The following is a 72,089-nucleotide window of genomic DNA, read 5'->3' as shown; positions in this document are numbered from 1 at the left end:
GTGCGTAGTCCCAGATAGATCGGTAGAATTCTATCCCTAACCCATCTAACCCTGGGGGTTTTCTTGCCTTCATTGTTTTGCAAGCTTTTTTTTATTTCCTCAGCAGTTATCGGCCTATCATGCAGAGCGCTAAGATGATCTGGAAGACGTGTGATGTCCCACTCACTGAAAACATCTGCGCTCTGCTGATCAGAAAAAGCGCCGAGGTACTGCTGATGGAAAAGGCGAAGTATTTCAGGGGTTGATTTTAGTAGTTGGCCATTCTCTTGTATCTGGTAAACCGTTGCCTCGTCATTTGCCGCCACCCGTTGTTGATTGTAGAAAGCGGCGGAAGGTGTTTCCAAAATCTGAGATAGAGTCTCGCTCGAAAATCGAGGTCCTCGACTCTACTCTGCCGCACTTGCTGTAGCTCGATTTCTACCTGTCTGATAAGATCGCTACAGGGAACTCCTCTCCGCTCGTTGGTGCGGTATCAGTAGAGTTCCTTATAGAGATCCCTCAGACGTTGTCTCTGTTGGTGTGCCCTTTCACGCCCACACCGCTGAAAGAATTCCCTTGCATGCGACTTGAACAGGTGCCAGGTTTCCCAGTCCCAGCTGATTTCCCTCCATTCGTTACAGAGGTTCTGTAGCTTATCGCTAAAAAGACTGGGGAAATTGGGAGGGAGCCCTCCAAGGATCTCTGGCTGTTTCTATTATTTCTGGTATCCTAATTTTTAATAGGACCATTTTGTGGTCTGTTAGCAGACCTCTCACAGCGATATGACGTACCCCCAAGAACATGTGGTTCTAAAAACTAGGATACATTGAGCCTGTCGAGCCTTGTTGATATCTGACCACGGCAACACGTTGTTCCGACTTTTAGTGGATTCTGCCGTCTCCAGATATCAACAAGGTAGAAGTTTTCGCAGCAACGTTTTAGTGCTGCAAACCCGTCAGTTGCGTTATTAGCGTTTCTGCCTATTTTGTCATATCGTGCATCTTCTATACAGTTCCAGTCGCCCGCCACGATTAGGTGTTGCGCACCTCGAAAATAGTTTTCCAGTGCGGCAAAGAAACTGTTTCGTTGGTGGGGCCTATTCGTGGCGTAGACAGCCACAAACCGGGTGTTACGGCCACCGTACTTCCAGTCCACGGACAACAGACGTCCCCATAGCGTCTTTCTGGACATTGAAGAACCCCCCGCGCGATTGGGGGGCGAATTAGTATCCCCACCCCTCGCGAGTGAACTTCTCCGAAACACCAGTAACTGGTGACCGGGTAGCTTCTCGAAAAGTTCTCCACGTCCCAGTGTTTGTAAAAGTGGGTTTCTTGTAAGAATAAAATGTTGATATTATGCATTAGCATCAGTCTCCAGACAGCGCTTTGCGCCTAAGGATTGCGCAGACCGCTTATGTTTAATGTTGCAATTTTTAAACTTTGGTTCATTTTAGAGGTTGGGGGGGGGTGCTTCTTTTACGAAAAAACTCCCTGAATTCTGGGGAGAGGGGGGGGGGGCGGTTGTATTGCTATCCTCCATGTTGCCGTTCTAGAATTTCATATCGTCGTCAAAATCGTCTTCATTAGAGATCTGGGATTCCAGTTCTCCTGGTTCCTCCATTGTTATTAGATTTGTCTCTGCTGGTGTTGGAGTTTCACTATTATTTTCTGCTGGATTTGGGGTGCTGGCTTTTGTCCTTTTATTTTCTTCCATGTCTGAGTCTCTCGTGCGTTTTGCGGCACTGTTTGTTTCCGTTTTTCTTCCTCTCTTATTTCTGTTTTACTAGTGGGGATTTCTACCTTTACAGAGCGCTTCTCCTTTTCTGTTTTTCTTGGTGTTACGGAGTTTAAACATTGAATAATTTTTTTATTATTTTTGCTTATATTATTTATATAATTTATTCTTTTTGCTATAACGAAATATAGAACCTGATGATTTTTTTATTAGTTATGAAAAACCACATCACGTAAATATCTTCCATATTCGGCTTCACAAAAAAGGCCCTTCCTAAGGCATGTTCCGTGACTGATTTTTCTGGCTGCAGAGCTCTAATTCTGAACGAATGTTCCCCTTCAGCTGTTGTATTGTTTGGGGCTTATTCTCATACGCTTTTTCCTTCAGGTAACCCAATAGGAAGAAGTCAGAAGCCGTCAGATCTGGAGAATGTAATGGCTAATTAATTGCAGATAATGGCAAAACTGCACAATTTTGATTCTTTGTTGGGTTGTGAACTTTTTCATGATTAATTTCATGACACGTTTTTCGTGGCACATTTTAAACCCGTCCGTGGTTTATGGGCCACTTTATACATTCCAAACTTGTTGCAAATTTAAATCGCGAGGAAGTTTATTCAGTTTATTTTCATTAAGTTTACACTTAATTTTATAATAAGCAAGTTCAAAATGTAAATATAGTTTCTTCTCTTCTTCCATTTTTTTTTACTTTTAAGTGTTCTTTCTCTAAAGGGCTATTGTGTGGAGATTTCATAAACTCATTAATAGGAAAAGAAATGGTCTCATAGCAGATGTTGGGTTTGTTACTGCAGCTTCTCTCTTTCTCTGCACATATTTTGTGTCGTGACGTTAACAAAAGCAGAAAAACGAATGGCATTCATTTGTTCTTAATTTTCATACTAATAAACCAGTTTCTGATATAAGCCAATGAAGTCTATAGTGATCATACGCTTCCTAGACACGCTCCCAAACTACTTTGTTATTTATTTAATCATTTACCCAAATGAAAGGAAGTAATTTGTATATTTTGTATGACTGCGACCCACGAAAGGATATCAACTTATAATACATGAACAACGTAGGCAAGATAGAATATTATTATTATTATTAAAAATTATTATTACTAATCATTTTTGGTTTATTTTTTACACAATCAGGAAAAAACATCTACTCCAGAGTGTAAACAGTGAACCATTTCAAGCCAATTCAAGTCTCTAATAAGTACATAGTTGGTAGTATCACACCTGATGATGAAATTCATCTCCCACCTAAAGATAACCAGAAACATCCATAACAACGGCGGTATTCAAACCCAGATCCCGTTGAAGAATATGGATATGTTTACCACTCATCCAAGTAGGCTGGCAGTTATTTTTATATGAAGCTCCCAATACTAGTCTAACTCAGTGTCGACTTTGGAGCAACTCGAGAACGGATTGAGCCAGCTTCGATAAAACAGTATTTTAAGATTCGAGAGGGAAATGCCGAACAGTTTATTTTTCAAATTGCTTCACTCAAAGCTTTTCTTTTTTTTGCGAAATTATTCGCATAACCATTAATAAAACTTCGAAGAAAGTGTTTACTCCAGATACTTTCTTCGAAGTAGTATTATTTGTTATTAGAATGTTTTCGCAAACAAACACTACGAAGCTGTGTGTGTAGACGCTTTTCTTTCCTTTCCTTTTTTTATCCCTTCGTTTTGACTTGTCTTGTTACACTTTACTCACTGTTAGTATAGCTTAAAGAAACATGCGAAATTTGAGATTATTCTGTTTTTCTCTCTATTAACCTCAGAACTATAAATAGTGGTCATTTTATTTATCATATTTATCAGATCATTAAGTTATTTTATTTTTAATTAAATTTATTTTTATTAATTTTTACTGCCATATCATTTCCACGTTGTGTCTACCATATCGCTAAATCAATGAAAAATGTCACTGGATCGGAGTTATTCCGAAATTAGTGTAAATTCTGTCTATGAAAGATTTTGTCTCAGAACTTCCGAAGTTCAAAGTGGAGAGTGCAATTTTTGTCTAAAAGTTACTCTAATTAGTACATTTGAGAACTCTTCAGCAAGTTAAATGCTGCTTAGTTTTAATTTGTTGATCCAGCTTTTAAGTTTCCGTTAATCGGATGACTGGAACTCACTCTCACCTTCGTGCAGATGCTGCATACTTGGCAGGAATATAACTATACACTGCAGGACAACACTCCACAAATCACTGATTATAATGATCTAATAGGTAAATTAAGCAAACTATGCGAGGCATCCATACATCGTATTATGAAGAACAATAAGCAAATTTACCGTAATCCTTTTACATTAAGAGTAAATTGTGTTCCCGTAGCTCGTATATCCTCAATAAAATGATAAACCAAGTACTAAAACATTCAAAAGCGGTTTAAATATCCGTATCTAATCAGTACAATGTAATTAAGAATACTTTCCATATTCAGCATTGTTCCCGTGAGAATAATTATGCTGTCTACACTCCACTAATTAAAAAATAATAAAAAATACTTCCTTTATATATGCGAATTATTTTCCCTTCATTCAAACGTCATCACATCTCCGCCCACTGCGTTTTTCTAATCAAGTTATATGTAGAACAAAATTAAGACCTCAGGCACGGGAGGAAAATTATTGTGGTAAGCATTCTGCCAAATTACAAGCTGTCAGTAAACCTAAGCGTTCTAAAGCATATAAGAAGATGCGCTGTTATAATATTCGCTGTTAATTTTTAGTATCTCAGTACTGCATCTTCTAAGGACTGTCTATCACCGATCATTTGCTATTTCTAAATATTCCATACGTTTGATTCGGATTTAATAGTAAAACTGTCTGTTAGCACAGAACAGGTGCATTGGAAAACAGTCAAACTAATCTGTGGTTCCATTATTATTCGCAATGGAAAATAGAAGAATGCAGCTGATTGCTTTATGTCTGCTGTTAGAAGCGGTTGCTTTGGGAAAAGCTGAGGAAACATTACGCTGCAACGAAATATGTATGATGATTAATCACGTGGGACGAATACAAGGTTGCCACTGTGGCATCTCAGCTCCGTCAGGCAAACGAACTGACAGGTGAGTATTCTTAGAGGCAACATAACATTCATGGTACTAATCAGTTATTTTTAGAACACCATAACCAGAAGTGAAAACCAAATCGAATTCCCAATGATATACTTATCTGAAGCGAAAGCAGAATACTGATTTCTGAAAAATGGTTATAATATGGCGAGTTTTGCAATAAACTCTAAACAAAATACTGTTGTTCTAATGACATTAATTTTATTCTCCCTCCAGAACATTCAAATTCAAAACAGAATCACACACACACACACACACACACACACACACACACACACACACACACACACACACACACACACACACACACACACACACACACACACACACACACACACACACACACGAGAGAGAGAGAGAGAGAGAGAGAGAGAGAGGGAAGAGTCAATTCCACCAATTATTTAAACATAAGAAAACGTACACTAGTTAGCACTTCAAAAATCAGTATTGTTCTTTACTATTTTACCATAAATATGTATATTTATGAACTTATATTAATCCTTCAGGAAACTCACCTTCATTTATACTCTTTTATAGTGCTATTTTCAGATAAGCATTTCAATGCTTTTATCGATAAGAGGTTAGGTTGTTTTGGAATTTTGGCGGAAGTAAATATCCTGCCTTTTGGCTGCTTTCCAGTTTGCCTGTTTTTAAGGATGAACATCCATAGTTTACAGGAGGAAAACCCTGCTGCTTCGTTGAGACCATATAACTCACTTTCAGGTGATGGGTTCTCGTAACAGTTCTTGGCGTCCTAGACTCATTGAAATGCAGCTAGTTCCAATCAAAGGGCAAAGATAATTTAAAAGATACTTAGTCATTCTATAATAGTTATCCAAAAGTTAAGATCCTACCTGGGAACAGTTTAAAATTTTAGATGTTTCTCCCGATCACCTATATTTCATGATGTTAATCACCTGCATCATGAAATACATGAAATTACATTGTTATTTGTTTCAGTTATTTGAAGTTTGCAAAGCATAATTAGTCCAAGACGGTCTACAATGATAAAATATATGAAAATATACCCTTTATTTTATTCAGAACTAGTTTAAAAAATGTGTTAACCTGCAAGAAACTATGTGAAATGGTTAACCACGAGGGACGAATATCGGATTGCTATGGCATCCTACCTCAGGATGCCATAGATAGTAACGAACTGACAAGTGAGTACTCTTAGAATCTACATAATATCCATTGTATTAATCAGTAGTTTTTTTTAAACACTGTAAACAGAGTGAAAACCAAAGCGAATTCCCAGAGTTATACATTTTTAAGCGAAAGCAGAATACTGATTTCTGAAAAGTGGATATAATATGGCGAGTTTCGCAATAAACTCTAAACAAAATACCAGTGTTTCAATGACATTAATTTTATCCTCTCTCCGGAATATTCTAAACAGATCATCGAGTTTATCACATTTTTCTGAAAATAATTCTGAGATCTAATAAATTCAACATTCATCCTTAAAAGTCCGAAAACACCATTTGTACTGCTTTATAACCCCCCCACACACACACACACAGATAGAGAGAGAGAGAGATGTTTTTAAATGTTCAGTGCCTTCAGATGGAAATTTACTAGTCAAATAGAGTACACTCATTCCTGAAAAAAATGAGGTTTTGCCATTGTTTTTCAGTTAATAGAAAAACATCTGCAGATGAGGAATAGAGTCAATTCCAACAATTATTTAAACATAAAAAACTCACACTTTGTGGAAATATGGGCATGTTTAAAATATAGTTAATACTTTAAAAATCAATATTGCTCTTTATTATGTTACCATATACGAGTATTTATGATCTTCTGTTAATCCTTCAGATAACTCCCATTAATATGCGAGGGAGGTATAGAAAGTTCTGATAAACTCCTAGAACAAAAATGATATTAAAGCAATTGATATAACCACATGAAAGTCCATGCTAGTAGCAGAGTTATGAAGGTAGCTTATGTTCTTATATTCTTTTATCCTCGTATGTTCTTTCTTGTGGTTATATCAGTTGCTTTACTATCCGTTTTGTTCTGGATGTTTATCAGAACTTTCCAGCATCCCCTCATACTCTTTTATAGTGCTATTTTCCGATAAGGTTGTTTTGAATTTCGGATGCTACCAGTCTGCATTTTTTGCCGCTTGCCAGTTTGCCTGTTTTTAAGGATGAACATCCATAGTGTTTAGGAGAAACAGCCCTGCTACCCCTTTGAGACCAAATAACTCACCTTCAGTTGAAACGTTCTTATAACGGTTCCTCGCGTCCTACTCTAGATTGAAATCCAGGTCGTTCCAGTCAAAGGGCATCGATACGAGGTTATTCACAAAGTCGAAAAAATTACACGCTATTCGAATGTTTGATTATTCCTGTATGTTCACGAACATTAACAGAACCGATCGAAAAAGTTCAGACGTTCTGAACTTTTTCACTGAACAAATCCAGTGACTGTGGCGACAGTCACTGGATCTCAATCCACTAGAGCACTTTGGGGTAAGATAGAGCGAGCTGTTTGTTATTGATGCACTCTAGTCCAGATGATGAATTGGGGAATACGATGGGGGTTTAAATGACCCCAGCATCATTGGAACTCATTAAGCTTGTAAATTCATAGACCAACTAGTTGAGGTAGCTGTGAGAATGACTTGTTTTAGATACGTCCGTCTACTAATCTAGCTACTGACTATAATTGTCACTGTACAATAGTAACAATTATATTCAGTAATGGTTATAAGAATTCCTCAACATCTAATATATGACTCTGTACAAGATGTTGCAGATTCGTATAACCATTTTTCAGTCTTCCGATGTAAAAAATAGCCTTTCTTCTGGTATTTTAAGAAAGAATAAGTGATTACCAATTATTTCGTTTATATCTTAAATGTTCAAGGTGTGCAATATCGTTACGGATATTGTTGTACAATATTAATAAATAAATAAGTAAAATTAAATAAAAACTAACTAGAAAATATTGTTTTATGATGAAAGCTACGAGGGTGGTCTGAAAAGTTCTCGGCCTAACAATGAAAAAACGGAATTATAATTTCAAAATTATTTTTATTTTTCAACATAAACTCCCTTACATTTATTCCAGCGATGCTCCAGCGCCATTATGCCGTCCCTGTAGTGGTTCTCAGTAACATCTGCAAAATACTGCTCTATAGCTGTAATCACCTCTTGATTCGAAGAAAAACACTGACCAGCGAGGAAGAGATTTAGTTTTGGGAAGAGATAGAAGTCAGAGGGAGCTAAATCTGGGGAATAGGGTGGATGTTCCAACAATTCATAGTGCAGATCCTTTAACTTTCCCATTGCCAAAACACCTTTGTGGGCAGATGCATTGCCCTCATGAAAGATGATTTTTTTTTCTTCTGTAAACCGGGTTCTTTTCTCAAGCATTTTTTCTTCTAGTCTGGTTAAAAGATCGGAATAATATTCCCACGTTTTTTTTTTACTATTTTCAAGATAATTAATAAACAAAATGCCTTTAGCATCCCAAAACACCGATGTCATGATCTGTCCTGCTGATGGAACTGACTTTTTCTTCTTTGGCGCAGAACAACCGGCTTCTGTCCACTGATTTGGCTACTGTTTGGATTCTGGTGTGTAATGGTGAATCCAAGTCTCATACATAATAAATGGATGCACAAAATCAGTTTTATTCTTGTTAAAACGATCCAAGCACTTCAGAGATTTTTATGCGAGTGCCTTTTTGATCTGCTGTGAGCAAGTAGATTTTGCTGTGAGCAAGATCTTGCGCAAAGCTTTTTATTTGCAATTCTTCATGCAAAATACATCCTACACGTTCTTTTGAAATGCCTATAGTGTCAGCAATTTCACGCACTTTGACTTGCCGGTCATCCAATACCATATCGTGCAAATGATCAAAAATTTCTGGTGTTGGTACACCAGAAATCTTTGGACGTCCTTCACGTGGGTCATCTTCGAGGCTGGTACGACCACATTTGTACTTCGCAGCTCATTTCTTAATTCTCGCAAACGAAAGAGAAGAGTGTCCATAAACTTTTATGAACTTCGAATGAATTTCTTTTGGTGTTAAACCTTCTTTTACAAAGAATTTTATAATCGCACGCTGCTCAATTTTGTCCATTTCAAGGCAGACAACACTTCTGCTTCAGACAGCTGTGTAGAACAAAGTACTTGATAGAATGACTTGCAATTTCACATGGGTACTTATGACAGATGTACAAACTTAGAAAAAACATCTTGCTGATGGTGTTGCCATCTATGGTTGGGGCTGAGAACTTTTCAGACCGCTCTCGTATTTCATTTATATTAGACTTGGATGAGTTAATTGCTTGAAATTGATAGATACCTATCCAATTTCTGATAATATAGTTAATTTTCATGCCTGTAACAGGATGTGTGTACTGCTTGGTTTGTATGAAGTGATGAGAGAGAGAGAAAGAGAGAGAGAGAGAATAAGAGTCGAAAATTTCTGTCATTTTTTTTTATCCATATTTCTTCTAATGTTTTGGGCTATGCTGTAAGTTTTATGCCTCAGATACTGAATTCTTGTTGATATTAAAAATATGAACTTCGTCCCAAATTGTACTTGAAGAAGGGAAAAGTTTTCTTATCAGATTTTGACAATAAAATATTTCAATTAAAGACGGCGCATGAAATCAATTTATTTTGTTTCAAATATAAAGCTATTTATGAGTTCTATCTTTATTGTTGTCACTAGTGGCCCTCCAATCTCAAATGAAAGTTGGCCGGTCTCATGAGTAACGTAGTATTTACTTTTGGAAACTCTAACCTGAACATTTCATTAGCATCTGAGTATCGGGGTACTACGAGGTATGATCGATCGTGTTTTGGACTAGCAGCAATATATAGTAGTACCTCCGCTAGTATTGAATATTAGAGTCTGTAGAGTCTGATAGTGTGATTAGTCTTCTTTTTAATACAGCTAGTTTTAATCCTATTACAAAGTACTTCTTCCAGTGTATAAGATTGCATATGAAATTGTACATAGAACATCACTGATGTCAACAAATAGAGTATTAGACTAAATAATGCCATTCAAAGCTCCTCTATGGATGTTGGCTGTGCGCGGAATCGTGCTCTCGTTTTTAACGATAGTTGAATCATTGCTGTTGAGTGATTAAATATATAAAAACAAATTTATATTTAGATGACTATGATCTCTCTCTCTCTCTCGTATTTGGCTGAAGGATTTGGTTGAAGATACCACATGCCAGTAGGTTGTTCAGTAACTTTTTTCAGGCTATCCATTGCAGTTGAAATTGCTATATCATCATCATCATCATCATCATCACCATTATCATTACTAGAACCATGACAGGAAAAGTATCATTGGCTTCAGAAGCCATACGTTTACTAAGTTGTTTTAGTCTTATGCTTATATATTTAGTTTTTGTTTATAAATTGCATATGTTTTCCTAGTTGGTTTGTCTTTTGTTTGGGAAAGTGTTCTGAAGTCCTGTAATCTTCGCGAATTCGGCTATGTCACTTTTCGTTTAAAAGTCATTGAAAAGATTCTTCCTTAACCAGATGGGATTAGAACCAACGTGGACAATGTGTGTGTACCTTGTATTTTAGCGAACCGTGTTTCGAGAAAGACGTTAGGATTGTAAATTGATAAAAAGGAGTGGACAAAGTAGTGTAGGCAATATAAGTAAGAGAAATATTCTTATTTAGTTTTATATAACATTTTTCTATACCTCTTTCGTAATAAGAACGAAATTATTCACGTTTACATAAATGTATTTTAAAACAAATACTTAGTAAAATTAATTATTAAATGAAAACTCTTCTGTCAATATTCAACTTACCTTCGAGTGGAATTTATTACTACAGGAAACATTATATTTATTATTTAATAAAAATCTAAGTAGAATAAGTAGCTATTATATTCTAATTATAATTCGATAATAATAACAATAATATCACCTTCCCATAGAATCAAAAAGTATCGTGATTAATAACTAATTGAAACGAAATAAAATCTGAAACACAGCTGTCACAGCATCATTCACTCTGTGAAATCGTCATCTTTTCCAAACAGTATATTCTACTTAGCCACCACTCTCTATACAAATGAATAAAGAAAAAATAAATCTAGTCTTTAATTGCTTGCTATCCGCACCATGATTGCCAGAGGTATGCAACAAAGCAAGAATTTAATTATGTACACCTTAAATGCGAACAGCTTTGTAAGTGGCACCGTCATTACTGAGCATTTTGTATACCTCCGTTTCAAATAAAACAGCTTTTCTTTTCTTCATGCGGAAGTTTCTGTGGTTAAAGGACATGCACATATAATAACAGAAAAACTTTTACATTGATAAAGATTGTTTCCAGCTAACACGCATTAACAATTATATAGATCTGCAATCCGTTTTTTAACGAACTTTCTTGATGTTCATAATACCAACAAATGAATTAATTTTTGTAATTTCTTGTAGTTTGTACTTTAAACTTTTAGTTCTCTTTACCCCTGAAGATGTTAGTCTGACGACTAACGAAACTTATCGGGTTTGTTTTTTTGTACTCGTTTAGTTTTTTAATAAACATGTGGTCACAAAACCGGAATAATTCGATTGAGCTTTTCTTTTCGTCTGCGAAGTAATCACACGCACTATTAACAAAATTTAGAATGAAAATATATTTGGTAATGAAACTTTCTTTGTTTAAAACTACGTTTGAATGATAAGCACAATGCCAAGATGCGCAAGAAGAAATTCGTGTTTAAAAAAATCCAATTTAATATGTGTATTCAGAAAGTCATAAAAATTCTACTGCTAATATTTTCGACGTATCTCCTCAGAACTTAATATTCAAGTATTTTAAAATGATTATACTTATATAATTAATTTCGCCTTAAGAAATGAATAAATTTTAGAAAGTTAACATATTAAGAGCAGCTCAGTTTAATTCTCTCTCATCAATGTGATCATCGTTGTTTATGTGTCTCTCTGAAGGGGGGGGAGATAGAGAGTCGATCGTTCACAGACTGCAGATGACCACTGAACAAAACACTCACTATAATTAATTTAAGACCTTCATTCTATTAAATGAAAAACTGCCTCATAAACATCTCAATGAAGACTGTACATTGTAATTGTTCACAAATTAACAAGAGACGTCAACAACAATAATAAAAACACTTCGAATATTTTTATACAAATAAGAAAGAAAACAAATGTAAATTATGTTCTCGTAGATCGTTTTTCCTCTTCTGAAAAATAGCATTCCCAGTAATCAAAATAACTGGAAACGTATAAAATAATACATTTATCAGTAACTCATCGGAGATCTATAAATCATTCAAAAGGGATTTAAACATCGCTAAAAATATTAGCAGAATTCCAGTCATCATTGTTGCGCTGTTATTCTACTGTGCAGACTTCAACAATTACAAAAAATAATGATAATAACAAATAAAAACTACGACCTCCACACAAGCATACTATTTGTATTTTGCCGAAACGTCATCCTATCTCCGCCTACTGCCTTCCTCTAATCAACCTATATCGTACGATTATTGGTACAGTCAACCAACGTCAACGGTGATGTCACCGAGAGCAGGGTAGAGACATCACCCCCACCTCACGTGCAAGAAGCCGATTTTTGTGGGAAGCATCCTCCCAGATGACAAACTGTCAGCAAGTCTACGATCATCGAAAGAGTATAAGAAGTTGCGCTCTTCTAATAGTTGTCCCTGTACGCCTTTCCTGGTATCCCAGGCCTGTAACTTATTCGGACTCTCTACGTCCGTTTTACGCGTCTCTCTTTCTGTTTCTAAATATTCGGTACCTTTGATTCAACTCTAGTAAGGAAAGAAAAAACTCTCTAAGCTATACCAAACGGAAGTCAATTGGCAAACTGCCAAAGTAGTCTGTGGTTCCCATTACTAGTCAACAATGGAAAATAGAAAAATGCTTCTTTTAATTGCTTCGTGTCTGCTATTAGTAGCTGCAGTTACGAAGGCTGATATGGACTGCGAAAAATTTTGCAAGCTGACTAATCACAACGGACCAATACGGGGTTGTTTCTGTGGATTCGAATTTCCTCCCGGTAAACGAGCTCACAGGTAAGTAGCTTTGTCAAAAATATAATATTCAAGTTATGGGTCATTTAATTTTTATAATAAAAAAGAAAAGGAGAATATTCGTGTGTAGAGTGTAAAGAATATAAGTGTGTAGAGTTCTTCTCTGTTTCAGTAAAATAACAGAAATTTTCGTATACAGATTAAGGAATGCCAACATGCACATATGCATGGGAGAATTGAATGCTTAGAATGCTACAGAACAGCACTTTTAAAATTCTTAAAATCACAAAAAAGGATAGTATTATATTCCAACATCAATAGTCCAAAAATTCGTGACATCATCGCTTCTATAAATTTTGGAATATTCTCTGGTGTATATAACTTATCAGAAAGAGAGAGAGAGAGAGAGAGAGAGAGAGAGAGAGCGAATGTGCTTAAAAATATCAGAAAATTTTCGAATCTTCGAAGAATGGTAAACACACTTTATAGATTAAAAGAATCGTTTTTTAACAGTTCCGCAAATGTAGTCATGATCCAATAGTCTCGAGTCTGTTATTATTTAGAAACCACCACTCACACGGCGTGTGAGAGTATTGAATCTGGTCATAGGATCAGAAGAGCCATAACTAAGGTGACCATATTGACTCCGATTGGTGAACGTGACCATGCGGTCTTGACTTGGGAGATTGTAAAGCATGAGGCATATTCTATCAAGAAGGCGTATATGTGGAACTACAAGGTAGGTGATTATGACAAGTTTAGGAAGAAGCTTAAATCTGTGCCATAGCATAAAACACTGCAGGATAAGAATGTTAGTAGTGCATGGGAGATTAAGGGTCTCCTAGAGGAAGCAATATTACATTGTATACCTAAGGTAAGGAGGGTTAATCAACTATGAGTTAAGTGGATGAGTAATATCATATTAATAGCATTAAGCATAAGCTGCAGAAGAAGGAAATACTGTGGTGGGTATGTACAGAGAAAGGTGACCAGCAAACTCACGAATAGTAAAAAGCTCAAACAAGGCAAAATCAGAATGTTTTAATGGTCGGAAGGCAATTCGATACTCTTTTCCTACTACAAAACAATGGAGGCTTCCTTCTTATAACAATGTTATAAACGTAATCGATTTGATCAAATCGGAATTTGGTCACTGTCAGCATATGATGCCCTAAGCGCATCATACAGCACAGTGATACTATAAATTGCATTGCTTATAAAGAAATATCAGGATACTAAATTTCTGACTGAATTATAATCATCGCAAAATTCCTGCCATTATTCTTGCACTTTAGATAGGTGATCAATAAAAAAAAAACGATTTAGTTTACAAAATGAATGCGTGACTGTGTATACTTTTACGTATATTACTGACATTATTGAAAATAATATACGCAAACGTATATCTAAGATATATTTCGATTTTCTACCTTCATTTAAAATTCAAAATATCTATCCCCATTTCTAGATTTTCTCTAGAGTATTTCGTGTTGTTTTTAATGTGAATCCAACCTATAGAAGGTTGTAAAACTATCTTACACAGAATATTAACAGGAAAAGGGTTAGATAAACAGAGAACCTACTCTAGCTACTTTTCTTAAACCTCTTCAGGCCTCCTAAAGGTGATAATCTCACTAAGAGACTTCGCTAATCCAAACTACAGTTTGAACCATCACAGCATGGGGGGGGGGGATTCAAACCGTTGATAGGATAGCGAAGAACTTCTTCATTCCACGAACCAGTCCAGCTTAGCTAATATCAATAAATGATTTTTTTTATTTAAAGGCATTTTTAAATGAACTTTAAAGGATTTTTTATGATAGTTTTCCCTCAAGGGCGATAATCTATAGCTACTTATTATTCCAGGTGTTTAAAGGTTTAGATTAAAGAATTTCAAATATGACGCAGTAAATGTTTAATCTATTGCAAAGTGTAGAAACATACAGTATACCTGAATGCAAAGACCAACATCCGATTCACATATTACCGATACAGATATACTTTTTATATATCAGCCTCATACAAGGAGATGCCGTGGAAATTATATACCGTGCTAGTTCTAATTAGAACTAGCACGGTATAGATGCTAAGAAAGAATGAACTTAGTTATTTTCTTTTTCAAGAGATTAATGTTATCTTTAAAGAATACCAACCTATTAGGCAAGGAACGACGTTCAAGAATATAGAATTAGACATAATAAAAGAAGATGGTGTGAAACAAGTTTGTAGTGTGAATGTGTTCGAATTGACTAGTTGCTGTTTTTGCTGTTCTCATTTTATAAGCTTCGAGAAGAGTGAAAATCTACGTGTGTCATAGAAAACACTTAAGGCGATTACAGACCATCTGTAAGAGAGTAGTTGCTGTGAAGCTGAAAGAAGGGGGGGGGGATTCTATTAGTTACATTATTTTTTCTAGACAGCATCAATTATTGATGTTATTTAGAATACGTTTCATGAACCAACCAAAAACAACTTAGCGAGACAAGAGATTCTAAATTACAGTCACGGTCTAATAACATTAAATTAGAATCGCAGATAGCGATTTTAATTTAATGTTATTCAAGTCAAGTGGAATGCATAAAAATATATTGAGGTGAAAATTGCCTTCCACTTTTCTGGAATGCAAGTAGTATTCACTTCGCGTAGATTTAGCAATCTTTATCTGAATCTTATCCACAAGAGATTGTGAACGTATAGGTACTGACAAAAACATGTACCTTTTATTTTAAGCCTACGATGAGATGCAAATCCTCAATTTGTTGGCTGGAGAGTGGATTCATTATCCATTCTGCCAACCAGGCTAGCATTGCTGCAATGCTAGAATCATCCCTTTAAAAAATCTGCTACTAGATTTCAAGACTTTTTCAAACATATAAAACAACTTCTGTAATTAGCTCAGTTTTAAAGAACACCAATAAAAGCTCAAAATTTAAGAAAACCGAGGTTAACACCATTACTTAATATCTTCGTTTATATCTTAGTTTCTAATCCTAGTAAAAAATGAATACGTATGAGGGTGTGATACGCTTCGCTTTCCTCCTGTTTCTGCAATACTCAATATCTCTTCTGTGTTTAATGATTTACATGAATATTACGTTTTCTAGGAAGTTGTTTTAATCTATGATTTTTTATTGCAATGGCGCCTTTAATAATAATAGAAAATTGGTCTATGCCATTATTACCTTTGGAAGTTTACACGATTTTTTTCCTCTTTATATCAAAGACAGTTTTCATTTCTTATAAGGCATTTAACATTGAAAAGATGAAACAGTGATTATCTTAATTGTCACTTGTCATTTTCCATTTGTCTCAATACAGTGTTGTAATATACCATTAGATGAATTCGGCTCAAAGAATATGTAGCATAATATATATATGAAACTCTTAGACTTTTATCAAGTATTACCCATTTCATCTTCCATTAGTACAATAAGCCCAATGATGGACAAGTAACTTGGCTTCTCTCATAAGACCACACATTTGCAAATGCAAATACGTGTTCCCCTTCCAGGAATGTCTGAAAGCATATCACCTTTATGAGAATATCTACTCATTCCGGGATAAAATACATATAAAGGTCCTGGCTCCTGGAGGGGATTAGAATTCAGGCCTTTCCAAATAACATGTTAGCAAGAATAGTTCATATTCAAAATGAACATGATTTGCGATACTAAAATTTATCATTAGAAATCCACATGACTCTGGTAATGTTATCAAGTAGACTAATACAGTTTATAAAAATATGGTACTCAGTGGTAGAAATCCTCAGGATAGGAATGTAAGCTAACGTGGTCTTAAGAAAGTGGAAATTAAAAACAAACCCACAATAGCCTGAAGTTTTTGGAGAGCCTCATTTAAGAATGTTTACTATAATTCAATATTCAATAAAAAATTATTCCTTTAGTGATTTTAGATATTTATAATAATTTAAATGGATTACAAATTTAAAGTTTAAAATCGTTACATTAATAAAAAGTATTATATTATATTAAACTCCTTGGCTTATAATTTTGTTTTCATATGATTTAGAAATCGTTTATGAATCTTTTTACCAGCTGTTCGCGGCAGCTGCTTATCCCACTTTCTTCACTAGCTTTGAGACGACAACGCCATCTACGATTACAGAATAAGTTGTCAGCAATATTATAATACAGTTAATATAGTTTACTAAAATAACATGAAATTGACGGTTATACAATCGATGAATAAAATACGCAAAATATCCACTATTCGTCCTATTTCATCGTTATCTATATTCTTCGGTGCACAGTTATTACAACTGTTCTTTGATGTATTAATTAACAAGTATACATTTCGAGCAAGTTTATTCGTAAAATTTTTAGACGGAGTTCTGAATAATACGTTATTAAAATATGCTAACAATTTCTCATTCTACTGGAATCATAATAACTTAAAAGAAGAAGATACGATTCTTGGTTCAACAGCCTATCCCAAATAAAAAGGTGAGCTATATCCGAAAGTGATAGACGGAATTTGCATTGGAGATGCTTTGGATAGAATGTGGTCTGAGAAGTAATTTATCAAGAAATGTATTCAGGCTACGGAACATGTCCTGTCAGCGTCTAGAATATCAATGACAGCAATAAAAAATGAAGGCAAGGTGTACACTGAATGAAGGGAAAAGATTTTAACCCCTGATATCCTTATTTTTTCTATCAGCAAAAAAGCATTAAGTAAAGGATAACAAATAATAATCAAAATTTATTTCGTTTTTTTTTATTAATGGAAATTTAAATTTTAAAAATAACTTCATGTAATAAATGTTAATTAAAAAGGTAGCAAACTGCATATTTAATAGTCAGCTTCCCACTATATTTATATGCACGCGTCAATTTTTGCAAGATACGCAATGAATAAAATGATAAGATAAGATATTCTAGATAAGATATTATATAAAATAATATTTTGTTATTGTTAAATAAATTATTAGGGCGTCATCATAAACATGCTACTTTCACGATTCTGCTGAGATGACTAAGCCCAGCGGGTCTGTCATGTCTGTTAATTTCATGCAAAGCAGAACTTAATAGGTTTTGGTTTTAAAAATTTCAACGTTCAGTATTGCAGAGCAGTTCCAATCTTTTTGACAACTTAAAGAATATCATTAAAAAAAGCAAATCATTGATACTATGTAATTACCTACTTTAAAATATCTTAAAATTTTGAAAACGTTACAAACAGAAAGATCGGGCTGCTCAATTTTTAATTCGATAAACCAATGAGATCATTCCTGTTTGTGTATGTGGGTTGCGAGCAGGCCCCTGCTAGTGGCGTGTGCGAAGTGTGCAATATACACAGGCGCGGCAGAAGAAAAGGCGCCTAAAAGATGTCAAAAAATATGAGATAAGAGTTTAAACGAACAAAGAATGGTACAGAATGGTACATATAGTTATGAATGTACGTTGTCTTCCGTTTGGGCTCCTTCGGATCTTCCCGGATTCAAAACCAAATTTTTCGACATTTTGTTCAAAACAGCAATTACTTCAATGAAGGAGCGATTTGATTCATTTAGTAGCGTTTTGGATCCCTTTGAATTTTTGTACAACATTACAGAATGTGATAACATGGAAGACCAACAACTGGAAGAAAAATGTAGTCCATTAGAAAACGCATAAGTGACACAAAAAACAAGGACATTGATGCAAAAGAATCGCACATAGAGCTGAAATTATTATCTAGAAAAATTGAAGAAAATAGTACACCAGAAATGGTTTTGAAGTGGATTTATAACAACAACCTTGAAGAACTCTTTGCAAATTCACTAATTGCATTGAGAATACTATTGACTTTGCCCGTTTCTCCCTTTGCCCGCTAAGGGAGAGAAAACATTTTCTAAATTACAATTAATAAAGAACTACCTTCGATCAAGCATGAGTAAAGAAAAACTAAATGGTTTGGCACTAATTTCAATAGAAAATAATATTGCTCAGTCTATCAACATTGATGTACTGCAACACGATTTCGCTAAAATGAAAGCCAGACGAGTCCCTTTTAGCAAAATTAATATAAAGAATATTTGAATAAATCTCTTAACTTTATATTACTATTTTATATTATTTTGAAAATTTATATAACTTGAAAAAATTTGTATAAGCAGAACTAATCCGTAGGTAACATTATACTGTAAAGCGGTTTTCATTTGTTTTTCGTTTGCTGTTCGTTTCATTCACACTTTATTCAAAAAAAACTTTTTTGGAAAGGCGCCGAACATTAATCGCGCACACAAGAAAAATACTATGCGCCGGTCCTGGTTACGAGTATGAGGGGGAAATGAAAAGAGAGGGATGAGGGAAGCGTACAGTTAAGATTAGCGGCTACCTAAATACTCACACAAATAACACAGATCGAAGCTACTCTAAAGAGCCACATTCTTGAAATCAACAGGCCACCCTAACTTTGTTATATGTCAGTATCATCCGACAAACAATATGTCGAATAAGTATTGGGACAATACTATATATTTTAAAAATATCTAAATTTTATGTCTCAAATAGCGTGATAACCTCCCATTTGACACTTTCCGTCCTTCAAGCCACTTCAGTTTATGTGACATGCGTCGGGTATTTTAGACAATTTTTTCTTCGACGTGATTACCAGCATCCCTGTCGTTGTGGAGCGTACTGATAGTTTTCACTCACAATCGATTCGTCCGAAAAGAACTGTTGGGACGAACGTTTGCTAGTAAACTAATTAGGGTGGTTTTACTATGAGTTACAATATTTATTTTAATACATTTAAGATGCATTGGATTTGTGTAATAAGTCTATAGTTCGTCATTTATTTTCTATATTCATTAAAGCAAATGCGGAAAATTATGTTCCACTTACAGATATTGTGGTAAGTTGTGATAGTGGCCTAACAGATAGATGACAGAGTCCCATTGAAGTGCAACAAAAGGTCAAAACATAGTTATTTAAAAAAATAAATAATAATAATCAGCCATGTTGTACTCAGTGCAACATAGTTGAATAATTTTAATAAAGAAATAAATTGATTAAAAGTTACCTTACCCATTTCTCTTGTGAAATGAGCGCCCCCTTTAGGCAACGTTCTTTAGTTGGCGACTATGTTATGATCCCGTTTATAAGGGCTTTTCAACTAGATTTTGTTAGTTGGTTAGGTAATCTCATGTAAATATCCATCCCTCCTCCTGCATTTTGGATTTTTCACCCAAGTAGGTAACTTGCATTCCAAATAACTAGTAATTTATTTGGAATGCAAGTAATAAAACCTCCCCATAGCCTTTGATTTGGTATAATACCCATCTGGTTTATTGGTTTATCTCTATCTCCATTCGAAATACTGGGTTGTAATCAGTCTTACTGTGAGGAATAGATGGTCGCTGATCTTCATAACTCTGTGTAAGCTCATTGGAGACATGCTAGTAAGTCTTCTATTGGTGGTACTGAGATTAAAAAAATTTAAACAACCAAACTCAATAACAAATCTAAAGATGAAAGTTAGAATGAAGAAACAATATATATATATAACAGAAGAGAAAAAAATATGTAAGGAGCTAATGGAAAAAAATAGGAGGAATAGATGAGAAATATAAAATCAAAACATTATTAAAAAAATAACACCTTTAGATAAGGTTTGAGTTGGTTGTAAGTTCATAACTAAAATCAACCGGGCTGGTTGGTTTGCTGATAAAAAAAAATCGATGTTTTTAGAAAGAAAAACTTTGCAACCTCGATATGGGAGCGGTTAATACACCTTCGGGCGAAAAAATCCGTATAATAGTTCTGGATTAGAACCTAATCCAACTTGAGGATGAATGTTAAGTCTGCTCTCGACTACATTATGAAGGTATTACCCACAACTTGGAAGTTTCAACATAGTCGAAGATTTGCAAAAAAAAATAAATACATTTTTTTTGCAAATTTAAAAAAACGTGGGCGGTTCTATGAAGGTCTGAGCAGCAATAAATAAATAAATAATTAATAAATAAAAAAATAAATAAGACTAATTTAGAGATCTATATTATATTATATTATATTATAAAACTATGAAGTAAGAAAAAAAGTAAGAAATAAAACTAAAAACTATATACAGGGGTTGGAAAAAAAATAATGGAAACACTAAGATATTTATGAAAATAATTCCTAAATATCTTATTTTGTTTATGTTTGCTACATTGAAAAACCTTGTGGTGATGGCAGCATTGGATATCTTGTTTGGTTTGGTTTACACTGTAATTCGCGTGCAAGCAAGTGCATTAATTAACTCAATTGTACTGGGTGATAATTCGTGTTAAAAATTGAAAAATGGAAGACTTGTCCGATTTTGAAAGAGGACAAATCATTAGTGCGCGTTTAGCTGGAGCATCGGTGACAAAAACTGCTACATTATTAGGTTATGTCGACATACACATATCATGGGAAGACATCATCGAAATGAAACAAGGATCGAAAATCAAAAATCACAGAGAGAGAGAGATCGTCGGACATTAAGGACTGTTTCGAAAATCACAGAATTACTGCAGCACAGGTAATAACAGCAGAACTCAATAGCCATCTTGCAGAACCTGTTTCCACAAAAACTCTCCTACGTGAGCTTCATAAATCTAATATTCAGGATAGAGCTGCAATCGCTAAATCTCAAATTAATAAAAAGAATGCTCAAATGAGTACATGATGGTGTTACGACCGTCAAACTTGGACATTAGAAAAGTGAACACGTGTTGAATGGTCAGATGACTCGACCTTCACGCTGTTTCCTACATCAGGACGAGTTTACGTTTAGAGAATACCCAAAGAAGCCTACAGTCCAGAATGCATGATTCCAATAGTGAAACACGTGGGCGGTTCTGTGAAGGTCTGAGCAGCAATATCGCGGTATTCTCTTGATCGCATTATTACTCTTCATGGCAGAATTATTCCAAGTCATTATTTGGACATTTTGGGTAATCAAGTGCATCCCAGGATCTACACGTTATTTTGAAACAACAATATTCCAAGACGACAATGCCCCCATTCGGTGACTATACAGTCGTGGTTTGAAGAGCATGAAGATGAACTTCAACATCTTCCCTGGCCAGCACAACACCAGATTTGAACATTATTGAACCACTCTGGTTAATTTTGGAGACTACGATAAGAAACTGATTCTCACCTCCAACGTCTTTAAAACAACTTGAAGGTGTTATTCAAAGAAGAATGATAAGAGATTTCACCTGAATCCATTCAAAACTTACTTGAGTCCATTTCAAGAATAATTCAGGTGGCAGTACTGCAAGCAAAAGGTGGTCCAACACAATATTAATAAAGAAATGTGTATGAGTAACGAGTGTTTCCATTATTTTGTCAGCTCCCTGTATATGGCAAGCCGTCAACGTGAATGGCTGTGCACATTTATTGATTCTTTATCTACTACATTTTTATCTATCGCTTTTATTATCAATCATTTTTATCAATACATATATTAAAATCATTCGTACCTTTAGGAATTACAAATATGTTAAAATTAGGACTATTTATAACACTTAAATCTCAGTTAATAATCATTTAATTAGTCGATAAAACATTAATACGTAACTACTGTTAGTATTTTAAGGACAGCTCCACTCCATTTTTAAGCCTAGATATTCACACTTCATCTGACGTTTGGAGCTACGTGAAATATTTTTATAAATTTTTATATTTGGAAATCAGGACTGCAACCTCAACCTCATTGGACGCAAAAAGCCCTTGTCTGCCATGTTAGCTGAGTATTTCCGCTCTTCAAACAGGCCATGACTTGTACCATGAGCGTGAACATTCAATGAAGAATTTTAGGTGGGAAATAGACCACGACCTTACTTACTGAAGGCCTGAAGTGATTGGAAAAAATGCTTGATCACTAGGGAAGAGTTTCCATATTACCATAGCCTTAGCTCATTCAAGAAAGTCTATAATCATTTCATGAGTGATATTCACATAAAAAAGTAAATAAGCTCCTTCAAAACAAATTTAATAAATATATATTGACATTTAGAGGTAATATTAGTTAAGGCAGCAATCTGAAAGTAGAACGCAACAGTAACCTAATCTTGTAAGAGCTTGCATGTAATGGATAACATTCATGGTTTAGCACTCTTCAACTGATGTTGATGAAGAAGTTGAATTAGATTACTGATGTCCTTCGGTTGAAAAGACCCATGTTCGAATCCATAGGATGCCAGGAACCTTTATAAGGGTTTTCAACTGAAGATCAATTGTCCGGTCATACATAAGATAGTACTCTTCCCTCTTAAAACGCAGTTTTTTTTTTCATTCTACGAAATCAGCACATTGACATAAAGAAATTGTCCTAAGGCAGCTTTTGTGCAAACCTCCAAGAATCCGGAGTTTTCGAGAATTTCTTTGAATCGACAGTGTTAATTATTTAGATTCTTTGCCTCTGGCAGTGTTTGTGTCATTTCCATTACTTTTGCACATTAGATACTCGTTTTCGAAAAATAAATACATAAAAATAAAATTATTTAGGTTTTAGTTACATTTGAATCATTTAGTTTTTAAATCAGCGTTACGTAAAATTTTAATATCAAAGTTTCATTATTTGATTAAATTTTAATTTAATGAAAATTAAATTAAACTAAATTAAATTAAATTAGATTAAAGTTTAATTAAATGACTCTATTCAGCTTTTTTTTCACTCTGAAGAATAAAAGAAATATCTGTAAATATTAATTGGCTACATAAAGCTTAAATCGGTAGTTTGCACTGATAAACTTTATAAATTCCATTTTAATTAAATAAGACCAGAAATTAACTCAGTACGCCATCTTTAAATGACCATAATGGGATTCCTCCCGACAGATTCCAGAGCAAAGTAGCAGAATTCAAGAATGATAAACGCAGGTAAAGACTGTTTATAAGAATCATCACTGTGGTGCTCTTAAAGCGTTTATTTAAACGTCAAAGCCGGAAACAATAAATTCGACGATGTACAAAAAATCGATTCGTTGTCATAAAGGAAACGTTTGTTGCCACTAAGGCCATCTCTATCCAAGCATATAAAATTTTTGCATGCAGTATTTTCCCTTCACAATTAGCAGAATATCTATTATAATAGAATTGTCATCATTCTTCAGAGGATAGTTTTTCTTAGACGCTCCTAAAGATAAGTAAAAATAATAAAAATACAACCTGCATACAGTCGTCCAATTGGTATTTTGCAGGACCATTTCCGTTTCCTGCTTCTTCTAATCAACCGATATTGTAAGATTATTGACACAAACAATCAACGTCATTATTGATGTCACTAGAGCAAAGTTTAGACACCATCACCGCTTCACGTGATAATGTGGAAAACGTTTTTAAAGAGGAGAGCGTACTCCAAAATATTATTATCAAAACGCACGCGCTCATCAAAATGCACAGACAGTTGTGCTCTTCTCATACTTCTCTCAGCACATCTTTTCTGGTATCCTAGTCCGTCCGTTAAACACACGATAGTAGTACAGTTTACTGAATATAATAAAAGGGGATTATTCTATAATATTCTTCTGTAGTTAAAGTGTTCTGTGGGTTCCTTTATATTCGCAAATAGCAGGAAATGGAAAATAGCAGCAGGTTGTTTGTAATTATTTCATGTCTGCTATTAGTAACTGCTGTCACATCTATGATATTAACCTGCGATGAACTGTGCAGTCTGACACACCGGGAACAAATAAAAGGGTGCTATTGTTCATTCGGGTTATTTCCCGCTGTAAGGATCCACAGGTACGAATTTTCTATATTTATAAAACTTTAGTTGATTAGCAACGAAGAATGAATGAAAACATTAGAAAATCTATGTCTTTTTTAAGATATATGCCATGATATTTATGTAAAGAATCTTGTTAATTATATAAGGATTTGATTATATGAATGCACAATTTGAATTCTATTTTCATTTGAATTTTGAATCCACCAGTGATGATTTCTTATAAAATTCAAGGTTGACAACAATAATCTGCTTATGGGTGAGAAACTAAAGTCAGATATTAAAACTGTTTTGAAGAATATCATTGAAAAGACTCCACTGTAGTTATGAAAATGAATAGCAATACATTTCATGGCTCTATATTGGAAATGCTTACATACAAAAATGTCTAATTTGTGGATTATATTAAATTAATATTTCTATGTAAATGGGATTTATTAATAAAATCTAAACTAAGCACAAGAATGAAAGTGTCATTCACGACAGCATACTTGGCATTTCAATCTAGAACTATTTTAGTTCTTTTTGCAAAATTCATAAGTGTATATTCGATTTGTTCAATCATTCTCTCTCATGTAATTCATCGGCGTTAGCTGGACGGATTTTGCTGAATTTAGACGTTCACGCTCTTGTTCCACATTGCGACACATAAAGCTGAAAATCCATTATATGGATTTCTTTTTAGTTCTCATAACTTGACAGTTGTTTTGGTCTATCTTTCTAGAAATTTAATGCCTTTCCAGAGATAATAACTTGATGATAATAATGCATTATCATCATTATGCACAAACTAAATCTTCTAAGCTTAAAACATCTGTACGTTAAAAATCTGCTAACAGATGTACGGTGACACGTTAATCATATTTCGTATTATTTCAGGTTAATCTGCATGCACGTATCGAACCCTTCAGAGTTAATCTACGACTCCGCATTATATTGCAGATGAAGTCGTACAAAACCCCCTCCTAGTCTGAAGCATTTGCTACTATCCTGTTTAACTGTGTATGAAAGAGGGATGTGTTCTCGTTTTCATATTATCAGCCTCACTCTCTCAATATATGAACTTAACTGCGTCTAAATTAGCTGAGTAATGCAGAGTTTCTGAAAGAGAATGTGGTTTCTCGACAGGATGATACGACAGCTCACTCCTAATGAAGCCCTCAGGACTTCATTAGAAGTGAGCTGTCGTATCACCCAGCTTGAAGAATGATGTCTTTATGACATATGTTAGCATATGGAATTAGGAAATGCGTGACATCCTTAATGATAACTGAGAGTACATGACACATAATTTTTAAGCTTCTATACTTAACCTATATATACAACCCAGACAACATCTAGTTCAACTGTTCCATTTCCTATCCTTCTTTCGCCTCAGCATACCTAACAGACTCGAGTAGATATTATCAACTGATATATGCACAAGCAAATTCTAATAGAAGAATCTGAATTGGTCATCACATGAAATTAGTTTCATAAGAAATTTGTTCACAGTCTTTAGTTCAAATTAGCTGCAAATAAACACAATTTATACCACTTTAAACAAAATCGAAATAAGAAACATTTAGCTGGTCAGATTTACATGACTTCATCGTTAGGCTTCATACTTTGGGCTCTTGTTTTGGAATTGCAGCAATTCCAAAACAAGAGCCCAAATTTAGATAGCGAGATTACGTCTACTTGGTAAGGTTCTACGATCGGATGCGTCATGTTTAGCAAAGCGAAGTAATTTTGTTATTCTGATGAATTTTTTGGAACTTTGATTTTATTGTTTTTTTTCTGTTTTTATTTAACTTTTACATAATCAGTAAACCTTACTTTAGAGACAAAACATAGAACATTTTTCAAGCCCTTTCAGACCTCCAGTAAGAAAAGCGGCGATCTCACAGGGTCATGAATTTCATCTCACCGAAGGCAACCATGCACACGGCAGAATTCGAACCTAAAGCCTGTTGGTTGGAGGTATGTCGCCATTCTGTCAACCAAGCCTACCTAGTTGTCCGGGTAGTTAAAATCACTTTTAAAATAAATGTAATTAAAAGTTAATTTAAACTTATAGTTCAAGTCTTTTGCAAAAGATGAAAATTTTGAGTCGCAATAACTCTTACAGGTTTTAAAAAAATGCAAAAGAATTGGCTAAAGGAAAATTACTCATTCGAGAATATACTGCAATCCTTCCAGAACTGAAGTGATAAATTATTTTTAGAATTTTGCTGCATTATCATCTATTTGTTTGTTTGGTGTTTCAGAATTACAGAATATAGAAATACAGTATCATTGATTGTCGATTATTATCAATAATAATACTTTATTCTCGATTTGTGAAATGATTAAGAAGAATGCGCATTACATATGTGAATGCTTCTTCATCATTCACATATGTAATGTTAGACGCATTCAAAGTGTCCACATACATTTAAGAGTGTTTATCAAGATAGAATACTTTACTGTACGAACAGTTCCTTATTTAGTATGTTTAATGTGATCTTCGAACTACATTATGTGGAATCATGAAACAATTTCATTTATAAAGTGGTCTTAACTGTCAGAAACAGTAGCAGTGGGGTAGTTAGGTTTCCAAAGGAACTAAAGCAATAAGGTGACAGTAGTATGTCCATACATTTCGTGCGTTCTTATGTTAGTCTGCTCCGTGCGGTTAGCCTAGTGGCTCTGCTCTTCGCAACCATCTGCCTGGGAAAGGAGAGTCCTAGGTTCGATTTCCATCGACGACGTGAGGAACACGAGGATCTTCCTCAGCCATAACCAAGTTAGCCGGTCTTGGGCGTGGACAGCAGGGTTTTCCCCCCTAGTTTATCTGGTGTTTTTCATCCCGCAAAGCAGGCAAACCGGTCCCCCTGAACACACAGGCTCAGACAAAAATACATGCTTAATCCCTCATTAGGAGGGTTCAACCAATCCTAGGGACAGTGGAGGAACGGGGGGAATCCCACACGAATAAAATAATATTAGTTTGCAGGTCATGAAAAACTCGACATAAGAGAACGCAGACGTCTTATTCTGAACTTGTGTTAAAAAAACAGGCATTTTTAACAAAGTTAGTATAAACCAGTTATACGAATTACTATTATTATTATTAGTTTGTAATCGTTTGTTTCTGTTCACATTGAATAGTGTTTCGACAAGTAAAGTTGCCTTCTAAAATTATTTTGTCTTTCCGATGGCTACGATTGTGAAGCTCAGATTACATTCTAAGCATTGTAGGTTGGGTTTTCCTTGCGCCATAAGACATTGTCTACAATTTCATCGGGAGAACATTGTGAGTGGCAGTTAATTCTACTGTTCTGTTTGTATAAAATCAGCAATTAACAATGACTGTTCTTTTTTCTTGTCAGTGGTGTCAACTCAAAGACTCCAAAGCTGTTTAAGCTTTGGAGTCATTGAGTTGACACCACTGACAAGAAAACATTTAACATTAAACATTTAGATTAATGCGAACTCTTATTGCAGCGTGTACCAAAACTAAGCAAAAAAAAAAAAAAAAAAGGTTGCCGTTTGGTTCAATTTCGTTTGGTTTATTCTTTTCCCTACATTAATACCATAAACTATTTCTTCCTAAATATTTTCTTTTACATTTTGTCACGGTCCAATGCATGGCTTCTTCATATCGCAATGAAATAGTTCCTACTGTAGAATGCAAAACTGGAACATTAGCTGAATGAACAGCACATCCACTCTCCTAAGGTTATAGGTTCGAATCCGAATGTAGGCATAGATGTTTTGTGATGGTTCAGGTGGTAGACGATTTTCGTCACTCGGTGTTGTGACTAACACTCTTTATTGAGTATGAAGTGGCTTGAAAAAGGTCTCTATTGCAGGGAATCCGAATCATCTAACTTTAGCTCACCCATAGTACTTAAATGATTAAGAGGTTTACAACTCCATCATGAGTTAGATTCACATTAAGAATACCAGTTTTTCTTGGCTAAGTAATTTAACTGCACATGAAAAGTTCCTTAAAAAGCGACAGGGTTCAAATTCTATCTTGATGGAAAAAGTCGTTTTCGGAGTAGAGTAAGATCTCCAGTCTTAAACAAAAATACCTCAGGGTGGTTAGTTTGTTTTCTCCTGGAAAACAAAACTTTCTTCGAGTTTAATTGAATAAGGAGAACATCTGTTTTCTCATACGACCACTAGATGGCATCACATGGATGTTTTATGGAGGCCCCAACCATTGGAGATAGCAATGTGACCGAAACATCGTCAACGTCATACTAAGTGCGTACCGTTTTGTTATAATGAGCGAAACTCCAGTGCATCATCGCTGACATTAAATATTTTTATCACTCTCCCTGCAAAATCCTGCAAAGCGATGCTATCAGCCAAATTCAAAGAACAGTGTTTGGAGTTGTGGGCAGGCTTCTTTTGAGTTTGCTAACTAGGATGAATGTTGAACGCTATGTAAACCTCTTGATCAGTTGCTACTGGCCATTTGTAACAAACCTCTTGAATTATTACACAAAAGCATTTCATGCTACATGATAATGACGTGCATATATGCCAATAACACAATGGAGATTTAAGGGAAGCTCTGGGGTACCCAGTCGTAATCCTAATCTCCAACCCAGTGATTGTTTTCTCTTTGAAATAATGAAGGATCACCTAGCGTGTAAGTTATTTGCAAACGATGGCGATGTGCAGCACGTCGTTGTTTCCTAAAGACACCTGACACTGATTTCTTTTGTGCCGGGAAATATGCTCTCGTAGGATGGATGCTTAAATATCTTTGGCGACTGTGTAGTAGAGTGATGTGCAAGAAAGTCGACTTATGTGTCATCTAGCATCTATATCAGAATAAAGTCTTTCACATAATAGTCTTTAGCACTTTGTTATTTTTTTATATCCACAAGCGATAAATAAATTTATGAATACTGTTGGCTTGTTCTTTCCTCTTCTCATTTTAGGTGGAAATTCAAAAAATGTTTGTCATTATCAACGAGGATGATTATCTGTCATTTCTCTCCACGCTTTATGGTTAGAGTCTGTATAAAACAATGTTTATATAATGAATACATTGTTTACTCGATCTTCCTCTTTTCCTTTAAAGTGGAAACTCGTAGATCACAATTTGACCTAAGGAACTTTAGATACGTGCGCTTTATCTGCTGGCATATCATTTCAGTTTTATTATAATTCTCTTACAATTCTAAACAACTGACAAAACTGTCCTAATAATTTCAATGCGAGTTTTGATAGTTTTTGTTTTCGGGTATGTTTAGTGTAGTGGCAAATAAGAAATAATCCTTTTAGTCCGAGACACTAATTTGGATCACTAATTCTGATATATGATAAAATAAGTAATGAGATAAATTGATAAAATCAAATGAAAAATAAAACTGAAACACACACACACACACACACACACACACACACACACACACACACACACACACACACACACACACACACACACACACACACACACACACACACACACACACACACACACACACGAAATAGAGGGGGGGGAGAGAGAGAAATTAAAAAGAGAAATTTACAAGTAAATTTCAAATGTTAATATTTGAAATACTTCATCTGTAACATCTCTAAAATAAAAGAAAAAAGGTAGTAAATATATTTTCATTAACAAATGCAACGACAATTGATAATTTAAATTTCACTGCAATTGAAGACGAGAGAGAGAGAGAGAGAGAGAGTATGTGTGCAGTACATATAAATAAACGTTTTAAAAATTGATCATTGTCTGGCCATTTCGGATTTACTATTTGAAATCTGAAGTGGCTTTTAAAAATCATTACATCTATATTTGAAATTTTTTAAATTAAATTTTTATTTTTGTTTTTTACATTTGAGATGACATTTTTAAAATTACAAAATTATACCAAAGATGTCATATATGTAATCCAAAAAAGAAATGGTTCATTCGATTAATAGGATTTATTATGATAAACACAAACACACGTTAATAAAAAAAATAAAGTATCGCAATATACGAGGTAGTCTGTATACATACATATATATATATATATATCATCATCAGCCATTGTCGATCCACTGCTGGATGAAGGTCTTTCCATGATTACTCCAAAACTGTCTGTCCATGGCTTTCCTTTCCCAGGTCACTCCTACAAATCCGATGATATCATCAATCCACCGTGATTTAGGTCGGCGTGGTGGTCTTTTTTCCTCTTCTGGAATCAAATCCAGTACTTTTTTTTGTCCATCGTTGATCTTGTCTTCAGGCAATATGCCCAGCCCATTGCCATTTCAGATGTTTCACTCTTCCTATGACGTCAGAGACTTAGGTTTGGTTTGATTTCTTATCCATGTATTCCTTTTGTGATCCAATCTTATGATACCAAGCATACTTCTTTCCATACTAAATTGTGCTATTCTTAATTTTTGAATTTCCTTTGCATTCAGTGTCCATGTTTCACAGCCATATGTCAGTATAGGAAGAATACATTGGTTAAAAACTTTTTCTCTTCAGTCATAATGGTAGTTGGCTTTTGAATATTGAGTGTAATTTTCCAAATGCACCCAACCATCGCGTGCCTTTTAATTTCGTCCATGATATTTCGTTCCATTGATATCTGTTGTCATAAGTATATGTAATGATCTACTTATATAATTTCCTCATTATTGCTTTTTAATATTTCTGGTTGGACATAGCTATTAAACATAAATTGGGTCTTCTTTAGGTTGATCTTTAAGCCAGCTGTTTTACTAGCAATTTGGAGTTCATGGATACGAGTCTGTAATTCATACGCAGTTGAAGTCAAGATAACTATGCCATCTGCAAAGCGTAAATGGCTTAAATATCTTCCATTTATCTTCAGACCTTTCCCTTCCCAATCAGAAGTTTGAATATTTCTTCTAGCACGCTGTGAATAATTTTGATGATATTGTGTCACCCTGTCTTATACCTCTCTGTATTCCACAGTAGAGATGCTTCGATTGAAATGAATTGCTGCTGTGGCATTGATGTATGCTGATTTCATGGTTCTGATGTATGGCTCCTCCACTTGTTGGTTTCGTAATGCTTTAAGTATTGCAGAAGTTTTAAGTGAATCAAAGACTTTCTTATACTCAATAAGATCAAGACATAGTGGTGAGTGATATTCATCACACCGTTCAATAATCTGCTGTACAACTTGAATATGGTCCATTGTACTAATGCCCTTTCGAAAGCCTGCCTGTTCTTTTAGTTGTGGTAGTCTTAGAATCGCACCAAGCTCATGAGCTAAGACTTTTGTAAACCACTGATAGGACGGTAATTCGACAAGTTTTCTATCTCACTTTTTTATGTATCAGAATTAGGGTAGCCTTCTTCCATGTTGTTGGTATATCATTTTTCTTCAGGCATAAAGTAAATAGTTTTGTTAAGAGTTTGTAGATTATTTCTCCACCTGTTTTTAGAATTTCAGCTATACCTCCATTCTCACCTGCAGCTTTCCCATTTTTCAAGCTTTGGATTCTCCACTTACTTCAACTTCTTCTGGTAGAATCTGTGGTACTTCAGCTGTGTCGTAGTTGTCTTCTTCTATATTTAATTCATCATCCTGATATAGTATTGAGTAAAATTCTTCAACTCTTTTTTCTATAGCATATCTATCTCTGGTGATGGTCCCGTCTTGTAGTTTGACTGCAACCATCTGTTTGCTGCTGTTCATCAATTGCTGTTTGGCTTTTTTGAGAGTACGGTTGTTTTCAATAATTTGTTGTATGAATTTCAATTGAATTTTCTTATTTCTTCTGTGATACGTTTTCTGATCGTTTGGCACAATTCAGTGTATTCAATTTTATTCTATAGGTTAATTGATTGTTTAATTTCTCTTCGTTTCTTCATAAGCCGTTTTGTTTTTCAGAGATTTTGTCTTGTTTCTGTTCTGTGGTACCAGCTATTTCAAGTGAGCATTGTAAAAGGTTTTTGGTAATAATGTCATTACTTTCTGATAGATCAGCATTGTCATCTATAATAAGATATTTAAATCTATTGTTTAGTTCATGGTGAAATATGTCTTTTTTAATGTTGAGTTTATGTAGATCTATGTTTTGTTTTGATCTCCGAAACATTTTCTTCTTTTTTTTTTTAGATTTTTATTTGGATTTTACTACGTACCATACGATGGTCACTTCCAATGTTGAAGGTGTTTATAATAGAGCAGTCTTGAAAGGTGTTTTTCTTATCACTGAGGATCAAGTGAATTTCACTAGTTTTCCCATTTGGACTTTTCCATGTCCACGTTCTGTGTTTTTTTCTTGAAAAAGGAATTCATGATATACAAGCTTTCTTTTTCTGCAAACTCTATTAACCTTGCTCCTCTGTCGTCTCTCATGCCATAACCAAAACTTCCCATTGAGCTTTCATCTGAATGTTATATACCAATTCTAGCATTCAAGTCTCTCTCATTACAATTCTGAAATGATGTTTTCCTTCATTGTAGAGTTGAGATACATCATGAAAGGCTTCAATTTCTTCGTCAGTATGACTTATTGTTGGTGCATAGACTTCGATGATCTTAAAAATGTATCTTTTTGAGATTTGTTCTTCGGTTTTTTGTTTATCAAGAATCCAACTCCACCGATTCTTTCCTTATCTTGGCCTCTATAATAGAGTATGCCTCCATTTTTAATGGAAGCATTTCTTCACCATTACGTCTAACTTCGCACAGTCCAAGAATGTCCCATTTCCGTTCGCCTGCATGCACATTAATAAAAGAGCACGTGTGGAATTTATGCACTTTTCATAGACTATAGCAATGGAACAAAAGACATTTATTGTTGAGCATTATTTTCGTTCATAAGGAGTTGGTAGAGCAAATGGTCCAAGCCTACGACATTTTGTGATCTGTTTGTTCGTCGTTTTGCGTAAGCGTGTCCCAAGCAATGACGTCATCATTGCTTTACTCGAGAGAACCCTTTGTTCGGAAAGACCTGGGTTCGATTCCCGTCAGTGACGTGAGGAATTTATCTTGTCTCTTTCACTAAAGGTGAGTTAGCCGGTCTCATACGGAGGTAGGGTTTTTTCACCGGGAAACTCGGGTTTTTCGTCCCTCAGAACAGGCAAACGGTCCCACGTAGTACAGTCATGAATACGTCCCAGTGATATGCCGGTCCCGAGCATGATAAAATTGGGTGTTGGGTAAAGCAATAGTGAGCTACCCTGTAAAAATCTCACCAGGAATACTTTGTGGGCAAAGCCAACAAAGTCACTTGCGGTCGTAAACGATTGAAAGGAAAAACTAGGTCCATGTACACACACACACGCGCGCGCGCGATAAGAACCTACACATCAGCTAATTCACTATTCGTCGTCGTCTGAGCAATTTAGGTATAGGCTTTTATGTCCTGTTTCTGCTATGCAGAATGAAGTTGATCTTTCCATCTGAGTCTTGGACGTCCTCGGTCTGTTCTTCCTGTAGGTTTATATTTATATGCTAGTTTGGGAATCCTATTGTTATTCATCCTTTTTTGGTGTAGCCAATTTTGCTGATATTCTTCTATTTCTTGTACGATGCTCTTTGTATCTAGTCGTTCTCTTATTTCTGTCTTTTTCTTTTTATCTAATCTAGTGAGTCCCAGAAGTGGTCTTAGAAACTTCAACTGTGCTGCTTCCAATGTTTGTAATTTATTATTATGGCATTAATTAATCTGTGTGTTTAGAGCAATACCTGAATAATCAGACTTAAACTGTGTAATGCTTTTGTGCAGCGAAATGCAATGTACATATCTCAACTGCTTTTCTCCACAGGTTTGAGAAGGAACCAAATTTCTAAGAGGAAAAATTCTACCACTTCCATATAACACGAACTATTTCATCTTCGGTTAGATTCAATTGAAAAGATTCAGCTTAAGATCCATACATGTCTTTTGCTAGAATTTCAAATCGAAACCAGGACGTTGAAAGTTTCTGGTTTCGAGTTAAAACCAGCACTTTTCAACCTACGAACAGTATAGTTTCGATTGCCTACTTTTCTTTTTGGCATGTTAGCTTAGGATTTCCATTTCAAATTGATTGCATTCTGTTTTCAATCAGTTTTTATTTTATTTTATTTTTTTATTTTGGTCTTGATCACACCGTATTGCTCGTTAGTACGTGCAAATCCAATTGAATGTTATGTGTGACAGCTATTCAGTTGACTGCCAGCTGCTGCTATAGAAAATTGGAATGTAAAAAATTAATTATGTTATTTGACAGCATCCTTCAAATCATCAGCCCTCAAGCTCTACAAGTATGACCTTTCTCAAACTAAAATTGGTTTCTTTGAACCTTTTAGAACTCTAGGGAAGAAAAAAAAATGGATTGATGCAGTAAATTCAAGTGTTAGATACAACTACTGTCTATTACAATAGAGTCTAAGTTCCGTTCAGTTTTTTAAAAAATCATCTTAAAGTTATCTTAAAACAGTTTTTATTCTATTTGTTAGGAAATCGGATAACTAAATGTGAAATATCAATGAGTTAGGATTAAAGATAATTGAAAATCGAGCCAGAAATGCAAATTCGCAAAGAAATCAAATACTTTCTTCTCATCATTCTACATTTAATAAAAACAGAAAGAAATAAAAGAGTGACTTCTCACTCATTAAAAATAAATTAGTCCAGATAACAAAAACAAAATTTCAGAGATTAGTTAGTTCACGGCTTCTCTGACCTTAGGCGCTTAGGTGCAGCTAAATGAAGTTTCCTTTCATCTCGGTAATAGACAATTCAAATTAAGATTTGATATAAAAGTGTTCCGTTATTTCTTTTCGGATAAATAATACGTTGCTGCTTCATTATTATCGCCAGGGAATATTTAATAACGTCAAAAACATTAATAAATGTCACTGCGAAGAAAGTATTTTAAATTCCGAAGGCGTTAAAGATATCAAGTAATTTAACATCTGTTTTCTCTTCAAAAGCTCTTTCCTATTTGTGTATCCTTTTGTCTTAAAGCGACTCGAGAAATTGACCGTGCTTAAATAAATCACTGCGAATAATAGAAGTGAGTTATTTGGTTGCTAAAGAAATGCTGAAACAATACATCGAACAGAGATTGATTTTTCAGTTAACTTTCGTGTAGGATTAGCTTAACTGACTCTTTAAGTTTTTCCTCTCTTTTGTCATATTGCATTGCGTTAATAGAATCCACAACTCATTTAAATAAAGTTATCAGAAAACTTTGTATGGGTATCGCTTACCTATTATTTAACTAAATTAAATCAATGCTGCGCTGCCATTCACTTAATTATTACTCTAAACATGAGAATTTAAAAATACATTTCTTTTGAAGCATATTCCAGATATCGGGAATAGCGTAAGGTCTGAAGATCGCAATCGAAAGGAAATAAGACGTGGCGAGAAACGAGTAGGTGTACAAAAGAATGACATGGAATTAACAGCGGATTTCTTGACGGAGGTGTCCCTGAAAAGCACGTCATTAAGGAAACTTTGTGAAATGAAAACACTTTTAATTAATATTGTTTTGAAGATATTTACAAAGAGACGGATTATTTTTGTACTGCATCCCGCACACGACAGAATTTATTCAATCTCACTGTACATTAGTGCTACCATAGATGGGAAGAAAATTGAGAAGAAAAAGAACTTCTAAAAATTTGATTTAAACATCTGCATATTGTGATCTTTACGAACATAGGAACTGCTCAAAGGAGCAAAAATAGAAAAAATGAATGAAAATAAGAAAATTTGTTTAGTAAGTGTGGTAATAATAAGCTTTACTGATAATAACCGGACCTAATATGTCGTATTTTATAGTTTTCTAAATAAGAGAACTAAGAGAGAACGTTTTGTGTTTTAAGGACATGTATTGCAGTTTCAGGAAATACTAATGGAACTATAGGACAAAAGTAGCAGTGATGTTACTCAGGGAGGCACAGTGTAGTGAAATTGGCTAGCAATTTATACCAGCAGTTTTAAGCATGAAATATTACAAATTAATACCATACGTTTACAATGTTTAGTACAGTGTACTAAACATTGCAAACACTACATGCACTGTACTAAAGTTCAAGAAATCCTTCTCTAGAGACGAGATACTTTTTAAAGCACTCTAGTCCTCCAGTAAGCAGCATATTGGCTTCACATCGAGCGGCGAAAATCATCTACACCTAAAGACACCCACAAACGTCATTGTCACAACGGAATTCAAACCTGAAGATTTCAAAATCCGAAAATGGAAAACTATCGACTAGTTGATCCACTGGCTCAACTAGGCTACTTAGCAATCATTTTATGCTTGAGTTTCCAGAAGTTTTGAAGAGACAGCGATTGATGTAAGTTAATACATCATGCTAGTTAGATGAATTCTAATTAGCATAATGCATTAAAATGTGTGTGGGGGGAGTCAATAAAATTGCTTTTTATTGAACACGATGACTTTGTATCACAGTAGAAAATATGTTAAGAGCCCCCACCCCGATGTGAAAAGTGTGGTTCAAGTTCAAATTTTAAAGATTCAATGAATATTTTCCACGTAGTTTCACCTAAAAAAAGTTCTTAGTTCTTAAGTGAAATAGTAATAAAGTAAAAAAGAAATGTTACTTTTGTGAGGATCACTTAGGTGCCAGATGATTTCATCTCTTGTTGTGAGACCACCGCCCTATCTATTGAAACAGTGGTCTTACACCGGAAAAGCTCATATTAGGTCTCTGGAGCTGAGTTCTCAAATTATTTGACATTTAAATTCATCCACCGTGCTAATGTTCTGTGTAGGTTTACACTCATTTTCAAACAGGATTCTCGTAAAATTTTTATTAATTATAAATTTTAAATATGAATAGAAATATAACGCCTTGATATCACGCTTGATAGTAGCAATGTGCTTTGGTAGGAAGGCCTAAGTTCGAATCCGTTTGAGAATAAGAGGGAAGTTTTTCAACTAAAGTTGAATGGTTTTTAAAAAGTCATTTGTCACTTTTTGATGTGCTGACTGTAGAGTATGGGGAATTAGATTATCTAATCTTTAGCATACTCAAAACACAATAAATTTACAATCTTCCGCTGCTAGGGTTTTAAAGAAAAATATGTTCATCTCCACTGTTTTACTTCTCCTTCTAGGGAGAAGGCAACTGCGCTTATTAAGTCCATGTTATTTGTAAACAGGTACTTGGTTTGTTTTCATTATAGTGCGTTTCGCAAAACTTCTTTTAGTATAGCGAAGAAATTCTCTAAATATATAATGCCTTATTTCAAAAATGAATAAACCAAGAAACCTGTACTATATAATGAGATCAAACCAGACTCTTTAGCAGAATGTTTCTACTAAAATGAGTAGTTAAAGAGTTAAAAAGTAATTATGGCACAGATGCGTTTAATTTAAATCTAATTTAGATTTAATTTAAACAAAAAAAGTATCATCTAATTTAGATGATATTAACTTGATGACGTAATAAAAATACAAATTAGAGATATCAAAAGTAAATACCTTTACCAGAAAAACAAATTGAAGGAATATTGAACGATGTCCCCTTTTCGACATTATTTTCCGTAAATGGAAAATAAATTTAAGCCCGCTTTAAAAAGCATCGTAATGAATTATAAACGATTATTTTTCAACACTTCTGAGACCACATAAATACCTCTGTTGTCTCTCATTACTGCTTAGGGAGGGAACGTGAATAGAAACCAAACATCACAACATATGATCACGCAGCAAACATTCAAGACTCCATTACAGAAACACGTTCAGATAACAAAATTATTCTTATTAAACAGTGTTAGAAGAATATATCCAAACGCTAAAAGAAGGTAACTGCTTGCGGGTAGGTTGAATTAGTTTAGTATTACAAAAGCAAACATCGAATTCTATCCACGTTATTAGCAGAATGACTGATCATAACTTTTTTTTAATCTCTCATACCTTATAAAATATAACTGAAAATAACTGCCCTTAATAAAAATAAAAGACCTGTCATTAAATAGCAGATCAATAATCATGAACAGTATCGACAGTCTAAGAAAAGTAAATAATCAGGAGACGGTAAGTCGTGGCCAGTATTCAAGATATTTGCAAATTTTCACAGTTTTTCAACAGTACTTGGAAATGGAGGCATATTCATGAAAACGATTATCTTTTTGTCTAAATAATGGCGAGATACGATGTAATATGCAGTTAGAATTTGCTGGTGGTAGATGGGAAAGGATTAGTTCTTGTGTTTACGGGGAACAGTTCAATGCATGTTTAAATCATAGCAATGCATGTTTAATTACTGCAGCTTTTTCCATACGCGATAAGCTTGAGAAAATTTTACAGCATGCTGCCGAACAAACACGCCGTAACTATAACTCAAAACACCAGCACCCTTTCCATAACCAGAAAATAAGAGGACAAGAACCCGACCAATCATGTGTGGTTCGACCTAAAGCACTATCGTGCTTTAGGTCGCTCCACACACATGGGAGGCACCTCTGGCGTCTTTTCCATAAATTGAATTTCAATGCCATTTTTCATGTTTTTCAACTCTCCTCTGCATTGTGATTGGTCATGTCTCTATGATTTGCAATCCGCATACAATCGAAATCTTTCATTATACGATTGCTACTCATGCCATCAGCTATCAATGGGATAATTTTTCCGTACATTTTCTTCAGTTTATAGAAATATCCTTATAAAATACAAATTTGAGTTTTTCCCTGCCTGAGTGGTCGAATGGTTAATGTACCCACTCTCCTACCAATAGGATGTGGTTTTTAATCCTGTCATGAGCATAAATAATGAATGTCTTTAAGTGGGAAATGAATTTCGTGGAGAGATATGAGACCACAGTCCCGTTTAGTGGAAGTCTAAAGCAGCTTGAAAAGTTCCATGTATGGTCTCTAAAGCAGGATTGCAGAAGCCCAACAAATCAATACTATATGTCCTTTGCACATCAGTCTTACCACTACAATGTTTATCACATGTCATAATTTCCCACTGTGGTACAGCATTGAATACTATTGTATTTGCTTGTAATATAGCATAACAGTAACTGACCAAGTTTGGTAAAAAGAACTAGTCCTTAACCGAAAATCATATTATGATTTGCTTATAATTTTATTGATATTTAACTATCCCTGTATGATATTCTTTATAACAGACTATTATTATGCCTAGCACAGATACAGATTTATAGTATTCGGTTTCATTTTAATCATTATAATAATCGAATGACTTTTCTTTCCAAAGGGTTTAGGAAGAACTTTTTAAACTCCAACTTATTTTCTGAAATAGGTAGGAAACGCCGAAACTGAGTCCTTATGAAGGAGCATGTTAGTCGAGAGCTTTTAGTAGAGAGCAGGTCTTAAGTCCTAATTAACAATTATTCTATTTGTTTCTGTGTGTTCCACGGCCGATTTTGCTGAGTTGTAGTGTTCTTCTAGTCTACAACTAAAATGGAACTAATAAGGTGTCCTGTTTGTTCAGATCTAGTTTCATAGAATGTTCGATAAGGCTACATAATTTCAATGTTAACTTTCTTTTTCTATAGTTAGTAATCGTTTTGAAATATTTTTACTTAGTTTCCTTACTGTTTCATAATTTATAATTTTAAAAGCGATGCACTTGCCATTATGTTGGCTGAAATCTATTTTTCTTAACTTCTGGTTTTCCAGCAGTAGGTATTATTGGAAATAATAAAGTGCCAAAGTTATAAATTACTGATTAATAACTTGGCATTACTCATAACCACTCAGTGTTGGCTTTCGTTTTTCTTTCTTTCTTTCAATTTCTAGCCTAGAAAAGCATTATATAATCGACAGCGGCATATAAACTCAGGAATTTAGCTTCGGTTACCATAATAATAAAATGGAAACACCTGCATTTTTATCCCATAAAAATAATATGCAATTTTGACATTCGGGAATAAGATCAATATTTACTCAGTTTAAACCATGGCTCTCCGTTCTCTTGTTTGTGAGTTTTCCGAATCTCTGAGTGAAAAAAGGAAATACTTTCTTTTGTAGCATTCTGCATTAGAATGATTTGCCATATCTCTGAGGTGTGTGATCATTCAGTAGGTTCTGCTATTAGTTGCAGTACTAATAAAAAAAAAACGTTTACGATGCATGCGTCTGGTGAATAGTGAACAACATTCCTCTCTCTCTCTCTCTCTCTGCCTCAAATGGTGTCTGAAATTGGATTCGAAATATCTGTTTTTTTTTTTTTTATATGATCCTACGAGATTATCTTAACCGAGGAGAATGTTGAAAATGATAGCAAATGTTTCCATTTACATATCTAATGAACGATGAGTGATTGTGTACAATAAAGAGTTATTAAAACTATCGTGAACAATTTTTCATAATTTGGCAAAATAGTAGTTTCAACAATACGGTAAATTAATAAATAGATTAAAATTGAATTTTATTATATTATGAATTAATTCAGCACGCAGCTTCCGTTTCTTCAGTTTAACTTATAAACATAAGCATAAAAATCACGTGGTCTACAGATAATTTTTTATCGATTTTATTATGCAATTTTCAAAACGAATAAGTAGCAATTAATTCTTTTCATCTATCTATGTGCTGCTCGTTTAATAACTCTGCTCTGATAGGAAGAATTTTGTTCATATTTGGTATTTGGAATTCTTACTAAACTTAGTGTGGAGCTTAAAAAAGAAGAATGAAAAACGGATTCATACATCAGAAATGAAATTTCTTATAAACACAGTTGGACATGCTAAGTGAAACCATAAAACAAATGAAGAAATTTTACAATCCCTGAATATAAAACCAATTAACTACTATACTATATAAGTAAATCTAAACAAAAATGGTTAAAACATCTAAATCGAATGGACAATAGCAGACCACCAAAAATAGTATACAAATATAAAAATAAATGTTAAAAAAGAATTAGAAGACCAAGAAAGCGATGACATGAGAGTGGAGTATCCCACTTGGCCTAAAATCCATGGCAGGAAGAAGAAGCCTAAAAATTAGTTAACTAAAATGTTGCAAAACGATTAAAAATTATATAAAATAATACCCCCCTCTCTCTCTCTCTCTCTCTCTCTCTCTAGCAAGATGGAATTTAATGGTTTATTTAAAATATAAGATATTAAACCGGATCATAGATAGATAGATAGATAGATAGACAGATATGGATATAGATATGCTACAAATAACAATAAACTGTCGACATTACGTAAGCAAAAAAGCTCCTTTAAGTTCAGTTACGGTGATAATAAATCAGTGTAAAAGAATTACGAAAAATCACACCTTGATGGTTGTCTCAATCGATTGCATACTTATTTTTATTTGTACACGTTGTATCATGTAGCTGCAGAAGTATGAATATGGATACTTGAGAAATCACAAGGATATTTTAATCAATAGAAAATGTACATGATTACTCCATTGCTTGTACGCTCTGATGCGGTCAAGTTTGAATGATAATTAAGCTGTTTTCTGACTCAGAAAACACCTCCTATCATGATTTTCCTTCAAGAAATTCCTACGATGATCGGAGTGCACAAAAGACGCCAGTCTCTTGATATTCAGTCCTGTATACTCTACAGCAAACTCGCTGCTGTAGCCCGATAAGATTTCAATATGGTCATTATTTGTGTGAGGATACGGGATAAACGTAATATGTTTAAAATTTCCTTCGTAATATCTGCTTTCTTCTTCATCCAAAAAAAAGAAATTTTGCTTCAGGCAATCGACAATCTTCACAACTGATGAAGTCACAGCATCAATAATGAATGCTATTTGAGATGTCATAAAAATAACCTCTGAAACTCTTCATGATGTTCTATGTTCATAGTAAAAATAAATTATCGAATGGAAGAATTCGAATGCAGACCATGTAGAAGGGATACAAAACTATATCAGTTTATATTTATTTATTTATTATTTACCAGCCTTTTGTAATTTAAGAATTCCAATGAATATCTAAATCTGATGAGAATTAATTAACTCTCATAAGGACTTTTTCTCTCAGCTTAGGTATATTCATCTCCCCAAGGGTTCGCCGCTTGATCAATGACAGTAAGGTTCATTTAAAAGATAGAATTGCCTTTTTTTTTGTATTACAGACATAAAATTATATCTTATACTAAAAACTAGTTAGTTAGCACTTATCCTGCAATTACAGTTATGAAGTGTTATGAACAAACGCTAATTAGATACAAAAGTAAAACAAAAAGTAATCGCCTTTCTTCTAAATATCATTTTAAAGTTAAAAAAAAGATTAATTCATTTATTTTAAATAAACTTTTTCATTCAAAACACTTTAAGTTGAAAGAGATTTTATTTTTTTTTTACATCTTATTGTGTTATCATGTTGTGCGTATTTATTTAAGAAAGTGCATTTATATTTCTAAAAGTAATCATTACTGATTCAATAAATTATTTTGATCGTATGCCAGTAGTTAAAGCTAAAGATTTTTCTCCTCTTTAAAGACTACAGAACTTCGACCAATCGGAATTGGGCATACTATATTTTAAAATAAGCAAATATTTAACTGATGCCAATATAGCTACTGCTGTAATGTAATATTCATTCTTCTCTCTCTCTCTTATGAATATTTCATTTATTTATCAATGCCAACTAAGAGCAAACTTCGGCTAAATGTAACTTTTATTTCATTTCTGCTTTTGCAGATATTTATCTTTGGAACAGTTGTACAAAAACTCGCAAGAATTGCAGACTTTTTGGAAAAGCGATTTAAATTAAGTACATTATATAAATATATAATGCAAACTTCAATTAGAAATTATTGCGAAAAATAAGCTTGTCTTTAATATAGGTGCCTTTTCTACTTACTTCAGGAATAATCTAATAAAAATATGCTATTCTTCTTGTTATATACACTATCTTCATACGAACAAATTTAACTGTATATTTTTATCAAAACACAAATGGAGTGATTTACTGATTTCACTGAACGACAAAAATGAACTAACGAAAATGCAGACGTAAAAATCTTACTACTTTTTTATATATAGGTGGCGATTCAATCGGTCAACTAAAAAGCATAAATTATTATAAGTAGAAACTTAACACTCTAAATATTTTTAGTTTTTAATTTTTATACTGATTCTTTAATATAAATTTTTAATGAAATATTTAAAAATATTAAATCTAAAACATTAACAATGAGCATAGCTTTTATTTATTATTTATATATATTTTCATATAACTACCGGTGTATACACAAGAACAAGTTTTCTAGTTTTTGTTTGTTCGGCAGAAGCGGTGTAGAAAAGATATTTGCATCTACAGCGTTAGGCCGCTAAGCCTTTCTTCAACCACTAATTAAGTGGTTGATCACTGGTAGGCACAAGTAGAGTTTGCTCTTCACAGAAACTGGGTTATTGATCCCACAGATCAAAAAACCGACAGTATTACTCACAGTCAGGCCTGGCTGGTGGCGTGTACGAAGTTGTCCAATATACACAGGCGCCGCAGAAGAAAAGGCGCCTAAAATATGTCAAAAAATATGAGATAAGAGTTTAAACAAACAACGAATGGTACAGAATGGTACATATAATTATGAATGTATGTCGTCTTCCGTTCGGGCCCCTTCAGATCTTCCTGGAAACGAACAAATAAATTTTGATATTGTATCCTGGACCCGATTATATCACTGTAATTTTTGATTAAAATTTACGAATATATACCTAAAATAGTTCTACTTTATTTTTTGATGAATCAAGATGTATCAGCCTTTTAATTCATTTAGTAGCCCTTTGAATTTTTGTACAACATTACAGAATGTGATAACATGGAAGACCCACAATTGGAAGAAAAATGTAGTTCATTAGAAAAAGCATTAAGTGACAAAAAAACAAGGGCATTGAAGCAGAAGAATCGCAAATAGAGCTGAAATTATTATCTAGACAAATTGAAGAAAATAGCACACCAGAAATGGTTTTGAAGTGGATTTATAACAACAAATTTCAAGAACTCTTTGCAAATTCACTGATTGCATTGAGAATACTATTGACTTTGCCCGTTTCAGTTGCTAAAGGAGAGAGAACATTTTCTAAATTACAATTAATAAAGAACTACCTTCGATCAAGCATGAGTAAAGAAAAACTAAATGGTTTGGCACTAATTTCAATAGAAAATAATATTGCTCAGTCTATCAACATTGATGTACTGCAACACGATTTCGCTAAAATGAAAGCCAGACGAGTCCCTTTTAGCAAAATTAATGTAAAGAATATTTGAATAAATCTCTTAACTTTATATTACTATTTTATATTATTTTGAAAATTTATATAACTTGAAAAAATTTGTATAAGCAGGACTAATCCGTAGGTAACATTATACTGTAAAGCGGTTTTCATTTGTTTTTCATTGCTGTTCGTTTTATTCACACTTTATTCAAAAAACACTTTTTTGGAAAGGCTCCGAACATTAATCGCACACACAAGAAAAATACTATGCGCCAGTCATGCTCACAGTGTTTCAGACAATGGTATATATTGTGGGAAGCTTTCGGTATCGAAACCACCACATTATGATCTAAATAAAGAGTTTACTAAAAAACTAAGCAATTAAAACCCAAGTTTCGCAAGTCGTCAGATTTATATCATCAGGGGCACTAGTACAAAACGTTTTAAACATGATTTAAATTATAATTATGTTATCATAACATACGATGTTATGATAACTTACTAACTGTTACATGCAAATCAGAAACCAGAACAAAAAACCTATATACAAGTGGGAAACCAGAATAAAAGGTTTTTGTTCTGGTTATTCATGTGTATGTAATAGTTGTGAAGTTATTATAATATTTAATATCTGTAATTAATTGTTTATATTTTTTTTTGTTGTGCAAAACTTTGTGGAACCAGTATCCCTCATTAAAACCTGATAAGTATGAAACTTATCAGGTTTTAATTGCTTATTTTTTTATTAAACGCTTTATTTAAATAATAATGTGGTCTTAATACCAAAAGCTTCCCATAGAACTGCTAAGCCGTAGAAACTTAGGTGTTAAGATTAGGAACCACTAAATGGCAACAATTGTCTCCCATACAGTCTTCTCCAGATGCCAATTAAAATCATTGATCGCCTTGGGTCAGCTATTTGTGATTGGCTAAGGGTGGAGATTGCCACCCCCAATTTCCAAAAGAGAGTTAGAATTAAACTGTCTCGCAAACTCTCTTTGGAGAATAAAAGGTGTTAGGTGATTTATTTATTTATTATCTCTATCTTCAGAAAACCAATCTATACGAACAGATAGCTGCATGCTATGATTCAGATTATCTTAGAAACGAGATTCCACTGTCTTATTAATGATCAGAAAGAGTTAACCAAATAACTGCAATTACAGACACATTCCTACAAAATCGCGATAGAAACATACCATCTCCAGATTCCTTGCAACCTAACAAACTCAAAATATTTCCAGTGACGAGGTAGTCAAAAGGTTTATTTCTCTTTCATATATTGGTTCTGTTCGAGAGAGAGAGAGAGAGAGAGAGAGAGAGAAGGAGAAATAAAAAATGTTTTTTTTTTTGTTTCATCGCTGAAAGGGCTTTGAGGATGGACAGCAAATTTTCAGTGGCTGTTCACGACACATTTTACAAAACTTGAGCTTATTTGTTTTCGAAAAAAAATTTCAGACAACATTTGGATAAATCCAGTTGAAGACATTGTGTTAAAGTTAATTTCAATGTTCTGAGAAAAAAGTCCTTTTTTTTCGTATTCAACTTTCGTTCAAATTCCAGGATTACTACGCATAAGATATTGTACAGGTAGAATATAATCCATGGTTGATTCGCTAAAGTATTGATCTTTTATATGGATCTGTTGTGTACTGAACGAACGTAGATTCTTTCAATCCTCTCTCCCTCCCCCTCTCTCTCTCTCTCTCTCTCTCTCTCTCTCTCTCTCTCTCTCTCTCTCTCTCTCTCTCTCTCTCTCTCTCTAATACTAAGAAGACAAACAGACTACTTAAAAGCAGATCTAGTGAGCTTACATTAACAACTTTAAAAAATGCATTATCTTTAAATTACATTCGAATGTAAATAAGATTCCTCTGACTCCCTATGGAGTTTAATTCATAAAACCTTGCGGGAGCCCTGTCAATTTACATCGACAATAGAAGCTCCTACAACTGTTCATATTCACACACACACACACACACACATGTATATCCTTATAAGTGGAGGCATCCCTCGGAGCATATGTATGCACAAGAAAGAAAACTGAACTGTTACTAATGTGTTCAGGAAAATATTGTGATGCCAATACCTGTTTATCGAGGAAAGCATCTCATGGGTGAACTAGCACATTTCTATTTATAACTGCATCATAAACATATGAAGCAAGCATTACTAGGTTTTTTTACTAAACGAAATTACTTCACAGAGTGCAGACCGGTTTGATTATCTTCATAATACACAAGAGGAACACTTATAAAAATTTTGCAATTGAAGGTGTGCTAATTATTTTGTCTAGTTCATCTCCTGAAAAACATCCGTTTGTCATCATACATTACATGCAAACAAGGCAAGAAAGCACAGGCAGTTTACAGACATAAACTGAACTCGTCAGTTCATTAGAACATGTTAAGTATTCTCTCTCTCTCTCTCTCTCTCTGTGTATATATATATATATATATATATATATATATACACACACACACACACAGAGAGAGAGAGAGAGAGAGAGAGAGAGAGAGAGAGAGAGAGAGAGAAATAGTTGGTTATATATATATTGGTAATATACAGCTTATATATAACCTGGTTGGCCCAGTGGTTAGCGTATCCGCTCTCCAACCAACAGGCATCGATGCTTGTGATTGTCATCTTCATAACATTCATTCATCCAAGTATATAAACATGCTCCCAAAATGGGCTGGATCACCATGGGAGAAGCAGACCCAACCCTTCAGCAATGGGAAAGGCCTTCACCCTGTAGTTGGTAGAAAACCAGCTGAACAACATCACACAAAACAGAATTATTCCTGGTGACAGATGTTCTTTAATATATATATGACTATCTTATAGTCTTCTTCCCATTCTGTCCTCTGCAGTATCACCACTGTCATTTTTCTGGATGGTATCTTGCTACCTTACTGGTTTTCTCTTAGTTTAATACTATCTTAGTTTACTTGACTTCTTTTCTGCTCATATGCATACTCTGTACAAGTGTCAAATCCACTCGATCCAAATTTGGGGTGGTGTACCTAAGACCACTATAAAAATGCTTGATGCAGCTCACAAGGGAGTGGTTCGGTTGGCCCTCTCTCAAGGAGTTTCTTCAGTCACTCTCTGATATATGGTCAATTTGTGCATTGTTTCTGTTCAATGGATATTTCCATGCGCGTTTTTTTGGACACAATACCATCCGTTAAGCTTTTCCCCATTTCTGCTACAGGAAAAGAGCAATAGCTTCCCAACATCTTATTTTAATTGAGAACACCAAATTCACCAAACCTACTACCCCGGTCATCTCTCATTCCACCTACCTGAGTACTGTGAAACAACTCTATCCATAAAGTATTCCCCAAGGACTACAACCTCCAGCTCTTTAAGATGAATATCAAAAGATTACTTTGCACTTCCAGCCCACACACACACGCCATTTATTTGTTATAGGCCTTGCAGCATCTTATGTGTGGGCGTGGTATAAAAAATACCGAATTATCTGCGAAATAAACATTAATTCTTAATTACTGTACTCTAAATAAAAAATAATTTCTAATTTTTCATAATATTAGGAATTGCGTCCTGAATATTTCTTAATGTAAAACAGGATCATTAGAATTATTAGAGTTGACCAGAGCTCACTCCTATGTAAACTGTGACTTTTACGTTATTACAACGAAAAGTTTCAGATCGTTTCCCTAGTAAAGAGATTCCATAAGTTGAATTGCCAATACGACTTAATGTTTACCTTTTGTGGGCATGTGAACTATTTAGAACCCTAGACACTTTCACTGGGAACCTGTCTCTCTCCTAAACTCGAAGAGTTTTTATATTTCACTGGATATTAACACATGCTATTAACATAAGTAATAGAACGAACCTTCATAAACTTGTTATTTAGAATTTTGTTATAAATTCATTTCTTACTCATGAAATGAATTTATTATTCATTCGATACTGTCTTTTACACGAGATGAAATATATTTTCAAATAGAAAACAATTTGCTTTCGAATAATTCGGTATCTCTTAAAACCTGGTATGAGACGAACTTGCCAGCGCTCAATATGGTCATATCTTAAAATATACTCGTAGAAGAAAGAGAAAAGAATTCATTCTCTTATAGAATTTTCTAGGACAGCAATTCATAATAACTATTCATTCCTTGTGGGTGAATCGAAATTCCTCTTCCTGGTTTTTCCCTTTCAGTCATTTCAGATCCTTCCTACGTGATTTTGTAGGCATTGCTCACAAAGTATTCCTGGTGAGAATTTTATAGGGTAGTTCACCATTGCTTTCCCTAACCCCCCAATTTTATCTGGGCTCAGGACCGGCATATGTCTGGGACGTATTCACGACTGTAATCCATGTGTGTTCACTGTGCCGGTTTGCCTATTCTAGGGGATGAAAAACTCTACCTCCATATGAGACCGGCTAACTCACCTTTAGTCGAAAGAGGTTCCTCAGATAAAGGTTTCTCACGTCACTGACGGGAATCGAACCCAGGTCTTTCCGTCCAAAGGGCTTCGTCTATACTGACTGAGCTACGGAGTGTCCTAAATTCCTCAGATAATGCTTATTTACTTTTGGAATAATTTCGCATTTGAAAGGGACATTTTCTAGTCGATAACTTCTTATAATTCATAGATAAAGGTGTGTATAGCACAACTATAAACATAGCCAAACAGCTGCATGAAATAAAAGATTTTCTTTTATTTCATGCAGCTGTAAGTAGACTTCACGCTGTAGGTAGACTTCACGTCTAATAAGTAGACGTGAAGTCTACCTACTAGACGTGAAAATATGGCAGGCAAAACATTTTATGACGTGTTTCTAACCCTAACTAGTAATATTCGAAGACCAAATAAAGTATTGAGAGGGAGACAAATTGAAATTATAATCCTTTCCATTACTAATGGAACATCATGACACTTTCCTCAAAAGCACTTACTTGCATACCATAAAATTAATTTTATTTTATTACAAAATTTCTTTTTGTTAATGCTATCTTCATCTTTCCCTATAGTACGTTTGCGTGAGGGTAGCCTGCGGGTATTTTTCTGGCTCGTGTCTCGCTATTTTTCATCTATATTAGTGAGATAAAAATTGCCTTGACATAGGCTAAAGATGCATAAAAGATTTCACTTTAGAAACAAAAGTATTAGACTTTTCTCATTTCTCCATACGTACTAGAACTGAATTTGTATAAAGAACAACTGGTATGGCGTTGCTTTCACAATCGATCCTTTTCATAAAAATATTAGAAATTTAGGAAAATTTTATTCTGGAAAATTATAATTGGTTTATTAAAGCCGTAAGACTTTTTTTGGCTAATAAGGCATCGAAGTTCATTTAATCCTTAAAAAAAAAATTAAAAATTGACATTTGCATTCCACTTCTAAAATTAACAAAAAAGCATCTTCTGTATCACATTGCATACTTTATTAATTATTATCTGATATTGTCTTTTGGAGAAAAATGAGTCAGGCTTAACAAACAGCACACAATCCCAATTAAAAAAATAGCTTTTCACACAAATATTTTATATTAAATGCTATTGAAATCTCTAAATATTTTGTATGAAGTAACGGCATATCTGACAAATTTAATTGAATTGTAATTATTTTTAGCTAAAATAAGAATTCCTTATTTCCTGAAACGAAAGTAAAACACAACCCAAGGAAAACAAAACAAATTTTAAACATATTCATGAAATACATTGAAATTAGGAAATTTTATTTTGTAGTCTTTTTCAAAGAGTAGTTTATTTACTATAAGTTTAGCAACAAATTAAAAATAAAACAGTACTGCGTTGGAAAACAAGAAAGAAGAGTCAAACTTCTTTCAAAGCATACATTGTTTTCTTCAAAATAATCCATCGTCTTTTGATTAGATGGCAACAAGAAGTACTAAGTAATTTTCTTGATCTTCTCTTTTGTCATCCGCTACTTTTTCTAATCTCTTTTTTTTCTAGCCTTTTGGGGGAAAGTCTTAGAGATACCCACAAATTCCTCTGATGTTTCTAGTGATATAAACAAGCCCATACGTAGTTTCAAATCGATATCCGAGACAAGTTAAATTTGATAAACTTAACTTCGGCATTCCGTGACTTGCTATTTGTAAGAAAAATATACTTAAACAATGAGAAAGGAAACACAATAGTAAATTGTATTTAAGAAAGGAAAAATGCAGAAAAGATAAAACATCCTCATTATTACAAACTTAATAATATAGTATTATTTATTTTGCATATCTTTAAATTGAAAATAAAATTGTTTTAAGAAAATAAACGTCATGATAATAAGATTGAATTAAATTCGTTGTTTCGTTTATCATGTTATAAATAAATAAATAAATAAATAAAATCTTCTAACGCCTTCTTTTATTCTTCAAAGATAACTTTGGAACTCTTTTGGGATTCCTTTTTGGATTTAGATTATTTTTTATGACGACCCCACACATGAAAAGTCACAAGACCTATAACACTACAGTGCCATGTGAGGACAAGAGATGAAGTAGAATATGTAGCCTGTTGAGATTTTTTTTTAAAGAGTGAGAGGTTATACTCAGTGGGAAAAACAGTATGGAAGGGGAGATTGTACCAAAGGATGGTGGAAACTGGTGAGAAGGTGGAAACTGGCTTCGAATACATCGAAGCTGAACAGCATATGGGTATTGGCCAGTAGCTGTTCTAGTTCTTACATGGTTAGAAGAAAGTGGAGGAATGATAGCGGCCAATTTACAGGAGCAACGTCCATGAACGTATCTATAGAAATGGCACAGAATTGAAACAAAACGCTTATGATAAAGTGATTGAAGGGAACCTGTGGGGGAAGGGTCGTCTATTAAGCGGACTGCCCTCTTCTGAATATCATCAAGAGTTCTTAGGGAGGTCTTGGGTGTTCCACATTAAACGTGGGAACAGTATTCTAAAGTTATTCTGATCTGAGACATAAAGTATTAGCAAATGAGAGGAAGAAAAGTGATTTTAGAACGAAAAAGAACACCAAGCTTTTTAGAAGCTAAGGAAGGCTATGTGAGTAATAAGTTTGTGTCAGGATGAACTGGTTGAAGCAGTCGACCTAAAGTGAGAAAGCTCATTTTAATAGGACACTGGAATGTTATCAAAAGTGAGAGAGCATGAGGTAGGATTTTTCGTGCAGGTAATAAGGCAGACGCGTTTTTTTTGGCATTGAAATTTACTAAGTTGTATTCACCTCATTTCAGGATGTTGAGGAGGTCAGTATTCAAGTCACTGGTTATGAAAAATCTGGAGGTATCTAACATTAGGCTACTCCAGGGTTTATTGAATGTTTAAGAGAAATTAGGAGTACTCTCATCGGAAGCTGGGAATAGGATTTGAAGTCAGTCAGTCAGAAAAGAGGTCATGTGAAGAGTTGGGACAATTGAGGTGGACTGTGATCGTGGAGGATGCCAACTGAGGTTCTGTTAGGAAAAAGAGATCAAGTTTTGATGTCTGTAAATGGCCGTGTATAGCACTAATGTTATGCTTCGAATGTTGGTGAAATAGATATAAATGTTTTTAATGTTATTTTTGGTGGGCGATTGTGTGTTAGGGCATATTTTTATTATTTGTTCCAATTTGTTTTATATTTTTCTGTTTATAGATATTTTATTAATTTTATGGGATATTTTTTCTCCGCAGTTAAAATGCTAGTATTTTTATGATTATAAAGAGAGCTGCACAACTTCGTTCATTTGTATTCCAAAATTCACAAAAAAAAGCTAAAAAATGCACACATGGTAGGATGAGGTAGGATTTTTCGTACAGGTAATAAGGCAGACATTTACAGAAAAAAATCTCAAGAGAGGTAATATGCATCTGAAAAATCGCATCCTGTAACAGAATCATCTTGCACGTCCAAGAAAACACAGAAATCAGAAGTTATCGCTATTCACGAAGGAGCGGTTTTCCATAAACCTGTGATACCAAGAGGAACGACAATTAAAGGTGAAGAAGAGTTGAAGGAGAATTAAAACAGTGTGAACAGAAACTGGGAGAGTGAACTGGATGAATAACATACTTCCACTACTCGATATTTTCTTTTGGTAGAAAAACCTGGACCTGGCAAGAACCTAATAAACTCCTCCAGAATTACTGTATTTTCTCAGAGTCGAAATATGTTGATGGTGGTGATGGTAGTGTACGTATTTCTGAAATACACTCTGGTGGATTAAAATATAACAGTTGTGTAACTTAGAGTAATTTACCGAATGCTTTGTAAAATGAATTAAAAATGAATGCCTGATTAAAAACTATCGTTCAATGTTTAAAATGTGTTACAGGTTCAAATTAGTTACTAACTTTAACAAAAGACCGAAATGTTATCTCTTTTGCCTCACGTCTTTTACTATTTTTTCATGTCTTTTGCTCGTGCTTGTAAAATGCCTTTTCAGAATTTAAGCCCATGTTCGAGTATAATTGATGCTACATGCCTTTTTACTCATAGATTAAAACGAACTTTCTGTTAAACTCACTGTTCAAATATGATATGAAACACTTCCTTCAACATTTAATTCTTGCTTGATTTCATTGTTTTCTTTTACTTCCGATATTTTACTCCTCTGGTGTATGATAATACTTCCCTTGTTTTAATTCAGTCTAGCATAAGGTTAATTGACTAATGAGATACAACGGAAGCCAATAGCAAAATAGAAAAAGTAATATTTAGGAATCTGAAATTACTTTAAATCAAACATGATAACTAAATGCAGGCGAATGATTAGTGGGTTAGCTTGCTTACACGGTCTCTTTAAAATCTTTATGAGCTGAAAACTATACATTTTCTCCTTCACCTTAACGTTTTATGTTGAATGGCCTGTAGTTACCAAATAACTTGGTTTTATATAACCTGATTAATGCTCTGATAGGTCGATTAATCCTATCCGCATAGTTTACAATAATGGGAAATTATGTGTATTCTCTGATTGGGTTTGTCTGTCTTGAGGGATGAAAATTGGAGCTTCCAAACACTCAAACATAAAAAAGATAGCTTTATGTTTAAGTTTGTAATGTCTTTTTTTCTTGGATATATAATAAAATATATATAATCAGGGGGTTGGTTACAATGTGAAGTTTTACTAAAGCATTCAATTTACAAAAACAGAAAACCGTAAATTTTGTTGGAATATTCAAATGTTATTCTTGAATATTCACCGAGTCCAGGAAAATCGAACAATCATCATCATAATCAATAAATAAGTCTTAGAGTTTAGGCATATTTCTATAAATGGTTAGGAATTGTTAGAAGACAAGTTAATATACTTAGTTACAAGAATTGAATGTATAAATATTTACTGTATATATAAAATGAAAATTATACCGAAAATATTTAAATTATATAAAGCCGAGAAATTTAATATAATATTTAAATTATACTGAAAAGATGTTCAAGGTTTTTCCACGTGTTTTCTTATAGGCAACAAAATAATTAACATTCTGCATATTAGTCTAGTTTAACAAATTCAACATGTGAACATTAATAGTTTCATTCTCTTTCATTATCTTTAGTAATTAGTAAAGAAAGATGGTTAGCTGTTGAATACAACAAATTCACAGTTGCATGCTACTGAATAAGCTTCCACAGTATGACAAGCGGAAATATGTTGTTTTGCAAAACTAAGTCATTTTTTAGGCTTAATTGTCAACTAATCAAATTCTACATATTTCCTTCATGAGAACATCAAGTCTGGCATAATAATAATCATGTTTTTCTTTCAGAAAAGATTAAAAAATATATACCATAAAGGAAAGCTATGTTCGATTACGAACTCAAAACTCGAATGCTGAACAAGTAAACAATACTTTATTTCGAATTGCTGTTATACATTTCATAACATGTGAATAGTGATTATTATCTTTGTTTGGTAATAATAATATTTTACTCAGGATTTTTCCTGACTAAGAGTGGACATGCCACCACAAATCAATTCCCTTTGATTTTGGGAAAAAAAATGAAGTTTTAGATTACAAAATTTGTCAAACAGTAAAACGTCTTAAAAGATATTTTAAAGATTCACAAGATAAATCTATCTTGCGAAATCACAAGATAGATTACTTTCTGTAGATGGAAATGAGAAGCGAAGAAGGTGAAGTTATATGACCTCAGAGAAATGTGGGAGATGGTTAGGGAGAATGTCCTGAAACCCAGTTACATCATTTGCGATTGTTTAAGGTAATCCTGAAATTACAGAAAATAATCGAAATTTATTGACAAGTAGTTTTTACCATTTCCAGGTTTTACTTCACTTTGGAACCAAGTGAATAAAAGTTTCAATCTAATATTTTGAAGTTGCATAAGTATAAATATTAATACACAGAAGAACTGGATTAATTGAAATAATGAACTAGCAAGACGTTTGCTACGCGATATTGAATTCGTGTGTGTGTGTGTGCATAATTTTTCACATAATTCATTACTTCTATTTTCTTGGTACAACTTCTGCTAAACATTTTCTACAAAAAATCGTTTTTTTTTCTTCTTTTATTTTTGTAGTGGTGACCGCGATAAATGGGCTCTTGTTCGTGCGATGATGCAAGCTTACGAAGATTGGCCAGACAAAAAGTGAAGTCTCAACAGGTAAGTGTTTCAAGTAAAATGTAAAGAGGCTATGACTGGCAAGAGTACTCTAACTTTTGACTGATACAGTTTGCCAGAAAAAGACCAAATAAAATCATCTTGGAAATACAAACATATATTCTTATATGTAATACACAAAATTATCCACCTTTTTGGAAGTATTGATCTGAAGTTAGATTGAAATTATAATAATCATCTTTTTTATTATTATTTCTATTTTAATTCTACGCATTTGGTGACTAAATTCTATATACTTTTCCCTCAATTGTATTTACATTTTTTTCCCCAAAAAACATACAAAAGAGGAGCAACTATTATAGATGACGGCAGCAAAGAACAAAAAGAAATCGACCAGAAGTAAAACAAAAGATAATGTCATCCCGCTTCCAACTTAAATAAACCATTTAAATAAACGTAACAAGAAAAACCAAGTAAATATTCATTTCCTTGTTATTTAAATTGTCACAACACACTGTCAACTGATTTTGGAATTGTGAAAAGTCAAATTAGCAGAACTAAATATGAAAAAAAAAAAAAAACAGTTATTTGTTCTCTTTTATAGCAAGGTATACGCAGAATACTTCGAAGTTAGTATTATTGAAAATTTAAAAACTATTCAGCAGATCGTTTTAAAAATTGTATTAAATCTTGACACTTCGCCAACTTTCCCTAATTTTTCTGCTATACATACAATGTAGTATTCATGTTAGTTTTTAGAAATTTCATGATAACGGTGGCGCCACTGTTTCCTTTTTCATTAAGCGACATTTCATTCAGAAAAAAAAAAAAACAACAATGGAAATTTCCTGATATATAATATAAATGGAATTTATTTAAAAAAATACTTGAGCATACGAAACTCATAAATATCATTTAATAAACATTACTAGTTGATTCCTCAAAAATGAGTGATCAATAAACGATGTATTGTTGAATTAAATATCGTTTAATTTTTGAGGTTTTTAATCATGTGATATAAGTGCTATCCTTCACAAACGAAAATTCAAAAGAAAATTCAGTAAAGAGTGAATGCTCTTTCGAAATATATTTTTATGACTGATAAGTTACGTATATATGCACGCACACGTACGCTGTATATTAGCTAACTTGTATAAAAACCTTATTTAAAATCAAGAGGAAAAACAAGACAAACAGAAGTTTCATATATCCTTTCGCGTATTATCTAACATAAACAGTTAAACTCAGACATAAACAGCAAGTAAAGGGTCATTGATTAATGACCCCTTTCTTAATTGTTTATGTGTGATTTTGTAATGAAACTATTTCTGTATCGAGAGAATGTAATCTTAAAAGGAAACATAATTCCAAAACAAGCTCCGAAGATAATTTTAAAGGTCTCAGAGAATAGATAAGATTTAAAATATTAAAGCGGCTTTGGCTGATCAACAGATGTTTTTGCACAAACAGCGCTAAGAAACCAATAAGATTGCTCAAAACAGTTTGATCGATTTCCTTCTTGGAAGTTAAAAAAAGATTTTCGAAGAATTTGACCTTAAATCAATAAAGGCTAAGTGGAATATCAATTGGTGTCTGAGAAGGATTAAGTCGAACTTATAAGCAAAGTTTAAATTCATTTTGAAGTTATCTGATGAACGTAGAGATGATTGGCGTATTTAATGCTGAGAAAAGTCGCAGACTACACCGATCAAATCCACTCAACTTCTGTATAAAGTTCGCTGTTTGGAGCAAATTTATATAAACTTTTCTTTAAAAAATTACTTCTAAACATGAGTATTGGGTATATTGTATTGTGAAAAATGCAGAAGAAGAAAAAAAGCGGAATAGAATCTCACACTTTGGATATAATTCAAAATTATATCAAAAATGTGAGATTGATTTATTAATCTGTCGGGATTATTTGGCTAAATGAAATTGAATGCCATGTAGACGTTACACTTTATCAGGTGAGATGAAGATTATTTAATCAAACGGTAGTCAATTCAAAAGTATGGCAAACTCAAATAAAGAAAGAAAATACTGTACTTATACTTTTCTCATTCAATTTTTCTTCTGTTAACATTAAATTCGTCGACCTGTTACTACCAATATCATAAAACCCAATTTTCGTTATAGGCGATGAAATTATCTACAGTAGATGGTGTAGAAAAAAAAAATCCAATTTCCTGATTTAAAAAAAAGTAGTATGCCAAATTCACTTGAAACCGATTATCTCCATTAGGACATGGTTCTAGCATTTTAGAGAGGATTCAAATTTAATTCTTCAGACACAAAGGATATCATTATCGATTTTTCGAGTGAAAGACTATAATTTTCCTGCATTTAGATTTGATTGTTTGAAATTAGGGAAGAAGCAACTATGGCTCTATGGTCGAATGGTTAGAGTATCCGCTCACCATCCAAAAGACTGAAGATTCGTATCCCAATGGGTATGAATGTTTGTGACTGTTTATATGGAAGCCGAATTTCATCGCTGTGAGACCATCTTCCCGCTTATTGGAGACCCGAAGTGTCGTGATAATGTTTCATGTTTGGTCTCAAGAGCAGGGTTCAAGAACTATGTAAAAAATAAATAAAATTAAATTAGCAAAAATTAATGAAAATATTAAAACATCCCTAGTTCATCCATGGTGCAAATGTATTATGGGTTCCATTCGTGGGTGGGATCCACAGAAATAGAACACCTCTAAAATCTTCCCCACAGGGTGCAGACAGTACTTTTTTCCCGTCTTTCCATCTTTTCTCTGGTCTTTTCCTTTACCTATTGCTATACATGTCTCCATTCTATCAGTGATTCTCACCATCACATGAGAGGGGTGTTACACCAAAGCATATTTCTCTTCATTTTGTTCAATTATCTATTCATTTGTGAACCGTATCTTTAGTTAAATTCCACCATTCACTACTAAATGGTTAAAGGTAAGACAGATTGGTGAAAAGCTTTCCTCAATTTTCAAGTAATCTTGCTTACTTGATATAATCCTACCTGGTTGTATTCGTTTTTTTATTTCCTCCATTTTCCCTTTTTTCTTATTTTTATATTTTGTTCTAAATAAACAGTCGTGAAGACGAGACTTGACCTTTTGTTGTACAATCTCGTGCAGGGCGCAAAGAACATTTATAAAGATTTTCGATGTGAGTGAGCTGTTATGGAAGGTAGAAAGGTTTTAGATTGTCGCTCCACATGACAGATAAACCGACAAGAAAAAAAGTACAGCAAAACTTTAATTCCTTTCTCGTAGTTCGAATCCAACCAATTTCAAATAAATATGGAATCTATTTTCTCCGTTTTCAGTTCTTCCAACCAAAATACATCTATTGTATATTAGTTGCAATTATTTTCTTCACATGCAGAAAACATTTTAATTTATATTGTTTTTAAAATCAAAGTGCTTCCTTCACAAACGATGCGTACCTAACTGCGGACCTCCGTAGCTCAGTCGGTATCAAATATGTGACTGGTTAGGAAGATCTCAGCCAGAATTCCTTTTGATATACAAAGAACCTTTATGATAAAACTTCAGCAGCCTTAGAGGTAGAAGATTTGACTTTTACTCACAGAACCTCGGATTTTTTCATCTCATAAACTAATCAGAAGAATATACCAAGTTAAAATACACTAATATACTTGTAACATAAAGTGCTTGCAAAGACGTCAAAGGACACCCCCATGGGCAAGATGCATCGTACCATGTAAGTTGCTTTGTAGCCGGTACAAATTGAAGGATTATGATACTCCCAAGTCAGTGCAACTGTGGCCGGGTGAAATGGCTATGAGAAGGGAACAGACGGTGTTTGAAAGAGGCGTTGTGATAGAATTGCTATTGCAGGCCGATTTGCAAATTGTTAACAAATTGGCCATCCCACGTCAAAAATCAGTGATACCATACTGAGATGGAAGCGTAGGGAGTCAACTGCAAAAGTGCTACCCGCAGTCGAAGACCCACCACACTCATCGAACGTGAACATAGAGTGCTAAGAATGATAATATGTAAAAACCGGCATTCGTTGCCTGGCACGTTAAAAGCGTAGTTCCGGGCATCGCCTGGAACATCACTCTGCACATAAACATTTACAATGGCTCACAACATGAGTTTTCATGGTAGGACTGCAATATGCAATCCCCATATTACCCGAACCAACATGATACGTCGTCTTCAGTGTTGTAAAAAGGTGTACATTGGGACGTGGAAGCTTTGAAAATTGTGCTATGGAGCGACGCATCACGCTACACCCTCTACCGAGCAGATACATGGTTGTGTAGAATGCTCGGTGAACATCTCTTACCAGAGTGCGTAACTCTGAAACATCACTCTGCACATAAACATTCACAACCTTGGCTCACAACATGCGTTTTCATAGTAGGACTGCAATATGCAAGCCCCATATTACCCGAACCAACATGAAAGGTCGTCTTCAGTGGTGTAAAAAGCGTGTACATTGGGACGTGGAAGCTTTGAAAACTGTGCTATGGAGCGACGAATCACTCTACACCCTCTACCGAGCAGATGTACGTGGGTGTGCTCTGTGAACATCTCTTACCAGAGTGCGTAACTCTAACTATGAAATTCGGAGGTGGCGGTGTGATGGTATTGTATCGTATGGTATGGTATGGTATGGCCCTGGTTTGACCTCAGACCTCTGATTGTGGTGCCACGAACATTCTACTCCGACTGAGAGGTATCTGAACATACTGGACAATACAATTCTCCCTACTTGGTGGCGTTTCTAAGGAACTGACCATTGTCTCTTTTAGCAATGAACCATGTCATAAGGCTGCTACTGTAACTACGTGGGTTGTGGACATGAACATCACCATATTAGTCTCCACAAAGCCGTGATCAATCCTACTGAATATCTTTGGGACGAACTGGAGCATCGTATGGAGTCAAGGGACCCCACCTTACAACAGTGCAGGACCTCATTGCATGTCTACAGGAATAATGGTCCAAAATTCCCATTGATTGCTGTCATACGCTTGTAGAAAGTATGTTTCGTAGATTGCTGCAGTCATCACAGCGAAAGGAGGTCCTACATCTTATTAAGGTGGGCGCCATGGCTGTTTGTTCTTCACAGCATGGTGTCCGTTGACTTATTTCCAAACAGTGTATATGCAATACATAATAATAGACTAGAGCATATCTGTTGGTGTTTTCTTATTGTATAATCTATTATCATGTGACTGTCTTAAATAAATTCAGAGATTCATTATTATATTTTGTTTGTTTGTTTTTCAGATAAACTGAATGAAGGAGGTTTTACTCCGCTTCAAGAGCTTATCGATTCTCTCTCTCATGATTTTCGTCTACGCTCAAAAAAATGCTTGATTCCAGTATTCATCATTTAGACCTTCCATATGAAATTTGTATCAAATCAAAAATATGAAAAAATCATATTTTTTCTTTCTTTAAATGAATGTAATTATTACTGAAGAATAATAAATTTTTCATGGATATCTATTGATAACTAAAACTTTCATTATTTTGATAATAATAGAAACAATGTGCTATATTGAGAGGAAGGTAACAAAAGAATTATTATTATTACTAAGAGAACACCCTTCACTTACCAGCCTACCTGCCCAAACATATGAGTACAGATGAAAAAAAAAAAAAAAAAACTGAATAACGAGACACGGAACAAATGTCGAGAAAAATATTGAAAGCAACATGCACATTCAAGGGTTATTTAAATTAAAAGTGAACAAATTCTTAGAACTCGGTAATTGAGTGAGTGTCTCAAGATAGCATAAATAGCATTCACTAAAATACGATTATAGAGAAAGAAATTAACTTACCATCAAATTGTACGAATATCAAATTCGATTACAGAAAAAGACTATTACTTTCGTGGCATTTTCACGGCACAGAAAACAGCTGGATTGTCTCTTCATTGTCTTGGCCAGAGTATCGGTTAACTACGTGATGCATACAATGATATGCATCATCTTGCCAAGATCAGGCATTCTCACACTGCTCATTTTTATCTAAAGAAAAAAAAAATCTACATATTTGTTTATTAAGTACATTTTCAAGATATTTTGAAATCATAGATCAAACTTATAGATCATCCTCAATGAACTGATAACGCAAAAAAGTAGAATAACAACAGCGGATTTCTAAAACGAAACTAACCAGGTGCTAGTGTGATATAGTACACTGGTGTCCAAAACCTAAGGGCGAACACTATTTCTGAAGATTACAATCCCAAATTTAGATGAATCAGCATGTGCAATTTGTATAATTGACCATTTCGAGTAGAAATCTTCAGTTATACATTCAAATTTCCGAATTGCGCGAAAACGGGTCAAGTGGTAGCACTCAACAGTATAAAAGGCAAAAAGCTATGCTAAGCGAATTTGTTTAAAGGAAGCTCTTTTCGTAAAGGAATAAAGTTGCCAACTTGAATGTCTTGTAATTTCTCAAAAACATTACTAGATAATTTCATGCGGAGAAGAAATACTGGAAAGCTTGAAGAAGGCCGCAGAATTACTGATATTGCCAGAGAGTTTGAAATCTCACATAATGTTGTAGCCAGGCTCTTGGCGACGTTTCAAACAAATGGTTTGAAATAAACCTCTGGGAGACCTCTTAGCAAACGCCTGGAATCTGTCCCAGATTCGCTAATCGTCTCCGCTCTACCGAGGAGCACGAAGACAGATTTTTAGTTACAAACACAAGACGTAATCGACGCGCCACAGCAGGCCAGCTTGCAAGTCGGCTCCATTCAAGCACAGGTACACGAATATCTCAACAAACTTGGCAAAACGTCTGAAAAATTTGGCACGACACCAATGAGCTAATGTACTTTCTACAAATGAGAGCACTTTTAGTCTTTCCTCAGATTCTATATGCACTTAATCTGGCGTGAAAGTGGTACTGCTTACCATCGCGAGAATGTTACCGAAAAATATGACTATGGCTGGTGAACAATATTGCAATGAAGTTCTTCAACGTCATGTTCGATTCTTCCGTGGTGCGCTAAGCGAATAATTCATTTTTATGAATGACAATGCCACACCACATCGTGAAATCTCACTTTGTCTCCAGAAGTAACTTCATTAATGCAAAACGATTACATAATAATATTAATTAAATGTTTGCTCTACGGGGATATCGCACAATAAAACTGTTTATAAGCTCTTCTAAATTAAAATTATAAGCTTGTCCGCCTCTATCGATTAATTGCTAGACCAACCAATCTTTCTTGGGTCATTGCTGTTCGCAAATATTTTTTTAATTAGTTTAGACTTGGAAAAACTTCTTTCCGCACTTGCTACGCTAACAATTCTTGTTAGCGTAGCGACGGCGCCTACCGCAATATGGCTGAACGAGCGCCCTTATTAAGTCCGCCTTGAGGCAGGCTACCTATATGCTACACCCTGTCGACGGTACTGGGCACAGACCATCCATGATGAGTTCTAGAGCACCAGTAACACCATGGTGAACTAATATTTACCAATAATTGTCGGGACAGCACTGTTATTTGAAGTTATGGAACATTCCAGGTTTGTTAACAACATAAAAACCGTTGTAAAGATAGTAGGAAGCAGTATTTCATCGCGGCAGTTGAATACAGGTGGTATGGCAACACAACGTGAACTCAGTGACTTCAAGTGCGGTGCCATCGTGGGCTGTCACATTGGTGACATGTCCATACATGCCATTTTCGCTCAATAGAAGCATCCAAAATCAACGGCGATGTGATGAAATAATGGAGACATTCTGGCATCACTAGTGTAGGGCAACACCCAGGTCGGCCGCCGAAAATTACTGACCGGGACAGGAGGGTGTTTAAATGGGTGGCACGCAAAAACAGGCTACAATCGCCACAGACCATCCATAATGAGTTCCAAAGCGCCAGTAATACCATGGTGAGCACTAATACTGTATGGAAAAAAACTTCATTTACGGGGTTTCCACGGAAGAGTAGTGGCACACAAGCCGGGCATCGCAATAACAACGAACAAGGGGCTCCTCTAGCCTGGTGCAAAGAGCGTGTAAACTGGACAATTGACCACTGGAAAACGGTACTCTGGAGCGATGAATCAAGATTCACCTGTTTCCGGTCTGATGGCAGGGTGTGGAGCCAGCCTGGTGAACGCTTGTTAACCACAGCGTGTTGTATCCACAGTAATGTTTGGTGATGGAATAATGGTGTGAGGTGGACTAAGCTTGTTTGAATGGGACCACAGTCGTTGTCCATGGTTCCATGAAGGCGGCACAGTACCCCTTGATATACTATATAATCAGGTGCAGCCTACACTGTGGAGTTTTTATGGAACTGACCCGTGTTACTATCAAGACGACAATGCCCCATGCCACAAAGTTGCAGCTGTTATGGAATGATATGAAGAGATGGGTGTTAAACGACTGACCTGAACTTCACAGAGTCCTGACCTCAACCCCATCGAATACCTGTGGGACGAATTGGAGCTGCGATTGAGGTCCAGAGCAGCACGTCCTCCATCTATTGCCGAACCCAGTGCAGCTTCAACGGAGGAATGAAGACAAATTTCACCTGATGTCTGCTGCACATTAGTGGAAAGCCTCCCTCAAAGGGCTCAGGAGGTGATCAAAGCCAAAGGTGGATATATCTGATATTAAGGTTCTCCTGTTGGTATTAATTGTAAATTGTTAAAGTGTCTGGACAATTATCAGTAAATAGTGTATATCGTTATATTCTGTATGAAATACACTTTCTTGTGTCGGCTTTGTCATATAATGTTTTTAATATTGTAAGTGATATGCTATTGCACAGTTTTAATTTAATTCCTAATGCTTTCAGCAAGGTCGTACAGTTTAATACTCTAATGCTAATCATCGTGGATAAATTGCATCATGAAAGCCTTTAAAGCATTCGAACAGTGATTGATTAGAGTAGTTTGAAATAACGGTTGAATCAACTAAGACTATGAAGTGGTGTGTATTATGTCTCTAAATTGCGCATGTTCTTCTAGCTGGTTTCCTGGATAAAAATGCTAGTTTTTATTCAGCAAAACGCTTCCATCCTCGTATGAAACTGACTAACTCATCCTCACTTGAAAAATTCTGTTAAGGCTTTTTGCGTCCTAGATGGGATTCAAATCCAGGTCTTTCCCACCAAAAGACTTCGTCGGTATCGAATAGCAATGGGGATTTCAACAGTGATTTATCTATTCGGTTGTGATCTACAGGTTGCTGCATTAAATGCAACTGGGTTGAGTCTGTTAGATGCTGAAATCTCAGTGTGGGTATATATGCTACGATGCGCACTTGAATGACAATTCTAACGTTTCGTAATGAAATTATAATGCAGATACCCATTATTATTATTATTATTATTATTATTATTATTATTATTATTATTATTATTATTATTATTAAGAAACTCCCAACACCAATCTATATAACGGAACACTGGACTCCATACTTCAAAAATCTTCTATACCAAGCAAGGAAGACAAAAACAGAGAAAAACTACAAGTTCCTGTGGACAAAGAATTCCCAGATATTTTTGAAAAAGAGTGAAAACACTCGAGTATACATAATTACAAGTGAATCCGACTTACACAGCCTACCTAAAACACTAACTCTTTACATCCTTAAGAATAAGATTAGAACTCATTTAAAAACTGTATACTGGAGATCTCAAACATAGGCGAATATATCCAGTCAGACAACATAAACTTCAAGGTCTTTGACTCTTTGAAGAAATGGTCAGACAACATTTCCACCAACACCAACTTCACTATCATACACACAAACATAAGAAGTATAAAAAAACACTGGCTAACATTGATAACACAGCTCAATTATACCATGATAAACATAGATGCGCTAATACTGACCGAAGTTGCAATAAATGACACAGAAATTTACGCATACAACTCAATTATCAAACCTACAACTTATGTAGACCAAACAAAAGAGGAGGTGGAATTGTGGCATTTATCAAAGAAAAATACAATGTGACAGAAAAACAAACTCACTTCGAACATGCGGAAACACTAATTTTAGAACTCACAAATAGCCACAATAGTATCAAATACACAATAAACACAATATACAGACCCCCAGATAATAATCCACTCAGTTTTCTTCACGAGTTAGAAACATGGCTAAGCGGCATCGAACCGCGTACAACACACAGGCTCATCCTAATAGGAGACATTAACATAAATACTCTAGACCATGCTTCTTCAACCACTAACACATATCTTGATATACTAAGTCAGTACAACATAAACCCTACCATTAATACACCAACAAGAGAAGAAATACTCAATAACTCACTAACACAATCATGCATTGATCATATCAACATACGGGCACCCATCCATACATATACATCATCAGTAATTAACGAAAAAATTGCCGATCACTACTTTGTCTCAACTTCGTTTTATTACGTTTCCTACCCCCCCTCCCACCACCACAAAAGTCAACAAAATTCGATCATACTAAAGAGCATTGTCGATAACCAAGTAAAAAATAAAGACTGGAATTTCCTACTTAAAATAAACTATCCTGTAACATTATACGAGAATTTTCACCTAATGTTCACAGAAATATACAAAAAAGCAACAAAACCTACACCAATGAGGCGACAAACAGACAGCAACGCATGGATAAATGACGACATACTAAATACTATTACTGAAAAAGAAAATCTATGGAAAAAACTTAAAAAGTCACCCAGTGACACACATTTTATTGCAAAAAGCTTCGGTCAGGACACTAACCAAGAGGAACTTGCAGACTCATTCAACTATGCTTTCACAAACAACATCACACAACTCAAAAAAGACAAACTACTAACGATCAACAAAAAACTATCCACACAAAGTCAACAACAAGCGATGTATATTCCACCCATAACAAAACAAGAACTGAAAGAAGCAATCCTACAACAAAAACCAAAGACCACTCCAGGAATAGACAAAATAAGACTCACAGACCTTATAACACATTTTGAACAAATAAATCCAATACTTTTGAAACTCCTGAACATAATATTCGACACAGGCATTATTCCACAACAACTAAAAACTGCAGTAATTACGCCAATATACAAACACGGCAAAAGAAACTATACTCAGAACTACAGACCAATAGCTACACTACCAGTCATCTCAAAAATTCTAGAAAAAATAACACACACCAGACTACAGAACTATTTACAGAAGTACAACATTATCTCACAAAACCAATACGGATTTCAGAAAACAAAAAACACCATTACTTTATTAGAAGACCGCCGACACAATAAACAAAGCTCTCGACAAAAACAAGTACGCCCTCCTCATACTGCTGGACCTAACCAAAGCATTTGACACATTTGAACATAACATACTACTCACCAAACTATACTCAATAGGTATAAGAGGAACACTGCATACATGGTTCAAGAACTACCTCTCAGACAGAACACAAGTAACAAAAATAGGTACATGTCACAGACGGAGTATACAAGTAAAACATGGTGTACCTCAAGGTGCCATATTATCACCCACTCTATTCAGCATATACATTAACGATGTTCATAACATACCCATAAGAAGTCAAATATTTCAATACGCAGATGACACTGCACTACTAGCAATCCACACAGACATTAACACAGATCTCTGCAAAGCACAACAAGACCTAAACGAAATCACAACATACTTCCACCAAAACGCAATTCTAATCAACGGCACCAAAACACAGATGTTGATAATACACAACCCAAGAATCATACCCACTACATCACTATCGATACATTGTCACATATACTGCTGCATCAACAGCAAAAATACCTGCCAATGTACCGAAATCAAACCTGTAACACAAGCAAAATACCTCGGTCTCTATATAGATTCCCACCTTAAATGGACAAAACATATAGAATACCTACACACTAAACTCCGGATCATCGCAGCAAAACTCTTCCAAGTTAAAGATATTATTCCACCCAACATAAAAAACTCCTATATCACGGTATCTGCGAATCCCTACTCAGATACGGAATAACAGTCTGTGCAAATACATCAAACAGCCACCTAACAAAATTAGAAACACTACACAGTATCAAATCGTGTCAACAGTGATCTGGACACCTTACATGCAACAACCAATATCCGACAAGCACATGGCGGTACACAGAATTCTGAGCATTAAAAACCTGAAACACTACATGACAATAACAAGGAATTATTTCAACATCACCTACCGAAACAACAGAGACATATATCGTATAACACGACCTACAACAACTCTCTACATCCCCACACCCTTCAACAACTCATACGGTTATTTTGTGAGATCACATCAGATATCCATGCAACTCAACAACCTACCAAGAAAGTTAAAACACGTAGATAACTACAGAACATTAAAAATCGAACTCTGGAAAATATACCAACAAAGTTAAGAAACCATTAACACTAATATACACATTATAAATCACTAGCATCCAATGCGTACATCCCATGCATAAACAGTAACAACAACATAAATAGTGAAGGCTAAATCCCACTCTCTTCATAAAAGCTAACCCAAGCTTCGAAGTAGGTGGGATTAACTTGCCTCACTCATCTACAAGTAATTCTTATAAGCAGATGCAGAAATTTGTATGAATAATCACTCTTTCTCAAACTTTAAAAATAAGAAATAAAAAATATATATAAATAAAAATTAATGAGAAATAATAATTGTAATTATTACTATTATTAATTGTTATTATTACAAATGAGAAATAATAAAATGTTAAAATTTTTAAAAAAAAATTTTTTTTTTTTTTAAATTTTAATTAATAATTAAAAACATCTGCAATAATCACCATTACGAATATTATAATAATATACGTTATAAACAGTTATTGTTATTATTATTTAAAAAAACTTTATGTACGAGAAAATATTTGTTATGCATAATTGTGTTCATATAATGTATGTAATTTATCTGAAAAAAAAATGTAATTTTTATATTTTTCTTAATTTCTATAATTTTATAATGTAATTATTATATGTATGCAAGACATAATAAAGTGTTAAAAATTATTATTATTATTATTATTATTATTATTATTATTATTATTATTATTATTATTATTATTATTATTATGGGAAATAATAATAATTTATTAAATTATTAAAAAATTAAGGCAAATTGTATACCTGTGACAAGCCGTGGGGCAGTACAGAAAAGTATAAAGGTAAAGAATGTTCACTAAAGTACACTTTTCAACAACACGTTGAAAAGGAAGTTGGGTTTATTTTCTATGTGATGTTGAAAATAAACAAGCAGTCACACCTCAACTAACCAAAAGGAAAAAAAGAAAACTGAAAAGGTGTCTGATTTTTCTTACTAACCCTGTCGTGAATCAGGAGCTTAGGGCGTTCATATCTGCAGAGGTTTGTACTGCTAGAATATTAGTAGTGAGACTCCGTAGCCTCGAGTCCCATCAAACGTCTGTAGCTGTGTATTAATCAAGCCATCACCATAAACGATGCTGGAGTCACGATGCAGTCTTCAAATTAGATGAAAGTTCTTAGATGGAGCAGTCAGAATAACGCTATTTACCTCAGTATATCATTTATTTTTACTTGCAAAGTACACAGATGCTTCTCCTGGAGAGAAGCATCTGTTTAGAAAAGACTTTCATGGCGTGTGGAAAATAATAAATGCAAAATATTATAATTAGCATTTTTAATAATTCTCTTGTCACACTATGGAAGATTTTCTGGAAACAGCCTATATGTTCATCAATGTGATAAATGTATCGTAATGCAATGATTTTGGCTTCGTGATTTGAGAAAAGTGGAGTTCCAATATTATTAGCAAGCAAACAGTCCCCTATCTGAACCCTATACAGTACCTCTGGAAAGAGTTAGACTTTTAAAGGCCAGACTAACAAATCCATTTTCACTACAGGAATGGACTAGAATATTAAAGGAGAAATGCGCCAAAATATCTGTGTTTATTTTACCAACACTTAATGAAAAATTCATCTATAAAAATAACATCTTTAATTCCACCAAATGTAGGACAAGAATGTTTGGGATTTGTGGTAAAATAAAGATTTTTGATATGTTCAAGTGGCCGCATACTTTTTTTTTTTTTAACAAAATATGACTTGAATTACTACATGCATTTCTTGTTTATTTGGGCTTGGTTATAATTTGATTAAATTTAAAAGTCACTGAAACTGACCCATTAAGTCAGCATATAATGTCTGTTAACTTAGCAGCCGGACTGGGACGTGTGTCCCAGTCCGGCTGCTTCAATGAAAAAAATAAAAAAACAAAAAATCAGAGGACACTTTTGTATGACTTCGACAAACACACCTTCTGCCGAAAGTTTCTTATAAGGGTTCCTTCCATCCTAGACGGCCTCCGTCTCCACAGCGCATTTAAACAATGCAACATTTTTCATTTGATTGGAAATATCTGGATATGAATCCCGTCTATGGTGGACAGAACATGGACGTTTCAGCTGAAGGTGATTTAGTTGATCTCACACTGAAGTGGGACAGAATTTTCTCTTGGCTGAAACGTAAGGTATTATTAAATTGCATTTATTTTTTAATACGTTTGTATTAAAAAATAAATGCAATATTTAATAATAATATTAAATATGGCAAGCTGAAGTATTTCAAAATGAAATATTTTGGTGTTTATTATGTATTTAGAATTATCAGGAAACTACTTTAAATGTTTATATTAATGAAAATGTTATTCTCATTTATATTCTTATATTATATTTTATATTTAAAAGAAGATATTTATCGCATTTTGACAACGGAGATAGTTGCCTATGCATGTACAAGTTCTTGTTAAAAGTAGTGGTTGTATTACTAGTTTTCATCATCCCTTTTCTGACTTGATATTGTTTTGAAAGAAAATAAAGTTGATAATTCTATTTCATAGAAATAGGTCCTTTTAAGACCAAAGTACTCTCATAAAATTGCTACAACAGTACTTTAAACGCCTATTTAAACGCTCGACATCTTAGAAAAAAAGTGTTTAAACTTACTCTTACAATTGAATATTTAGTTGTATTTAAGGAATGGCAAAACACCTCGTCACAGCTCATTTCACCAGATTAGCATTTCTTCAAAAGACTCAGATTAAAGCAAAAAGAGAAAATGCTCAACTAAGTCGAAATGACGAAAAAAATATAAAAAAAATATAGTACCCTTCGCTTATCGTCTTGTAAGATGATTTGAAAATCATTTTATTTCATTGTTTCTTTCTTAATTATTAAAGAAATGTTGAGCCAATAATTCCATTCCTTTTAGAAAATGTGTAATATTTAATTATTCACCGTAAGGAAATAAAGTTAAATATATTTCACATAGTACATAATTGCATTCATTTTAGTAAGATTAAGATAGATTAGTAAATCAATTATCTTCATTAAGTAAAGATTAAATTGTGTTCATGTTATTTCGCAAATAGATAATTTTTATTTCAGAACTGTGTGCTTTCTGACGAATTCAAAGAAGCATCTCTTATAGATAATAATAAACTTTATGGTATGCTAATCGTACATTTTGAGTAATCAGCAAGCACTCTGCTGCCAAATTGCTGATGTATTGTGGGCTTTTGTGTGTGTGCTGCTGTATTAGCGTACCAAGATAAATATGTCGACAAAGATAGCAATTTGTAGTATTACAGCTTTATCATCTTAATCGTTTCTCGACTCGTCAAATCATAATTTTTCTTCGGGATTCTTGTTATGCAATACTGTAATCCTGTAGAAATATAGTGACTTTTCCCTGCAATTCTTCAGCAAAATAAATACAAAACAACAACAACAACGACAATAAATAAACAAAAACAGCTATCAATAAAAGTTTAAATTTCTGAAAATATTTTTAATGTAGGGCCAATTATCTGATGACAAATATAACAGCACAGCATAGTGGAAATGAGGATGCCCCAGCATAACCAATCCATAATGGCAATAATCAAATGCTTAAATTTACGGATTAATTTAAAAAAAAAATACCGGCCAAAAACCTTATCTGGTTATAAAGTGACACCTCCAAGGACTCATTCCGGGATTATACTCATCACACTTAAGTCTTCTTAAGTCATCTACAACACAATGACATTCATGACCATCAACACTGTCCACATACGGTATGTAAAATGTGAGAGTTGTTTGGCCGATTTTTCTGCATGCAGTATGAAAAACGAGTTTCGTGCAGGAAAAATCGTCCCTGGCGCCATATTAGATCAGCTAACTCAGCTTTATTTAAAAAAGTCCATATAAAGATTCCTCTCTCGTCATGAGGAGAACAGAACCCAGGTCTTTTCCATTAGAAAGGTTCAATGTCTCGTTATTCTTTCATTTGTGATAAGGAGGTATATTCTTAAATGAAATTATGTAAAACTTCCAAATTTATTTGCTTGAAGGATTTCTATATTATCTTTAATAGTACAAAACTTAATAATAACAAAAATAGTATAAGAAAATAATGTAGAAAGTGAAGAATAATAAATGTGCATAGAAATACGAAGTACAGAAATCTAATACAACAATAAAATAAAAATAGGTTAAGAACTAAAAACTTGTAGTGTGCTGGTCATTTCGTTAAATTTGCCATTAAATTTCAGAATGTAAAAAAAAAAAAAAAAAAGGGAAAATTGCTCTCAAAATGACACCAGCAATACAGTTCAGCGAACTGAAATTTAATAAGAGATCAAATGTAACATTTTTAAGTTTCATTTTTAAAGATTTCAAACAAGTCTAACTTCCCGAAGACAACCAATACACAAAAAAATCTGCTTTTTTTAAGCTCAAGATCGGACTTATTATTTCCATCCAGTCGAATATTCTATCAATAGAGAAGTAAATGCTTCCAACAAGAATAAAATTTTCTAACTTTGAAGAATAGTTGATAGAATCGTATTAATAGGAG

At 34.2% G+C, this 72,089-nt stretch overlaps 1 long non-coding RNA gene across 1 annotated transcript; it reads left to right on the top strand.

Annotated features, from left to right (window-relative positions):
* The first annotated feature begins 24,205 nt into the window (after window positions 1-24,205).
* LOC150093854 (uncharacterized) lies at window positions 24,206-60,661 on the top strand. Its single transcript, XR_016550342.1, has 3 exons — window positions 24,206-24,556; window positions 55,137-55,220; window positions 60,437-60,661. It is a non-coding gene; the product is annotated as an uncharacterized LOC150093854 (long non-coding RNA).
* Window positions 60,662-72,089: the final 11,428 nt, after the last annotated feature.

Source organism: Typopeltis vanoorti, chromosome 23, assembly GCF_054136105.1.
Source record: "Typopeltis vanoorti isolate ZY-2024b chromosome 23, IOZ_Tvanoo_1.0, whole genome shotgun sequence".
Taxonomy (NCBI): domain Eukaryota; kingdom Metazoa; phylum Arthropoda; class Arachnida; order Uropygi; family Thelyphonidae; genus Typopeltis; species Typopeltis vanoorti.
This window is presented reverse-complemented; position numbering and strand designations above follow the sequence as displayed.